This window comes from Anser anser (assembly GCF_964211835.1).
Source record: "Anser anser genome assembly, chromosome: 1".
Lineage (NCBI taxonomy): Eukaryota > Metazoa > Chordata > Aves > Anseriformes > Anatidae > Anser > Anser anser.
This window is the reverse complement of record NC_139720.1, coordinates 215505388-215574958: the sequence shown is the minus strand read 5'-3', so window position 1 is coordinate 215574958 and position 69571 is coordinate 215505388. Positions and strand designations below refer to the sequence as shown.

At 51.8% G+C, this 69571-nt stretch overlaps 4 protein-coding genes and 1 pseudogene across 8 annotated transcripts; 4 read left to right on the top strand and 1 right to left on the bottom strand.

Annotated features, from left to right (window-relative positions):
- Positions 1-20326: 20326 nt before the first annotated feature.
- On the top strand, positions 20327-25648 carry LOC310889568 (olfactory receptor 52B2-like). The gene is made up of 2 exons (XM_083817182.1): positions 20327-20494; positions 22179-25648. The coding sequence occupies exon 2, from the start codon at positions 22216-22218 to the stop codon at positions 23188-23190; it is 975 nt and encodes a 324-aa protein (XP_083673308.1). The 5' UTR covers positions 20327-20494; positions 22179-22215; the 3' UTR covers positions 23191-25648.
- A 4369-nt stretch (positions 25649-30017) lies between these two features.
- On the top strand, positions 30018-31858 carry LOC310889569 (olfactory receptor 52B2-like). The gene has a single exon (XM_083817183.1). The coding sequence runs from the start codon at positions 30761-30763 to the stop codon at positions 31715-31717; it is 957 nt and encodes a 318-aa protein (XP_083673309.1). The 5' UTR covers positions 30018-30760; the 3' UTR covers positions 31718-31858.
- A 3722-nt stretch (positions 31859-35580) lies between these two features.
- On the top strand, positions 35581-39065 carry LOC310892719 (ubiquilin-1-like). Its single transcript, XM_083820874.1, has one exon. It carries the CDS (start codon positions 36435-36437, stop codon positions 38202-38204), a length of 1770 nt encoding a protein of 589 aa, XP_083677000.1. The 5' UTR covers positions 35581-36434; the 3' UTR covers positions 38205-39065.
- Positions 39066-40146: 1081 nt separating this feature from the next.
- LOC310889534 (olfactory receptor 52B2-like) lies at positions 40147-49333 on the top strand. 4 transcript variants are annotated; one of them, XR_014576603.1, is made up of 4 exons: positions 40147-40639; positions 44593-44699; positions 45007-47474; positions 47587-49333. XR_014576603.1 is itself a non-coding variant. In XM_083817121.1 (3 exons), the coding sequence occupies exons 2-3, from the start codon at positions 44655-44657 to the stop codon at positions 45970-45972; spliced, it is 1011 nt and encodes a 336-aa protein (XP_083673247.1). In that variant the 5' UTR covers positions 40147-40639; positions 44593-44654; the 3' UTR covers positions 45973-49333. The 4 variants fall into 4 exon arrangements, 1 of the variants encoding a protein (XP_083673247.1); XR_014576604.1 differs by having other exon boundaries at positions 45007-47661; positions 47983-49333; XR_014576605.1 differs by lacking the exon at positions 40147-40639 and adding an exon at positions 42020-43801.
- Positions 49334-60522: 11189 nt separating this feature from the next.
- LOC310889625 (olfactory receptor 51Q1-like) lies at positions 60523-61624 on the bottom strand (annotated as a pseudogene). The gene has a single exon. The product of its transcript is annotated as an olfactory receptor 51Q1-like (transcript).
- Between the last annotated feature and the right edge of the window lie 7947 nt (positions 61625-69571).

The window sequence follows — 69571 nt, the reverse complement described above, 5'->3', positions numbered from 1 at the left end:
CCCCGGTGTCTGTTGCAACATCTTTCTTCAAAGAGAGCAGGTTAAATATGAATTTTGAAAAGCAGCAGCTGAAAAGGTCAGAATGATGTTATCAGTCAGTTTAAATTCATTGAGTACAGTTCCTGCTTTTTACCAAGAAAATACTGCTGGTGGAGGAACAGCGTTAATTAAAAAGCCCATGAGATGTGACGAAACCATTTTGCAGACAACACAATAAAACATTTATCAAGGTAAAAATGGCAGGAGCATAAGTGACCGAGGATAATGAATGGGTCGTCCAGCGTCGGATGAGGTTCAGTGTTGAAACGTAACGCAGCGTGTTCAGGTGAGCCTTTCCCATTCCCTCCGGTGTAAGCAGCGAGGATGTGACCGCGGGGCCGGCGCAAGCGAGGGGTGACCTGGTGAGCCCAGCGGAGTGCCACGAGGGTCTTGCCGTGTTTTGGCCTGGCCCTGGGGCCGGGAGGGCCTCTCCCATCATGGTGACACGTCCTGGGTCTTTCTTCTGGGAAAACTGGAGAAGCAGTGATGCCATCCTTTGTAAAAATGCCTGCTGGTCACTTTGGGGTTGGTGGTCAGCAAGAAGCACAAATAACCTGTCCGCCTTCCCTCTGGAGGCCCTGTCGGCCCTGGGGCTGGGACCACCCCTCGCTTATGGCTCTGCCTTGTGCCCTGCCCCGGCCGTGCTCAGGGAGGGCTTGGGGGCAGCGAGGAGCCCGTGCCCACTGCCACCCAGCCCTGCATTCACCCACCTGAGTTGGCACTTGTGTTCTCTCTGCTCTTTCTTCAGCAGCTCTTGCTGTTCAAATCTGGGTTGTTTGCCCACTGCTGAGCTGAATCACTGCCCCATGATGCGCGGAGCCCACCTGAGGCCGCCCCTGCCTCTTGTCCCCACGGGGAGTTTGTCTGGTGCCGCGCTCCCCTGTCATGCCCCAGCCCACCCCAGCCGGGCAGCTGCTGGTGCAGATTTGGTACGGAACAGATTTAACTCTTCCTCCTTAGGCTGAATACCAGTCTCTGCATATTTCGTTATTTGTTGAGGAATTTAATTAGTTAACTCAGTTTGGTCGGGTGCTCTTCTGGACATGGGGGAGTGCTATGCTGCCAGCAAGAGCTCCTTTCTCTTGCTGCACACTGCTTGGTGTTTGCATCCTTGTGGTTGTCTTTTTTTCCACCAGGCTTCCAGGATGCTCATTACACCGGTGCGTTCAGCCAGGGCCAGGCATTCCAGCGTGCGTTTCCTAGCCCCATAGCAGCGCTGTTGATGCAAGCGTGTTGCTGTTTTGGTTCTCTTCTCTGCACTTCTATCAAGTGTCGCTCTACTTCATTTTCATCCGTTCCCATCCTTCACTCGAGGACTCTCAGTTTCCACGCTCCCCGAGCCGCAGACATTTCCTCTGACAGCGCTGCTGCTCCACCACGCTCCTGAGCCATCGGGGCTCCCCTCCCGCTGCCCCCCTGCTCTGCTGCGGCTGGCCAGGGGTCTGCGAGCCCTGTGGCACGCTGCCTGCCATGGGGGGACCTGCAGCGTGGTGGGAGGGGGTGCGAGGGGGGGGCAGGTGGTGGATGGGTGCTGAGAGCACTGCGGGTCTGCGCCCTGGTGATGTCCCAGAGGGGAGAAGCACCTGGGGGGGTCTCACTGCCACTGCTGGTAGGGAGCAGGGCAGGGCAGGGCGGGAGCAGTACAGCAGCACATGAACATGCACTGTGGAAATGTAGTCCAGCCTGTGCCAGCAGGTACATTATTATTTAATACCCGATTTGCCCTCAAAATATGTGCTCATATGCCAAGATTTTCCTACTAAGATGCCTAAGACAAGACCCACAAGCACCGTGGTGCTGACGCGGGGTGGGCTCAGTGCGGCGCTCAGCACGGCTCGCGGTGGCTCGGGGCACTGGAGAGTTTCTGGGCTCGCCTCTCCCCATCCCTGCCCCTGCTGCCCAGCGGTGGCTGCAAGAGCTGGGGTCAGGTATGGGCACTGGTTGTGTTAGCAGCCACCACTCTGGTCACTGGCACGTGGAACCCTTCTCACAAGGTTGTTTACGAGCAGAGCAAGGGTGCTGTGCCTGGACAGCTGCACAGCAACTGGGCGATGCTGTTTTCATAAGGATGGGAGCAAAACAAACCATGGGTGAAGTCACTGATTTAGCTCTTACTGCAAGTCCTACAGAGAGTGAACCCCACCAGGAGTCTTGGGACTGCAACGCTCTCTGTGGCCAGCCCTGAGCTGTGCTTCTCTGCACCCAGAGAGCAGTGTGGACAGACAGACAGGCAGACAGGGCTGTCACAGAGCTGCTGCTGCTGCTGCTGCTCCTTGCAGGAGCGTCCCGGTTCAGCACCAAGGCTGAGCAACCCCGGTGCCCCGACACCGCCGCAGGCCTCTCGCTGGCTGGGACACAGCTTTCTCTGTGAATGGATTTTTAGATAATACCTTCTGGATTAATTAAAATTTGCTGGAGTAATTGGGAGATAACAACCTCAGCACTTATTGGAATACGAAGCTTAACAGCCTGATTATTGCACCGTTTAATTTCTACTGGCTATTAGAAATTTCAAGCATAACGCAAATTATGATACTTTCAACCTTGCAGAATATTGAATTGCTGAAAGACCTGGAGCCACCAAGTGTCCCCTCCACTGGGGACGGGGAGCACGAGTGCATGGGTAGCAGGGCCATGGTGGTCTCCCCTCCCCGACACTGTCCCTGTCCCCACCCCTGCCCTTCATAGGGAGCTGAAGAACCTCAGGCTGCCAGGTGAGGTGGAAGCCAAACAGGCTGGGAACCTGCAGTTTTAGAGCCCTTCAGGTCCCATCATGGGAGCTGCTAAATGTTTCCTAAGACAGGTGAAGGACAATATTCATCATTTCCTGGAACAATATCCATCACCTCCAGGGACAATGTCCATCATCTCTTGGGACAATATCCATCATCTCCTGGGACAATGTCCATCATCTCTTGGGGCCATATCCATCATTTCCTGGGGCGATATCTGTCTTCTCCTGGGACAATGTCCATCACCTCTGGGGACAATATGCATCTTCTCTTGGGGACAGCTCAAGACAGCGTAGGGTCAGGTCCTGGATGGGTTTGTCCATCAGCCTACCACACGCAGCCCATCCTGCAAACGACAGAGAGAGGCGCCCACGTGCCCCGGGGATGTGCAGGGGCAGCCCTCACGCTGCTGTGGGCTCTCTGAGCCGCTGTGCTGCAGGCGCAGCTCCTGCCCCATGAGGGTGCTGCCCGGCAGCGCCCCGCTCAGCTCTGCCACCCCGTGTGCCCATGGCAGAGGCACTGCCGCTGCCGGTGCCCCTGCACTGCCACCACCGTGCTGGAGCACAGAGACTCGATGTGGTTCTTGTGCGGGGACAACGCTCACAGAGGTTCCTGAGAACTCTTCCACTTCTCACGCTGTCACATAGTAAGACTGAACGTGGAGTTTCACGCCAAAGGTCTTTCTGACCCTGTAATCCACCAGGCATGGCCCCTGAGGAAGGATCATGAACAGGGCAAGCACGCGCAGCTTTAGAGTTTTTGGAATTAGAATAGTTGAGCTGGAAGAGACCCGCAGAGACACTTAGTCCACCTGCCTGACCACTTCAGGGCTAACCAAAAGTTAAAGCACTAATGCTGAGGGCATTGTCCAAATGCCTCTTGAGCAGTGACAGGCTTGGGACACCAACGACCTTGCTAGGAAGCCAGTTCCTGTGTCTGACTGCCCTCACAGCAGAGAAAAGTGTCCTAGCGCCCCGTCTGAGCCTCCCCTGGTGCAGCTCTGTGCTGTTCCTGTGCCCTGCCATCAGCTGCCGGGGAGCAGGAGCCAGCAGCTCCCCCTGCACTGCCCTCCCGGGAGCTCTCCCAGGCTCCTGTCAGCTCCAGGCACCTCCCGAGCCCATCGCAGCCGATACGCTCCCTGCGTGCAGGGTGCCAGAGCAGACCACGGCCCTCGCTATGTTACGGGCTCGCCATTCCCTGCAAGTTTGGTCCCTGCAGGCTTCCCGGCTGTGCCAGGGGGCCAGGAGGTGCCGCATTCCCACCGGGGCGCAGCCGCACGAGTCGCAGGGCTTTCTGCTCAGCCCCTGCATGAGGAAGATATTCTCTCCGGTATCTCATGGGGGTTCCCCTGCTGCCGCTTGCCCTGCTCCCAGCTCCCAGTTTTGGGGCTCCCAGGCAGCAGTGATGACTGCATGCCTGTCTGCCTGCGCACACCCGGTGTCCCTGCTCTGTGGGGCCGCATCCTGCTCCGGACAGGGCCCATGCCCCGGTGACCCTGCCCCATACCTGGATGGGCACATGGCAGCTCCAGCAGGGACCAGTGCCCGAGTTTGGTTTCGCACGTGAATTTGGGGCTGTTCTTCCTCACGTGCATCACGTTGTGCTTATGCAGACTGGCTTTCATCTGCAGTCGTGAAGCCTGCTGTCCTGCAGGATCCCTCTGCAGTTCCCGGGATTGTTCCTCCTCTGCACCACCCTGCGCTACTCAGACTGACTGTAAATTAGCAGATAATGAAGTAGGAAAAGAACAGTATGTGTTAAGAGGAAAAAATCAGATATCAGCAGAAAATGCAAAATGCAAAAATAAAAACAAACCCCAGAACAATAATGTGCTGTGATTAAGCTGCTTAAAGAAGTGCAAACAAATTGCAATGAAAATGCAAACAAGTGGTGCTTACAGCAAGCACCAGAAGTAATTACACCAAAAGCACCTAAAACTGGTGATGTTTTTGACTCTTAGAGCAAACCGAGACTACCGTTTGAAACAGAACACAAGTGAATATTGTGCTTGAACAAACCAGTTTAAACATGCTGAATTAACTAATGAGAAGGTTTGGCTCTTAAAATTCCTCTTTAAAGCGCTGCCCTCACAGTGTCTGTGTTCGCACTGGTGCAAAGAGCCAGCCAGGGAGGCCCAGAGGCTGCTGAGGGCTTTGGCTTTGAGGAGGATTTGCCACGGGCAGAGGCTGAGCGAGGAACCTGCAGGCACGGTCCCGGCAGCAGGCTGGGTGCTGCAGCCCCCTTAAAACATGAAATTATGGCTCTCATTTCACCAGCCCCACCACTGTGGCCTCCGCTGTGCTGGGGAGGATGCTACCGGGACTGCCAGCATGCACTCTCCAGCTCATGGAAGCGTCTCTTCACCATGCAGATGTGCCTGGAAAACTACCTCTGTCGAACCGTCATCGTGTCTCATGGTGGGGCTCACCAAATACATTCAGCTTGTAAGTAATAATTACAAAGGCATGCTTCTCCTTCCTGGCTGCTCTGCATCTGCCCAGAGTCAAGCTGGGATTTCTGTCTTGCTCAGGCAGAAACAGGGACAGATTTTTGAAAAACAAACCTCAGAAGGAAGGTCTCAGCAGCGCCCCTTGGCTCAAGGGATGCTGTGAGGGGAGCCTGCAGCCCTGTCCCGAGAGGGGCACAGAGGGAACTGGCACAGTCCTGTGGGGCCGCTGGGGGGACAGGGCTGAGGGTACCTGCACGGTGCAGGCGCTGCTCCGGGAAGCTGCTGCCCTCGGTCTGCACGCAGCAGAGAGCGGGGCTTTGTGTTCAGCACGAGTCACGTGCGTGCAGCTATACGTAACGCTTTTCACGTACGCTGTGGAAATATTTGCTGCAGTTAATTCACCACCAGCCAGGGCAGCATTTCACATATGGCTGCATACCATGAGATTTCCCCTGTGGGGCTGTCGTACTGCCACCCCCATCCACTTTCTGTGGATTCAGGTGTAGACATTTCCAGCCCCTAAGCACTGGACTGATCACAGAATATCCCGAGCTGGAAGGGACCCACCAGGGTCATGGAGTCCAGCTCCTGGAAGGCGCAGTGAAAGCAGAAAGCAAGGCTTCCTGTGCGGGGGGGCATCTCTCTGACAGATGTTAGAGCGACGAGGAGCCCTCTGCGGGAGGTTTTGGGCCTGTCCCCTGCCCTTGGCATCCCTCCTGCTGGCAAACACCTCGTCACCCACATCGTGGCCCGTTGCCCTCTCGCATGTCAGCCTGTGCTCCGGGATGATCTGGAAGATGCTGGTTTGCCTCATTTATCCAAAATGTGTGAGTGTCTCAGCTCCCACCCCTCTGCTGGGAGGGAAGGGCTTGGGTCCTTTTTGAGACACACCTGGGGGCAGACTCAAGCAGATTTTTGGTGTATTGGCAGATACAACGGGTCTACCGAGTCAGCCACCGGGCTGCGTTTGAAGAGAGCTGCTGAGGACCGAGGGCAAGGTGTTACCTTTGGGACTACGTTGGGACCACTGTGTACACCCGAGGCTTGATTCACACCAGAGCCCCATCTCCAGACTGGTCCTTGCTGGCTCCCGGTGTGCTGGGGAAGGGGAGGTGACGGAGGAGCAATCGCGTGAGCTCTGCATGCCCCGGAGGTGGCAGCGGCTGGCCACAGCAGTGGACCCTTGGTGTTGGTGCCTGAGCTGGCCAGATAAAGGCTCTGCTTTTGCAGCTCTGCTGCTTCTCCCCTTGCAGTACGCTGCCCCGGGCACCGTGCCCGGGGATGGAGGGCTTGGTCTGTGGGCACCCACTGGGGCAAGGGCTCAGCTTCAGATGGCGCCGCAGACGCATGAACCTGCACCACTGCAGCACCTGGACGCTGGCTCCATGTCATCATTTTCCCCCATTGAGTGTCATGGCTGGGAGCCTGCTGTGCATGAGACGGAGAGCTTGGGTGGGGACCTGCCTGGGCAAGAAGAACTGCTTAGTTGGGCTGAGGCAGGGAGAGGCTTAGCATGAGCCAGGAGCCAACAAGTCCACATCCCAGAAAATGCTGGTGTAGAGAGCACAGCTTAAACTGCAAGCTAAATACATGGTTGAGATTAAAAGCAGAAGGGCAAAGAAAAAGTGTTTTTATCAGCAGCCACAAGGTCTAAACACTCTGATGCCTTGCGTATTAATGTAACCATGATCATCACAAAATAAAAAATACCAGATGTCACTAGATTTGTGAGAAGTTCCCACCTCACCCAGGAGGGCTGCGCTGGCTGTTCTGTGGGACGGCTGGAGGACAGCCACAGCCTCAAGACAGGCAGCTCCTTCTGTGGTGATGAGAGCAAAGGCAAACGTCTCTTTTGCTTCCATGCACCCACAAATTCTGCCAGCTCCCACTCACAGAACATTGCCTTTCCTCCACGTGGGAAGCAGTTACTATTTCAGGATTACTATTTGTAGCTTGGAGGTTTTCTTTCTGCACTCCCCTCTGCTTCTTTGGCCAAGTGGATTTGTTTCCAGCACCTATACTGTTAATTGTCAGACCTGCATTTAATCACCCGTATCTGGAAGCACCAGAAGAGAAGAGCCCTGTGCCTCTCCTTTGCCTCTAAGCATCCTCCAGGGATGGGCATGGCACGGGCAAGGCTCTAGCCCGGAGAGCGAGCGGGGCATGCACCCAGCGTCGGGGGGGCTCCAGAACCTGACATCCTCATTGCTGAGGGATGTTTGTGCTGTTGTGCTGGAATCAGCTCGGGCAATGACAATGGAAAATGGGTTGCTAAAATTAACTGTGTGGCAGGAACATTTTTTTCCCTAACAAAGGACTCAAACCACTGTACTACCAGATAAGATGACAAAGAGCGAGAGACAGAGACAAAGCCATGAGCCACAGCCAGAGATTTCAGCTGCTGATATTATGGAGGCAAGTAAATTCCTGCTGCTTCTGAAGATGTCAGTGCCTGTGTTCTTCTACTGAACTTCAGCTCTGCTGTGGGATAGATCAGCAGTGATAATGATGCTGTTAAAAATAATGGCTTCCTAACCTGGGATACATATTTGGTCATTATTAAGTTTTTATCTTTTGGTGAGAAAATAAACCCTTAATACTAAAATGTGGAAGCTATTCATGATGGGATGCACCACAAACCAGAACAAGGATGCCTCTCCCAGACCCTTGCTTCTGCAGAGACCTGCTGTGCTGCCGTGCTGGTGTCACGCTGACTCTGCCTTCCCGTGGTGCTGGGGCCAGGGCTGTGCTGGTGGCTTTGGGGAGGGAGAATTCATGCATCAGGACCCCCAGCCTGGACCCGGCCACCCCCTTCCTCCTGCTGCTCTGCTCTGCAGGGCCCCATGTCTGCTGGAAGGTCCTGGTGCTCGCCTTGCCTCCACAGCTTCTCTGTGACTCAGGGCAAGGGGGATCCTACTGCTCCCGTGCAAAGCTCCCGGCTTGATGTAACACAAACCCTTCCACCAAGGCTATCAGGGCCCTTGCAGCACCTTTCCCCTTTGTGCCATGTCTCTGCTGGTTCCTTCCTGAGGACCTTGTGCTTGATGATTTTACTCTTGGGGATATTGTCGGCAGTGGTTTGGGTAGTGGAAGCCAGGGTTGGTGAGTAGTGCCAGATCTGCTCCTGCAGCATGCCGGGTGTCCCTGCTGCAGCTGATGCCCAGTGGCTTTGGTGCTGCCACCACTGAATGGCAAGGTCCGTGCAGGGCCCGGGACCTGCCCATCCGCCTTTGGGCTTGTGCTGCTTTGTGCTGAGCTGCTTGCAGCCCGAGATGTCCTCTGTCAGGTTTGTGCTTCAGCAAGTGGCCTGGCTGCTCGTCACCATGGCAGGCACCGTGTAGCACCTCTCCCAGCGCAGCGCTGTTTTCTAGCTGGGTCCTCCTCGGCTTCTTGTGTCTCCAACAGTGGAAATACCTTGAAGTGGAACAGAATCAGCAAGCAGATGATTTCCGATGCCCATCTTCTTGCCAGTATTTCCTACACAAACAGCCAGCTGGGCTGTGTTATCTGAGCATCATTAGTTATTGCTCAGGTCTGAGATACAATCAGGTTTGTCCCGTGTGAGGGTGATCCATTAGGAGCCTTTCTTGGTAGTGTTCAGAAATGATTCTCAGGCCATGTTTACCCTGCTTGTTCCGTGCAGCACTGGACAAACATTGGCACTGTGAACACAGCATGCTGCTTGCAGTGCTCCGGAAGGCGGTTTCAACCTCCTCTGTGCTTTTGTCCCTATCCAGTCATTGGAGGGGAAAGGAATCATCCAGGTGGCTCGGGATGTGTACCCAGTGCCCTCCAGTCTCAGTGTGACGCAAACTGTCACCGTTCACCTGGAGCTACCTGGGTTACGTGTGTCCTCATGGTGCATTACAAGTGGCCACCACCGCACCCTCGCTCTGTGCTCTGCAGGCACGGCTACGCTGCTGCAGCCCACGGTGAAACACCGGTGTGTGGGATGGCATGGGGACACAGCAACGCTGATGTGGTACCGGCGTGCCCCCAGCACGACTCTTACTGTAATACCTGATTTTCAGTGCTGTGACTTTCCTTGCGGAGAATGGGGGTGCTGGGGTCTGATGCCCAGGGCAGGCTCAAGAGCCCCATGGGATGATGTCTGTGGTAGCAGCCCTGTCCTCTACACGTCTACCTGCCGGGGACTTGGAGGCTGGACAGGAGCCCAGCAGGGCCCTGAGGTGCGGGAGGGCCTGGAGCACCTCTGCCGTGAGGAGAGGCTGCGAGAGCTGGGGCTGCTCGGCCCGGAGAGGAGGAGGCTCCGGGGGAGCTCCCCCGCGGCTGCCGGGGCCTGCGGGGAGCTGCGCAGAGGCCGGAGCCGGGCTCTCGCCGGGGGTGCCCAGGGCCAGGAGCAGAGGCCCCGGGCCCAGCCTGGAGGCCGGGAGGTGCCCTCTGGGCCCCAGGCAGCGCTGCTGTGCCGGGCGGGTGCCGGAGCCCTGGCACAGGCTGCCCGGAGAGGGGCTGGGGGCTCCTCCGCGGGGTCTCCGGCAGCCGCCGGGACGTGGGGCTGGGCGAGCGGCCCCGCGGGGCCCTGCTGGGGCAGGGGGCGAGCAGCGGCACCCAGGGGTGCCCCCAGCCTCAGCCACACTGGGAATCTGTGCTTGGCTCTCATGGTGGCCGGAAGGCTCCAAGCTGTTGGCACAGATCCGTGAGGCTGACGGGGAATGGGCAGACCTTCCACGAGATGGGAAAGGGGGAAAGAGTAGTGCCAGTCCCTCCACAAATGGGAAAAGGGGAAAAATAAGAGAGCAATCCATCTCCCTCTTAGTTCATTGAAAGTAACATAGGGGAACCTGTGACTGCCATAGTGCAATAACTGAGGAAAAAGGAGCACCCAGCTGGTCTGGATTCCTGTTGCAGTCGGTGTCAGCTTGGTTCAGAGAGACCTGTTAATGGCACCTCTCGCAGCCACAAAGCCAGAGAAGCAGGGCTAGGGCAAGCATGGCGAGGTGGCTGCAGCAAAGCTGCATGGAGCAGTGTGCCCGGGGCAGGTAGTCCCAGTCCTGGGGCACCACCTGTCCCCCCAGGCTTCTCAAGGCAGACTGCTGCCAAATCTGCAGCCAGCCTGTGGGGGCCCTGCATCAGTGGTGTGTCCATGAGCCTGAACTAATATAGATGTGCTGTGAAGGCACCAGAAGGCGCAGGGGCAGGACCATCAGCTGCACAGACATGGAGCGCTGTGGCCTCAGACGAGGACGCACCAGCAGGACACAGCGCTGTGAAAGAGGTGGACACCGTCCTTGGGCGGGTGGATGGGAGCACAGTCCCTAGGAGATGTGAGGTGATCGATGCTCCTGTCCTGTGCGGCTGCAGCATGGCTGCAGCACCAGGCAGGCGCTGCCCCAGCACAGCGGAGAGCAGTGGAAGTGGCATCAGAGCTGGAGAACATTACGGAAGGATCTGGCATTGGGAGGCTGGGGAAGGGTGGACAGGGGGCTTGCAAAGTGCCTGGGAAGAGGAAGAAGAGCTGCTCTCCTGGGGGGTGAATGGGGATGAATGTGTTCAATTCACAACACAAATCAAGAGTGAACATCAGGAACAAAAAGATAATGCAACAAAAACAAAAACAAAAAACAAAAAAAAACAAAAAAAAAACAAAACAAAAACAAAAACAAAAACAAAAGATTGTGGGGCAGTGAGATGAAACTCCCTCAAAGCAGGTTTGTGGCAGAGGAACTGATGTTCTTACACACAGAGGAAATATTGTCCCTAGCTGTGCCTGCAGGGGTGGCGCAGTGGAGGCGAGGCAGGGGCACATGGTGTGGGGCTGGTCCTGCTCTGGAGCCTGACGCTGAGTGAGGGGCTTCTGCAGGCTGGCCTCCAGCTCCGTGCTCAGCCTTGTGATTGCTAATAAACTGTGCTTCTGCAATGTGCTGAGCCTGGGGAGCTCCTGGTTCCGAGCCCCTGAGGGCACGAGCGTGGGTGTGCTCCCCCTCTGCTCTTGATAACGATCAGGAGAGGATGAGCCCCCTGGGCTTGGCAGAGGAGCGCTGCTGGTGAGTGTGAGCAGCTGAAGCTCAGCCCTGGCCATGTACAAACCCTTTCCAGGAACAGGTCCTGCATTCACTGCCTGGTGTGCCATGCTTGCAGCTTGCCCAAGAGCATCCCCATGCATCTCGGTGTTGGGAGGAAGAGCTGGAATCACCTGCTGTGAGACCCTGATGTCTCCGGGCAGGGTGATGGCCTCAGTGACGCCTCAGCCCCACAGGTCATAGAATCACAGAATGGCTCGGGTTGGAAGGGATCTTAAAGATCATCTAGTTCCAACCCCCCTGCCATGGGCGGGGACACCACCCACCAGATCAGGTTGCTCAGGGCCTCATCCAGCCCGACCTTGAACACCTCCAGGGATGGGGCATCCACAACCTCTCTGGGCAACCTGTGCCAGTGCCTCACCACCCTCTGAGTGAAGAATTTCCTCCTAACCTCTAATCTAAATCTCCCCTCTTTTAGTTTAAAACCTTTCCCCCTAGTCCTGCAATTATCACATTAAGCAAATAATTGCTTACCATCTTTTTTATAAGTCCCCTTCAAGTACTGAAAGGTTGCAATGAGGTCCCTCTGGAGCCTTCTCTTCTCCAGGCTGAAAAGCCCCAGCAACAGATGGGCAGGGGAAGCTCCTTCTACCCCTCTGCTACTGCCGGGCAGAGCTGGCCCCAGGCTGGGACTGGGGCAGGGCTGCAGCTCTGACAGCGGCAGGGCAATCCGGTGCCCTGCTGCCACTGGGGACCTCTGCAGAGCTGTCCTGCTCTGATCCCCTGCTCGGGGGCTGCTCACACAGCGTCTGCCAGTAAAACATGCAGAAGGCAAGCCTTGGTGCTGCCTGGGGACGGGGTCCAGCAGCTCAGCCTTGCCCTTGGCTCTCTGTGGCTCCTGGCTGCGTTGGGCTCTGCTGGGAGGAGGACAGAGTTATCTGCAGGCATGTGCAAGAGTGAAACTAATGACAGGAGGGGAGGAAGAGGCAGATGCAGCCATGGCCACAGCACCTATGCAGGTGAGGAACGGTGCCACTGCGTGATGCTTTGCTGGTGCTGCATGAATCAAAGCTTCATGTCATCAGCTGGCTGCTTTCGATAGTGCACGACTGTTGTTTTGTACCTTTTTAGCTCATGGTAAAGGTGGTGATAAATGTGCTGTGGCAGTTTGTGAGTGCCGAGGTCAGAACAGACTGAACTTCTGCTGGTTACAGCCCTGCCCTCCAACCCAGTGTCCACTCGCTCTCGCTGCGTGCTCTCCACCTCGTGCAGGCAAAGCTCTCATAGGGAAGATGATCCTGAAAGCAAAAATAGCATCTCTGGAGCACTGGTGCTGTTGTTTCTCTGAGTCTTTGTTCTCTTGACCTCAAGGATGTGCAGTGTTTGCTGCTGAGCTATTATGAGCTGTGACCATCATGTTCTGCCTCCCCTCGCTTACTGTGTTCTTCTTCCATGGAGAAAACACTTAAAGGTTAAATACATACTAGTGGTTGCTCAGTGAGTTTCTGTAGTTGAAAAGACAAACACAAAACAAACGCTGTGCGTTTGGGCAAGCACTGAGTGAGGATTCCAGCGTTGCTCCCCAGAACAGTAAAGCCCAGCTTTGGTGTTGGAGCAGGAGACGGGGCTCCTCCTGAGCATCTTTTCTGGTGTGAATGATTCCCCTCCCTCTAGCAAAAGCATGTAAAAGAAACATCAAAAGCACCAGCATCAACCCAGTGCGGTTCTCCTTAGCTGGGGCTGTGCCACAGCAGAGGGACCAAGTCTCATCCAGGGCAGTGTCGTGATTTCTGTGCTCATGGTGCACCATGGAGTGGGAAGGAAAGCGTCACACGCCTGCTGTCCCTGCCTTGTGAGTTGCAGGTGCTGGGAGGAAAAAAGACTGTGCAATAAATAGTAATAATTAAAAATCCTTCCAAACAATGAGCTGTGTTAGTGTAGCCGGTGAGAACCAGCTGAGCCCTGCCTGGGAAAGCGAGCAGGTGAGGCTGCCGGTCTCGGGCAGGGAGCATGGACTGTGCCGACCCTGTCAGTCCTCCTCGTCCTCCTCGCTCTCAAGCTGCCGGGCCTGCTCCTGTCCCCACAGCCCTGCTGCAGGGTGAAGCTGCAGTGAAGGTGGGGGGATGTGAAGTGGGAGCAGTAGAGTGGGGCCTCCTGGTAGGTGCTGTGCCCCCAGGCTGGCCACGGCCCTGGGCGCAGCCCGTGGGGCTGCAGAGATGCCCCGGTGCATCACAGGCAGCCCCCAGGAGAGGTCTGAACCACCTGGGGCCCAAGCCAGGTGCAGACCTTCACTGGTCAACATGCATGCCTCTGTGTGAGGTTGTGCCGTGCCATCGGGGAGCAGTATAGAGCAGCCAGGCTGGAAGCCGAAGAGCTGTGGCAGTGCTCACAGGCTGCTTCCAAAGTCTGACGAGTCAGAGCTCACTGCAACGTGTTCTGCACACCTGAGGTATCCCAGCGAGGAGTACGAGGGTCCAAGCAGGGCCTGCACCAGGATTCACAGATTCACAGATTCACAGATTTCTCTAGGTTGGAAGAGACCTCAAGATCATCGAGTCCAACCTCCGACCTAACACTAAGTACTCCACTAAACCATATCCCTAAGCTCTACATCTAAACGTCTTTTAAAGACCTCCAGGGATGGTGACTCCACCACCTCCCTGGGCAGCCCGTTCCAATGCTTAATAACCCTTTCGGTAAAGAAGTACTTCCTAACATCCAACCTAAAACTCCCCTGTCGCAACTTTAGCCCATTCCCCCTCGTCCTGTCACCAGGCACGTGGGAGAACAGACCAACCCCCACCTCGCTACAGCCTCCTTTAAGGTACCTGTAGAGAGCGATGAGGTCGCCCCTGAGCCTCCTCTTCTCCAGGCTGAACAAGCCCAGCTCCCTCAGCCGCTCCTCGTAAGACTTGTTCTCCAGACCCCTCACCAGCTTGGTCGCCCTTCTCTGGACTCGCCCGAGCACCTCCATGTCCTTCCTGTAGCGAGGGGCCCAAAACTGAACACAGTACTCAAGGTGCGGCCTCACCAGAGCCGAGTACAGGGGCACAATCACTTCCCTCGACCTGCTGGCCACACTGGTTCTGATACAGGCCAGGATGCCGTTGGCCTTCTTGGCCACCTGAGCACACTGCTGGCTCATATTCAGCCAACTATCAACCAATACTCCCAGGTCCTTCTCGGCCAGGCAGCTTTCCAACCACTCATCTCCCAGCCTGTAGCTCTGCTTGGGGTTGTTGCAGCCCAGGTGCAGGACCCGGCACTTGGCCTTGTTGAACTTCATGCAGTTGACCTCAGCCCATCGCTCCAGCCTATCCAGATCCTCCTGCAGAGCCTTCCTGCCCTCGAGCAGATCGACACACGCACTTAGCTTGGTGTCGTCTGCAAACTTACTGAGGGTGCACTGGACGCCCTCATCCAGATCATCGATAAAGATATTAAAGAGGACCGGCCCCAGTACCGAGCCCTGGGGGACTCCACTAGTGACCGGCCTCCAACCAGATTTGACTCCATTCACCACAACTCTCTGGGCCCGGCCATCCAGCCAGTTTCTAACCCAGCGAAGCGTACGCCAGTCCAAGCCCCGAGCAGCCAGTTTCTCGAGGAGAATGTTGTGGGGAACGGTGTCAAAAGCCTTACTGAGGTCAAGGTAGACCACGTCCACAGCCTTTCCCTCATCCACCAAGCGCGTCACTTGGTCATAGAAGGAGATCAGGTTCGTCAAGCAGGACCTGCCTTTCATAAACCCATGCTGACTGGGCCTGATCGCCTGCTTGCCCTGCAAGGATGTATGTGCCTTGGAAACCCATCATGTCCTGGGGGCTGGTGTCCCCATGTCATGCCAGGCTGTGGAGCCCCCTCACTCTCTCTTCTAGTCCCCCACCGCAGCACTGCATCTCGGCTGGAGCCTCCGCTGCCATGGTCCCACTGCAGCAGGGTCCGTCCCTGAGCTTGGGCCGTGGGTCTCCACGGGCTGCTGGCTCTGCGGCATTTCTTACCTCGCAGAGACCTCTAGAGTCCACTCTCCTGAGCACTCAGCGTTTCTCCAGACTGGTACGCACGGTGCCGGCTCCAGAGGCTGCAGCACTCACAGAGCAGCTCTTCTGCCCCGCTCTTGGCCAAGCCCCTTGTGGCCTAGATGCAAGGGGCCCCACAGATGTCCCTGTGCATGACCCATGCAGGGACAGCAGGGGACACGGGGCCTCCCCTGTGTGCTCACCCTCTGGGCATCATCTGTTCCAGGGCCCTGACCCTTGCCCTTTCCCCATCCTCTATCCCCACGGTGCTGGATTTTGGAGCAGGGAGCACTGTCCCCAGGAGCAGCCCCACAGGATCCCAGACTGCTTGGAGGCACCCCTGGGTGCCGCTGCTCGCCCCCTGCCCCAACAGGGCCCCGTGGAGCCGCTGGCCCAGCCCCACGTCCCGGCGGCTGCCGGAGACCCCGCGGAGGAGCCCCCAGCCCCTCTCCGGGCAGCCTGTGCCAGGGCTCCGGCACCCGCCCGGCACAGCAGCGCTGCCTGGGGCCCAGAGGGCACCTCCCAGCCTCCAGGCTGGGCCCAGGGCCACCTGTCCTGGTGCTGGGCACCCTTCCAGTGCCCACGAGGGTGTGGGATGCAGAACGGCTGGGCAGGTGGGGGCTGTTCCAGGACTCCTGGCCACTTGCTCTGCTGCAGCTGCTGGCACCGAGCGTGGGGAGGCAGTGTCTGTAGAGCAGGCTGCTGGCAAATGGACGTGTCTGGGGGCAGGAGAGGCAGAGCTCGCCTGTTTGTGGTGCAGCAGCAGCACATCCCTCCAACCGCGGCGCCCTGGTGCTCGCTCTCCACTGGGAAATGGCAGCTCAGGAAGGGCAGCTGTTGTTACTGGCTGTAGAAGAGACTGATACCCACCCTGGAGGAAACCCAACTTGTGCCATGGTTAGCTTGGCATAATGCAAATTCCTTCCTAAAATGAGGAGTGAGGGGAATCTGAGTGATGCATGTTGAAATGCACAATGCGTACGAAGAGAGACAAAAGCATTTTTTCTAATTCTGGGCATGACTCCCTTTGAAAATTTCCATAACTACTGTGTTTGTTGTGACCTCCTACTGCCCTCCAAGGAGCCCAGCGCCTCCCCTCCACCCCAAAGCCATGGGGAGGCATTACCTGGCTGGGGAGGAGAGGTGCCTGGCGGGGGGGAAAAGGGCCCTAAAGGGATGGGGTGGGTCGATGTCCATGCAGTGCACCAGAGGAGCTGCAGAGGCTCCGATGTTACCACCATCCCCACGTCTGCAGGCTGTGCAGGGTCTCAGTCTGCCCAGGCTACATCCGCAGGGAAGCAGTAAGCAGGGACATCGACTGGACCCGGGCATGGGAGGGATGAGGGGAAACCCCAGACTGGCCACATCCCAAGGAGGCAACAGCCTCAGCCTTGTCCCCAGACCGTGCACCTCACCATCTGCTTGTTGCTCCTTCCGTAAAGAGAGCATCCAGAAATCAGGGACAGTACTGACAGGGCAAGGAGTAATGGTTTTAAACTAAAAGAGGATAGATTTAGATTATACATAAGGAAGAAATTCTTTACCATGAGGGTGGTGAGGCACTGGCACAGGTTGCCCAGAGAGGCTGTGGATGCCCCATCCCTGGAGGTGTTCAAGGCCAGGTTGGACTAGGCCCTGAGCAACCTGATCTGGTGGGTGGTGTCCCTGCCCATGGCAGGGGGGCTGGAACTGGATGATCCTTGAGGTCCCTTCCAACCCGAGCCATTCTGTGATTCTATGAAAAATCCACAGCATGTTCCCAAGGCACTCGGGAGTTAGCAGGGTTTCCAGGGTTTCCTGCCCTGTGCCTGTTCCAACCCTTGAGGAGTGAGCACGGAGCTTTCTCCACAAACTTCGACAGCAACAGCCCGAAGCAGGCATGCAGCAGACCGGGTGCAGCAGGCCGGGTCCAAGCAGCCTCTCGAGGCTCCTGCTGCAACTAGGCGATGTCTCATGCACCCCCGAGCACTCCCATCACTGCCCTCTGCAGGGGCAGCCCAAAGGCCCTGTGGGGCAGGAGGGCTGTGGCTGCGTGGGCAAGCTCCATGCTTTGCTGCTGGGAGTGCTGCAGGGTGCGGGGAAGGTGTTCAGAGCACTTCGTGCTGGGTGGGGGCCAAAGTTCCTCCTGAATTAAAGGGCTGTGAACCAAGCTCTGGAACTGGAAGAGATTCCCCACAGCAGGTATGGTAGAAGCAGGGCCCGTTCCTGTTCTGTGGCTGCTCCATCAGCCAACATCCCTCAGCGCAGCACAGCGGGCACCAGCTGAGCCTGCCAGGTTTGCGTGAGGAGCTGCCTGCCTGGGACAGCTCATCAGGGGCTTTATTTCAGAGCACCACAATAGGAAATGGGCCCTGGGTACAACCAAGGCGTGCGGTGGGTTTGGAATGTGCTCCAAGGAAGCGGACGGTGGCATTTGTTTTGCACAAGTGCTCCCCGGTGGTGCACCAGCGAGGGGCCGGGGGTGGCGTTCTGCTTGGCTGTGCCTCAGCGTCCTCAGGCCCCGTGCTCCACGGCTGGCACTGCAGGGGTTGGCTGCTCGGTGCTGCAGCTGAGCTGCTGGCGATGCCGCACTTGTCACCCCTGCCCCAGCCTGGTGACAGCAGGAGGTACATAGCAGGGAAGAAGCTGTTTATCTGCAGGAATTTTTTGAAAACTGAGAGCCCAGAGCCGTGCTCATGAGCGCATTTCCTCCTGGCTGTGTGTGTCTACACCAGTGATAAGTGCACGGGAATGTGCACGAGCTGCAAATCTGCATTGCCAGTGATGCAGAGAAATATCTTCCAGTGCCCAGCAAGCACAGCCAAAAAGGTCTGGCCGCAGGTGCCGTGCCAGGATCTGCCCCATGCACCGGGTGGGACGAGCTGGGGTGCAGCACTGCATCCAGCCCCCCATGCCCGCATCATGTTCCTGCACTGCCCTGTAGGATGAGACACTGCTGCCCATCCAGAACTCTCCACCGCGATCAGAGCTCAGGTGACAACTGCTTCTGTAGCTTCGTTTTGAATCCCCCTGCTGCTGTGGCGTCTGCAATACCTGCCCAGCAAGATATTTAACAATTATATTATGAACTGGGTGAAAACAAACTTAGTTTGGTTTGTCTTAATCCTTCTACCACATTACTTCACTGAACAACATACAAAAGTTCTTTGCGTGAGTCTGCAGGTTGCCCACAGGTCTGTAAGGGAACGTTTTCAGGTGTGGCTTTGCAGCACGCCCCTGTGTCACCTCTGCCTGGTGCGATCATCCCTCCAAACTACCAGGGTCTGACACAGCACCGGGGTTCCCGGGGGGGCCTGCAGACCCTGCTGCTCATGGCAGGAGGAAGACACCAAGGGGGAAGGTGAAAGCATCCCCCAGGGCTCCCCCCTGCAGGGCTCAAAACAGCCACAGTGACCTGGGCTAGCAGGGGGACTGTGCTGCTACGGGGCTGGGCAGGTGCTGTGCTCTCTGTGTGCTGAATGCCCATTTCCACGAGCTGGGAAGTGGCGTGGCTCTTCCTCACAGGCCCTGTGCTTTCAGGCTGAACAGCTTTGCCCAGCTTTATTCTGTAGAAACCACAGGGAGAGAAATAAAAGGAAATTAGAAAACACGCACTGGTAAGATGAACCTGCCACATGGGCTTGGAAGAACTCCTGCACGTGCAGGTGCCAAGATGCAAGGCATGGTCTGATGGGAGCGTGATCAGCGTTACCAGAGCAGCCAGCGGGAACCGGCACATTGCTGGCACAAGCCCTTCCAGACACTGAGCTGTTCAGGAGCCTTGGAGCACTCCTGCAGAAACGGGGTCTCCTTGGGACGTCCTTGGTCGCCACACACTGTGGTCCGGCACAGAGCAGGGCAGCAGCTGGGACGTGGCGGGAGGTTCTCGGTGCCCCCATCCCCACACCCAGGGGCCAGCAGCAGCCGGCGGCAGCACAGCCCTGCCTGGCGGGGCCGACCCCTCCCAGCCCTGGTGGTCCTGGAAGCCCCTGCCCAAACTGGGAATTGCTGCAGTGCTCCAGGAGCAGACCCCTCTTCCTGAGCCAACTCCGGCAGCAGCTTGGGCAGGACTAAGCGAGGCATTACTGACGGCGTGCACAGCGCCTGGAGCTTTCCGGGTGTTCTCCGGGGGGACGAGGCGCGCGGCTCATGCAGCGCGGGCTGTGGCCGGGCCGGGCAGCTTGCTGGAGGCAGGAGACCTGCGCCGTGCGACCGCTGACACACTGGAGGCAGCTCCCAGCTGCCTGCCCGCCCCGGTTACCTTTTGTTCTGAGCCCGAGACACCGCAGCAGTGAAACGGAGCACGGCATCGCTGAATGATGAATGTTTCATTGCAGCCCAAGAATTCATACTCCTTGATTTCATCCAAAAAAATACAATTACTCTGAATCATTTTGCTTTGGTTCTTGGTGGAAAGAAATAATCAGTTCATAGAGTCCTATGAGTTCAGACCCATTTTTCTGCAGCATTGATGGGTCTTTGACATGTTGTTTGCAGGCAATATCTGACTTTCAAATAATCTTTTATTATTATTTTTTTTGCATCCTTTGAACAGAGCTGTTGTTCCAGTTCCTTCTTCGCAACCATCACATTCTTTAAAAATGACTTTGCAGTAATGGTGTATTATAAATTATGCAGTCCTGGTGTTTCTGGGTTTCCAGTTGGTGCCAGTTCAGTCCAGCAGTTCAACCTGGGCACAAATCTCTGCAGCCTTTGCTGTTTTGCAATGCGATCAAGCCAGCTTGGTGCTTGCGGCCACTCTCAGGCTTTTGTAGATCATTGACCAAGGGCTGGAGCCTGAGGGAGGAACCCCTCCCACAGAGGCACGGGGCATGGGAGGCAGAGCTCAGAGCCTGTTTTGGGAGGTTTCACCAGCACAACAAGACAGCGGCTGCTCCATGGGGGACACAACATGACCTGGGCACCAGCTCCCTGGCTGCAGGCACGCGGCCGGCTCTGCTGTCAGTCTGCCATGCAGCCTGTGCCCGGGCAGGGAGAGCATGGAAACACTCGCAATGCAAATGATGGAGAAGCAGGAAATGTCTTGACTCACCTCAAGAGCGTTACCTGTGGTTAATCTTTAATGCACATGCAGTTTAAATGCCCACAAGCTGCCAGGCTGATGCTCCTGCTGCAGCTCAGGATGGGGAAGGTCTCCCTGCTGCCCCGTGCCTATTGGGGCTGAGCTCCTCGCTCGTGCTGGGGCTGCTGGGGTGAACTGCTTTGTGCTAACATCGGCACCTGGGGCACCGCATTCCTGTTTGGAAAGAACCAGAGGCAGTAAATTGGCAGGTGAGAGAAATCTGTTTCCATACCACCGGAAGGGGAGGCATAAGGGCTCGCTGGACTGCTTTGACCATATGCATTCGGGCACCAGCAGGCTTTTGGTGCCCAGGAATGTTCCCAGGTTCATTTAATTTACTATTCTAGACCTAGCCTATCTTTATCTGTCTCTGTTGAGTTATTAGCGTGTTCAGTTCTGGGGCCCCCTGCACCGGAAGGACACGGATGTATTAGAACGAGTCCAGAGGAGGCCGCAAAGATGATCAAGGGGCTGGAGCACCTCTCCTACAAAGACAGGGTGAGGAAGTTGGGGTTGTTCAGCCTGGAGAAGAGAAGGCTCTGGGGAGACCTTATAACAACCTTCTAATACCTAAAAGGAGCTACCGGAAAGCTGGGGAGGGACTTCTTGTCAGGGAGCGTAGTGATACGACAAGGGGGATTAGCTTTAAATAAAACTAAAAAAGGGTAGGTTTAGATTAGATATAAGGAAGAAACTCTTTGCCATGAGAGTGGTGAGGCAGTGGCACAGGTTGCCCAGAGAAGCTGTGGAAGCCCCATCCCTGGAGGTGCTCAAGGCCAGGTTGGATGAGGCTTTGAGCAACCTGACCTAGTGGGAGGTGTCCCTGCTCATGGCAGGGGGGTTGGAATTAGATGATCTTTAAGGTCCCTTCCAACCCAAACCATTCTGTGATTCTACGTGACTTTAGTAATGGAAGAAGTATTTGGATAAATATTCATGATGTGCTGGAGGTCTCTATACTGACTGATGCTTTCATTGGACTTCTGGCTCATAGAGGACAACTTCCCTTCTTCATGGAAATGCTGAGAAACACCAACATGTCATGCACTCAGATACCCACAGTTGGAATAAAAACAAAACGAACTGCAAGTGTGTCTGAAGATGGAAGGTTTAGCTTTGGTCCAAATCAAATCAGTTTTCATAGAACCTTAATGATCATCTAGTTCCAACCTGCCTGCCATGGGCAGGGATGACACCCAATAGATGAGGTTGTCCAGTGCCTCGTCTGCTGTTTTTGGCTCTGTAATCCCCGTGGGATGAGCAGGAGGCACTCTTGTTAAAAAAACAAAGCACTTTGCATCATTTGCAAATAGACAAACATGCTTCTACGGGTGGAAATTAGGGGAGAAACAAGTCCGGCAGAAGTTCGAGGGGCATGTCATGTTGTATGTCAGTCACACCCAAGACACCTAGCCATGTTGGAGCTAGTACAGTTTTTATGCCAGTTTTAACAGTTTCTACAAGGAGTTCTCAGAAATGAACTGGTCACTGATCTGAACAGATCAAGACACTATTATTTTACAAACAAAGCTGAACATAGCCCACTGGCTGTGACTAGGCAAATAATGGTGACTTTACAAGCCTTTTTGTGATAGCGCATAAAGTAGAGATAGATAGGACCTGACCTGTTGCACGGTGCAAGAGGAGGGACAGAGATGTTTTTCTTGCAGACACAGTTCATCAGGGTTGATGGGGAATAACGAATAAATCCATCCATACAGCGAAATGCACCAAGTGAGGCCCTGGCATCATGAACGGCTCAGTTGCAATTAGGACATTGCATGCACTGGTTTTATCATGTCTGGATGTGGGCATGGGCTGGCCTGCAGCATGTTGCTGGCTTGCCAGCAACACCTGGCTTGCCAGGCATTTATCCTGTTGTCTTTCTCATAGATAGCAGAATCATACTGACAGTGGGCACAGCAGCACCATGTATGAGCTCAACGAAAGCAGCTTTGATCCCATCACCTTCGTCCTGACAGGCATCCCAGGCATGGAGGAGTCCCACATCTGGATCTCTGTCCCCTTCTGTCTGATGTACATCACTGCAGTGTTCAGTAACTCTGTCCTCCTCTTCATCATCATCACGGAGAGGAGCCTCCATGAGCCCATGTACCTATTCCTCGCGATGCTGGCTGTTTCTGACCTCATGCTTTCGACCACGACAGTGCCCAAGATGCTGGCAATCTTCTGGTTCAGTGCCAGAGAAATTTCATTTGATGCCTGCATTACTCAGATGTTCTTCACTCACTTCAGCTTCATTGTGGAGTCTTCTGTCCTGCTGGCTATGGCATTCGACCGCTATGTTGCTGTCTGCGACCCCCTGCGGTACTCAACCACGTTAACGCCCTCAGTGATTGGGAAGATAGCAGTGACTGCCGTGGTCCGGGGCTTCTGCATCATGTTCCCACCCATCTTCCTGCTGAAGCGGCTGCCCTACTGCGGGCACAACATCATGCCCCACACCTACTGCGAGCACATGGGCATCGCCCGCCTGGCCTGCGCCGACATAAGAGCCAACGTCTGGTACGGGCTGACGACGGCGCTTCTCTCCTCCGGCCTGGATGTCGTGCTCATTGCTGTCTCGTACGTGCTCATCCTCAGGGCTATCTTCCGGCTGCCATCCCCAGAGGCCCGTCTCAAAACCCTGAGCACCTGCGGCTCCCACCTCTGCGTGATCCTCATGTTCTACATGCCCGCCTTCTTCTCCTTCCTCACGCACCGCTTCGGCCACCACATCCCGGGTCACGTTCACATCCTCCTGGCCAACCTCTACGTGGTGGTCCCACCAATGCTCAACCCCATCGTGTACGGGGTGAGGACGCGGCCGATCCGGGAGCGCGTGGTCCGCCTCCTCTGCCCCGCTGGGCAGTGCCCCTGCCCCAGCAGCGGGGGCCACTGCTGAGCATGGCAGAGGGAAGGGGGATGCAGGATGGGGTCTGGACTGCAGGGCCAGGAGCTCTTCTCACCCTGGAGGAACAGACTTGCCTAAGAGGTTCTGGAGAAGCTGAGGGTGATGGGGTTTCTGGAAACACGAGCTTGGCTCATCAGCCTGTTCATTGCTGTTGGTTTCTCCTAAAGATGCTGCCCCTGAGTGCTCCATCTGGCAGAGACTGGGGCAAACAGGTCAGGTGAGGAGCATCAAGACTCGTGCTTGCTCATTTACCGTTGCCTTATTTTGTTTGCTGTCCTACAGCTTCATTTCTGTTTGCTCCTTCACTTGTTAGTGCCTAGACCATGAGCTGGTCATCAGAGCGGAGCCTGGTATGCCACCCACCACAGGATGGTCGCAGCGCTGCTTACCGTGGTGCAGATAACGATCTGCCCTCCTGTCCTCACAGGCACAGCTTGCGTTGCAGAGGGACCCCAGAACCTCCCACTGCTGAACGTGTTTACATGCTGAGAGCCCTGTGAGGTCTGGATGGGCTCTATTGCCCTGTGTTTAAAGGAAACATCCATTAAACCACAATGTCCAAAACTGAATTCAAGGCTTTAGTACGGACAGCAGAGGGACAATGGTCTCCCACACCCCACACATCCCATAGGAACATTTCTCTCTTTGCAAAAACGTTGCACTGCTGCAGTGCCCAGTGTGAGGTACAGCACACTTCGAGATCCTTTCCTGCCCGTACTGCTGTCTGATGACCCACCACGTTGTTGCTGTACGTTTGATTTATCCTTGAACACCAAAAGAGATTTGCTGAACTTCTTCTTGTTCCTCACATTGGTGTACCAGTTGTATCAATAATGCCTTGTTACCCAATGTCTACCTAAGGCTGTCAATAATACCTTGTTTTACCTGAAGCCAGTGGCAATCTGCCTCAATGAAAAGACACAGAGTGAGCACTAGGTATTGCTGGAGGAGCAGCAGGGCAGTTCTGCACACCTGTGTACAATCAGAGTGTAATTTCATTGTCAATCTGATCAGCAAGGAGAGCCCTTTTCCTTACCTCTTCCTTCCTCAGCAAAGACAGCAATGCAGGCTTTCAGGGCAAACTCATCTGCTGCCTCCCCTGCGGTGAATCTCATGCGTGGCAGAGTCAGAAGGAGAGGCTCTCATCCCGGTGCTGTGAGCACGGGCACTGCTGAAGGTCCCATGGGCAGAAGGGAGTGGAGGCAGCACGGCAGACCTCAGGGGGAAGCTTGCTGGAATTTCAGGTCTCCCACTGAAAGATCAGTGTGCTCTGCACCACTTCCAAGGCGGTCTTTTGTCGTGTTGTTATGAAGTGCTGGACCATGGTGACTCCGACAGCAGCAGCCACAGTTCAGCCAGGATGGGACTGGTCCTCTGTCATCCTCACAGCAGGGTCCTGGTGGCCGTGCTGGCTCAGCAGTTAAATGCCAAAACTGCCGTAACCCATTAGCATCGCTGGGATGAGGAGGAGGAGGGGCTGCACCAGAGCTTGGAGACCTTTCCTTCATGTTTTCCTTTGTGTTTTACTGGGTGGGAAGTTGAGATAAACACTTGGTTCTCCTTTCTGCATTGCACCTATTGTCTACTCCATGTCTCATACACATTACTCAGAGACAGGGGAGTCTGGGCACTTTTTAGTGCCGCTGTTGAGCTCAGGGGCTTCCTGAGTCTGGCCAGTGACAGCCTTCCTCAGCTGGGAAACTGCCAGTCTTTTAAATGCAGTAATTGGGTAATTCAGTAATGCCTGAAGGCTCACACTCTGCAGTCCAGTTCCCACAGCAGTGCTAGGATCTGGCATGCTCTGGCCCCGTGTCAGCTGTAGGACCTGAAGAAGTGTCTGGTGTACTCGTGTCAATGGACCAGACCATCCCATGTTTCTGCAGAACATCCTTTTATGCCTGAGCAAAAGGGCAGTGGGCACATGCCAAGCCCACAGCCTGACCGTGCTGCAAAGCCACTCCAGACCTGGGGAAGCTTCCCCAGAGGTGGCCGCATGCCTGGACGCCGGAGGCATCTCTCTTGGAGAGCTCACCTTATCTGTTTGCCCCACAAAATCTTGTGCCCCACACGAGGGGCCAGGAGCCAGTGGCTGAGGCTGGTCTGGCACGAGCCAGCACCCAGGGCTGAGAGCAGGAGCAGGGAAGCTCTGCAGGACCCAGCTGGCTCACGGCTGAAGGACGTAGGAGACGACAGGGCTGCAGCCACCCAAACCCTGCTCTGCTCTGGGCATCCCAGTAGCACAACTGCAGCTCCAAAAGAGAGGGAAAGAATCACAATTTCAGAATTTAAAACAAAAAAAAGTGCTTTACTCTTTCAGCATATTTCTTGTTTTCTTTGGGTATTCTCTGATTTCATCAAATTGCGGAACCCTGTGACAGGCACAACGGAAATGGAAGCGTTCACTAAGATCTGTTTGCTTAACAGTGATGATAACGGAGTTGGTTAAAAAGCTGTTTGTATTCCTGGGCTTTTTTAATGTCCTCAAAATATGTATGTGTCTCTCTTAGCAAAAGGAAAGAATATTTGCACAGAGCAGCCCACATGATTTCTAATAGGAGACAGAGCTGTCTCAAAGGCAATGTGTCAGGAGAGCAAGCTGGTATAGGCAGAACATGAATACATTTGGGCTGAAATGAGATGCTTTAGGGTCTTTGGGGCAGTCGCAGGTGTTACAGCAGACTGGAGGCTGTGGTGAGGTGCTGGAAAGCTCGTGACAGCAAGAGACTTATTTGCTGAATCAGGGGTTTCCTCCAGCTCTGCTTTCCTACCCAGAAACAAGAACTGGTTGACAAAGCAGCCCTCTGCTGCTGTTTTCTCCTGAAAGCTTTCTAACCAGCTCGAGTAGCAGTTATCTGCCACCCAAATTTGTCAATACTAAAAGACAATTCTGCACCATGGTATCTTGGTTACATGGTCCAACTCATGTGGTTATTTCTGCTGCCTTCTTCACTGCTTCCCTTTTCTTGCCTTCCCTCATTGAGGAACTTAAGCACACGCTAAGCACAACAAATGTACATGCTAAGCACAATAAGTGTGCATGCTCAAAGCACACCAGGCAGTGGTGCTGTGAAGGGCCCCTTTATAAATGTCCAGGAGGAGCCTCATGCCAACACCAACAGCCTGGAGTTAGGGAGGAGGTGGCACTGCCTTGGGCAGGTGCTGCACAGGTGAGACACAAAGCAATAGACTTGCTTCAAAGAGCTTCCAAACCAAGTATGAATAACAGAAAATACATAGGGATCAACAGCAGGCAACTGCTGGCCCACGTGCTGGGTCTTGGCACCCCAGTGACCAGAACATCACTGATCTCAGGACCCGCTGACACTTGGACCGCTCCAGCGCGTGGTCCTGCAGCGCTCAGGGAAACCCCTCAGGGGCAGGCATTCCTGCAGGTACCCGCATTTTCACCTGGATTTAGTAGTCAGCTAGGTAGGGATGGGCTTTGTGTATACCAGGTGAATTCATTCCTTGTACCCTTCTGCTTCTCTGGCTTTCCAGGAACAGCTTAATACAAGTGAGGACCCAGTTTGAAGCTCCCAGCCCTGGCACTGCTCTGCTCCCTGGATGGATGTGGTGGCTGGGTCAGGGAGCAGCCTGCATGGGAAAATGTCCCTGAGTCAATGAATCACCAGCTCAGCAATTAATGTCCAAAGGGCATGCATAATGGGATATTAGCCCGTTGATCAGGAAGATTTATATTACTAACATGGTTAAAATGTTAGCTTAATAACTCACAGGAACTGTGAAGCCAGAACTTCTGCACTTTGAATTTAATTTCTCTCAACAGACCTATTTTTTGTTGTTGTTGTTGTTTTGTTTTGTTTTTTAGCTCAGTTGATGTGGGCTGTTTGTAGGCATGTTGGGACTGCAGGGACCCTTTCCTGGGGAGGAGGAAGTGATTTTGGCTGAAGTTGTTTGTAGTTGTAGCATACGTAAAATGTAAATGAAATCTCAAAAAGTTTGGGACATAAGAGGAAGTCAATGGAGTCACTAGAAGAGACAGTCCCCAGTGAGTGTGTGGGCAGGCTTACCAGGCTTCCATGCTCAGGGGACTCAAGCACGGGCCCGAACTGAGACCAGGCTTCAGGTCTGTGCTGAGTCAAGCCCTAAGCATACGCTATTATTGCGAATGCTCTTCAGCTGCATTTGAGTGCTTCACGGAACGGAGGCCGAGATAAGCACGGCATTCAGCGTGAACAAAGCCTTGAGTGTTCTCTGTTTAAGTACCACATTTCCATTCCTTTTGCTGCCGTCTACAATGGTGCTTTATTAATTGTTCTTCATCTGCAGATCGCTGTGGGTAATAAATTAGGGTGGCAAAGCTTAACGGTTTTACTGCATCTCACCTCCATCATCATTATGATTAGCAAATGTTAATTAATAAAAATCCCCAGTACACTCCATAACTGGCAGGCAGTACACAGCACATCCTCGTAAGCTGTCCTGCCTTCACTGGTTTGCTCTGATGTATGGGAAGTCCCTGCTGGTCCCCAGGGGTCCCGGGCAGCGCGAGGCGGCTCTTCCTCTGACCCCAGTGCCCAGTCTGCCCAGGGTCTCTCTGCAGGTTTCTGGAGCAGAAACATCAGTCCAGTAAGTCCATTGCTCTCCTTGGAAATGAGGAAACATTGGAAATGAGGACAAAATCAGCTAAAAAAGCTTGCAGCAGCAATGTTTGCTGATCTCCACCTCTGAGCTCCCAAATTCTCCGTTGTGTGCCACAAAAAGCTGAAACAGGACCTGCTCACCTGAAGCACGTTCAGCCCAGGTGTGGCAATGACTTCCAAACTCACACGTGACGGACAGGACCTGGTTTGCCCCTGCTGGCACCTCTATGGCCACTGAGGTCTCAGCCTGACCTCGGTGCCAGGGAAGGTGATGGAACAGGTCATCTTGAGTGGAATCGCACAGCATGTGTGGGACAGCCAGGGGATCAGGCCCAGTCAGCATGGGTTCCTGCAGGGCAAGTCCTGCTCAACAAACCTCATCTCCTTCTATGACCGGGTGACCCGCCTGGTGGATGAGGGAAAGGCTGTTGATGTAGTCTACCTAGACTTCAGCAAGGCCGTTGGCACGGTCTCCCACAGTATTCTGGAGAAGCTGGCAGCCCATGGCATGGACAGGTACACTCCTTGCTGGGTTAAAAACTGGCTGGGCGGCTGGGCCCAGAGAGTAGTGGTGAACGGAGTGAAATCCAGCTGGCAACCAGTCACCGGTGGTGTTCCCCAGGGGTCGGTGTTGGGGTCCATCCTCTTTAATATCTTTATTGATGATTTGGATGAGGGAATTGAGTGCACCCTCAGTAAGTCTGCAGATGACACCGAGTTGGGGGGAAGTGTCGATCTGCCGGAGGGTAGGAAGGCCCTGCAGAAGGACCTGGACAAGTTGGGTCAATGGGCAGAGGCCAAGGGATGAGGTTCAGCATGGCTCAGTGCTGGGTCCTGCACTTTGGCCACAACAACCCCATTCAGCGCTACAGGCTTGGGGCAGAGTGGCTGGAAAGCTGTGCAGAGGAAAAGGATCTGGGGGTGTTGATTAATGCTTGCCTGAACACGAGCCAGCAGTGTGCTCAGGTGGCCAAGAAGGCCAACGGCATCATGGCTTGTGTCAGGAGTAGTGCAGCCAGCAGGAGCAGGGAGGTGCTCGTCCCCCTGGGCTCTGCTCTGGTGAGGCCGCACCTCGAGTGCCGGGTTCAGCTTTGGGCCCCTCGCTACCAGAAGGACATCGAGGCCCTGGAGCGTGTCCAGAGAAGGGCTCCGAAGGTGGGGAAGGGCCTGGGACACAAGTCCTGTGAGGAGCGGCTGAGGGACCTGGGGGGGTTTGGGCTGGAGAAGAGGAGGCTCAGGGCAGACCTTATTGCTCTCTGCAACTGCCTGAAAGGAAGGGGTGGGGAGCTGGGGGTCGGCCTCTGCTCACAGGTAACCGGTGACAGGACCAGAGGGAACGGCCTCAAGTTGTGCCAGGGGAGGTTCGGGTTGGAAATGAGGAGACATTTCTTCTCAGCAAGAGCGGTCAGGCACAGGGACGGGTTGCCCAGGGAGGTGGTGGGGTCACCGTCCCTGGGGGTGTTCAAGGAAAGGCTGGACGTGGTGCTTAGGTTTAGTGGGTGATACTGGTGGTTGGGGGACAGTTGGACCAACCATAATGATTCTATGTTTCTATGATCCTATGGCCCTGGGAAGCCTTCAGGAGCCAGGAGAAGGCAGTGATTTTGCACAAGCTGTCATATTTGGGGGGAGGGGGAGGGGGGGTGATGCTTCAGCTGATTCACCAAGGCTGCTCTGGGGACAACCCAGAGGTCTTCAGGGCTCGTGCAGTCCCCACACAATTAGCACTACCTGGGGACAACAATCTGGTGACAACCACAGTGCTCTTGGGATGGAGCTAGGAGTACAACTGTCAGTGCTGGACACAGTATAACCACTGCAGGACAGCGTGGGGTCTGACTGGTGACCACCCAATACCTGAAGAGCACTGGCTCAGAGCTACTGCAGAAGTTCACCTGTAAATTTTCCATATCTTCTAAAATAGCCGTCCCCAGTGCCAGGCGGTTCAGAAGGTATCACTCTTTGTTCATAGTGCTGGCTCAACAGCACGCTGCAAACCAACAGCAGCTCAGAGCCCTAGTTTGTGCTCTGTGGGCATAAGACAGGAGGCGGAAGCCCCTGACACACAGCTCCTTACTCCTCGGGGCACTTTAAAGTCCCTTCAGACCCTCGACACTTTGATAACAATAATGCCCTGCTGCGTGTGGCTTTTAATTGCATCTTTGTTTATCTGATGAGGATTTCTCCAGATACCTGGCTGAGCAGACACTGCGGTCTGGGGATCCTTCATGAAACAAAGCATTTGGGATGGAAAGGGCTCTCCCCTGCCTTTCATGTGCCTTGCGTGCAGAGGAGCGAGCTCATGCCATTACAGAATTACGGACAGAGCTTTCGTACGGGCAGCCAGGAAGGACAAGACTGAACCAGGCTCCTTGTGTCCTGATTTCATCGGTAGCTTCCAAGCCACTCTGACTCCCTGAAGCTGGGTGCTCTTCAAACAGGATCCCTGAGCAGGATGGACACTGCACATGCCTCATTTGTGGCAGTCATAGGAGAGTAGGGAATTCTCCTAAAAATATTTCCAACCCTGAAGATTTTTCAGTTACAACATAAACTATGATCCTATCCAAAAATGTCTCCCAGAGAGGCATCCCTGTGACTGATGACTCAGGAGCACATCTTCTGCATATTTTGCTCTAGTTCCCAGCAGCTGCAGGCAGTTGGAGGCAGAAGATTCTCCTAACTTCAAAGACTCAAAGACCAGAAATGAGGCTGCCAAGCTCCAGTGAGGGGACTTGAATAATGGAGGGAAACCCTGATGGCCCAAACTGCCCAGTATTTAGCACTTCTGGACAAAATATGGTTCATAAGGTAAGTGTCTGAACCTTGAGCAGTGATACTCACGAGCTCAGCTCCTGTTTGTATCCTGGGCACTGTTTAGCTGCTCTCAGAGCCTTTCTTCCTATAATTACACAGCAACAGCAAGCAAGAAAAAACTTGAAGCATTGCATTGAGTCATGCTGGTGACGAACCTGTCAGGGTCTCACCCTGCATTCTTCATCTTGGTGGGGATACCCGGGATGGAGAAGTCTCACACCTGGATCTCCATCCTGGTCTGCTTGATGTACACCGCTGCCCTCCTTGGGAACACTGTCCTGCTGGTCACCATCGTGAAGGAGCACAGCCTCCACCAGCCCATGTACATTTTCCTGTGCATGTTGGCAGTGTGCGACCTGCTGTTGTCCACTGCCACCGTACCCAAAACCCTCGGTGTCCTCTGGTCTCTCTCCACCCATATCTCCTTCAATGGCTGCCTGGCACAGATGTTCTCCGTCTATTTTGTTTTTGTGGCGGAGTCGGCCGTCTTGCTGGCGATGGCCTTTGATCGCTACATCGCCATCTGCGACCCGCTGCGGTACTCGGCCATCCTGACTCGCTCTGTTGTGGTGAAGGTCGGTGTGGCGGCTTTGGCCAGGAGCTTCTGCATCATGTTCCCTGCCATCTTCCTCCTCAAGCGGCTGCCCTACTGTGGGCACAGCATCATGCCGCACACTTACTGTGAGCACATCGGCGTGGCCCGCCTGGCCTGCGCCGACATCTCCATCAACATCTGGTACGGGGTGGCCGCAGGCTTCCTCTCGGCCGGCTTGGACGTGGTCTCCATCGCCGTGTCCTACACGCTGATCCTCAGGTCCCTCTGGGGGCTGCCTTCCTCACGTGCCTCCCCCAAGGCCCTGCACACCTGCGGCTCCCACCTCTGCGTCATTGCCATGTTTTACATGCCGGCCTTCTTCTCCTTCCTAGTGCACCGCTTCGGCCACCAGGTCCCTCGACATGTCCTCATCTTGCTGGCCAACCTCTACGTGGTGGTGCCGCCCATGCTCAACCCCATCGTGTATGGGGTGAGGACGCGGCCGATCCGGGAGCGCGTGGCTCACCTCCTCAGCCTGGGGGTCTCGGGCAGGGGGGCGTAGCTGTTCACTGGCACCTCCAGCAACACCTCCAGAGCTCCTCACGCTGTGTAGTATCACGGTGCACTTCGCAAGGCAGGCTCTGCCTGTCAGTATTTTCATTTACATTTTCAGCTGCATTTATCCCGTCCATGGCCTTTGGGAGCTGGGGTCAGGTCCAGGTGACTTGTGGGCAGGCAGCCCAGAGGGGCTGGTGGAGGAGCCACCAGGCCTGCAAGGCTTCCTCAGTTCATGCCAGGCTCAGAAAAACAGAAGAAAAGCAACTCCTTCTGCCATGTTCCAGTACTAAAAAGGAGAAATGGGATGATCAGAGGAATTTGACACTGCTCAGTTTGACATCAGCTCCAAATAAAGTAATGGAAAAGTGAATATGAGACTTAATCAATAAAGCGCGAAAAGGCAAGAACGCAATCAGTGGCAATCAGTACTTATTTCTGATGCTTAGTTTCCATAGAATCATGTCATTTCATTTTCCAATGACTTCCGTATTTGCGTGATAAAGTTACCCGAGGGCTGAATAACATAGTATTTTTTTTTTCCCCACAACATTCAGATAAATAAGTCATTGTAACAAACAGATAGTCAAAGAAACAAATGATATGCCTACTTATAAATAAAGAAGTTGTTAATGGAGTTTGGCTAACTGCAGAGTCTTGATGCAGTGATAGTTCCCCACTGAGAGCTTGTTTTCCATATATTTCTGGGGAGATTCAGCAGAGATTGGACACCAGGTCTGACACTACGTATGATTTTTATCAGTTGTGTAAAAACAAGTATAAAATCATTGCTAATGAGGTTTTTAGATGATGCAAAGACCAACATGGCCATACTGTTGACAAAGGACAGGCTGTTACACGGCCAAGTCAATAGAGGTGGATGCAAAGTCATGCTCAGGAGGTGCAGAGAAGGGGCTGCAGCCCCTTCCCCTCTGGGGAAACGCAGGGGGCTGAGGGAAGGAGCACTTTGGTGGGGGCTCTTTGGGTGATGCTTGGCCGACAGGCCAAGTCCCAGGGTGTTCCCACAGCCGTGCAGGGGCGCTGGTGGCGATGAAGGTCTGTGTTCCTCTCAGCCTGCTCTCACATCCTTCTGCCAGTCCCCAGCAGCACATTTCTGAAAACTGTTGGGAGGCTGGGAAGGGCCATGCGTGCGTGCTGCAGCCCCCTCCTTGGGGTGGGGAGGGAACAGGGAGGCTGGAGCTGTGGAGGCTTCCCGGAGGGACCCCGCTCCTTCCCCAGCACTGCCCAGTCCCTGTGCAACAGCTGCAGAGGGGCCCTGCGATAAAGACAGGGACAAAATGAGGGGGAGAGCACTGGGAGAAAACAGCACTTTGAGCAGCTTTGCTCAGCAACAGTAACGTCTGAGAGCTGGTTCAGTGTCCCCTTGTAAGCAGGGCATCTCACAGGGTTGTGCTGAGAAAGACGAGGTGGGGTGACCCCAGCTGAGTTAAAGGCTGTGAGAAATAAACCTTCGGCCCTAGGAACTGCTGGGTGTCACAGCCAACTCCGCTGAGCCCACTGAGCAGACCCACCCATGCCCACCTGTGCCAGCCATGGTGGGTGCTCCGTGCAGGTGAGTCTGGGGGGAGACATTTCATCCCAAAATCCACAGGAGCCAAACTGCCGTCTGACCAGCGCAGGAGAGCAGCCTCAGCAATGATCAGAGGCACAGCGCTGATGGGGTGCAGTGCAGTGCAGGGCAAGGGCTGGACCCAGAGCTCTGCTCTGGTGGCTGGGGCACTGCAGGGATGCTGTCTGCACAGCACAAGCTCAGGGAAAAAAGCACTTCTGACTAGCGACATATTTACATGAATTTCCCAAAAAATCCCCATTGCTGGGCTTGGTGAAAGACAAGCAGGTGAATTCTAGCCTGGCTCACCTGCCTGTGGCTCACACGATCCCACAGGTTGCTTCAGCCTTGAGTTGGCTGCCCAGGGAGGAGCAGGTGAAGGTGGGCTGCGCACTCAGCGAGGGGCTGGAGTGGTTCGTGGTGGGAGTGGTGCTGTGGTCCTGCCTGTTGCTCTGGGGTCACGACTTGAAAGACAGCAGAGATGTCTGGAGGGGAGGGAGGCACAACAGACATATTGTGCGAGTGCTGGAGAAAACACTTGATCTGTAATGGGAGCAAAACATTAACTCCTGAAGAGATGTAGAGGCATCTTCACTGCAGAATGGCTGTCCCAGGAGAAACCATCTGATGCTGAGCATCATTGTAATGCCCTTGAGAAGGATGAATTTGAATGAGTGGAAAATGAAGCCAGACATATTCCGATTAAAAGTAAGAGCTTTATTTTGAATAGAGAGAATAATTAACTGCTGTGAGAAGCTCCTGAGAGCAACAGTCGATTTTCCAGCAGTGACTATCCCAATCGAGATAATATGCCCATGTGGAATGGAAGTTATTTGGTACAAAGCTGGGCTCCCCTGAGCACCACCAGCCCCTGCGCCAGCAGCAGCGCCGCGGGTGCCAGCGGAGGTGCCTGCAGCAGCACCGCTCACCTGCTGGGGCCAGGCTGCTGCTCGAGCACCGTCCTGGGTGGGAGCAGAGACAGCTGTGGCAGGAGGTTCCTGGAGCATGTCCCACCGGGTCACGGCATCCCCCCATGGCTACTCATCCCCACAAGGAGGATGATCCCCTTGCTGCCGTGGGGGTCCCAGCAGGCGGCACTGTCTGCGCTCTCCACCGAGGATGCGGAGCAGCAAAAAAATCAGAGGATGACAATTTTTTTCCCAGCAAACCTGGAACTCAGAAGGGCTGGCAGCAGTCTGTAACACAAAGACCTCCCAGGCTTGGTCACAGATAAGCAAGGTCTGCAGCTCCCTGTGGTGGAAGCACCAGTCGGTTCCATGGTTCATGCTGTTTGTGGGCCCTGGGGGCACCAGAAACTCTGCACAAGCTGCAAGCAGCAATTCTGGGTCAAGAAAATCCTCCCTCCTGCCCCCCCTCCGGTATGAACAATGTCTGAGGAGGAGCAACAGCTTCTAACATGCTGTAAAACCACAGGCAGTTCCTGGGACAGCCTCCAAGACCAGCAAGCTCCAGAAATTAAATTCCAGGAAGAACCAAAGCTGCTTAGGTTAAGGGCTCTCCTCAATGGGGAGGGAAATGCAAGAGTGGCTGGGAAAGTCCATCCTTCTAAGTTTCATCCCAGATTTACTTATCTCCTGATTTATTAGCGGAGAGGCACTACACAGGCACATTATTGGCATTTAGGATAAATCTGGGATGCGGATAGGAAGGAATATCCCAGCTGTGAGTCTGCCAGGTTGCTCCAGGGGGTGCAGCATGGGTGAGCTGTGTGAGCCTTTTAACATGGAGCTGTGCTGCGTGGTGGCAAATCGGAGGATATGGGTGCCAGTGGAGTGATGGAGAGAGCAAGCTGGCGCCAGTAGGGGTGTGTGTGCCAGCACAGTTTTGTCAAACAAATAATTGCAGAGGAGCTCTGTTACTGCAAGCAAGCGTGCTGGGGCTCTGGACGTGCTCTTCACCTGGCATTTTGTCCAGAAGCAGAAACCATACCGCATCCTTCAGGGAGTTACCAGGTGACATGGTTAGTGTCCTTCAGGTGTGAAACAAGCTCTACAAATGGATGACTTATTTTTTTTTTATTTTTTTAGTTAAAAAAATACTTTGTAATTTATAAAATTGATATTAACATCAAATAACCTAAAGGCTATGAAAAAAAGACTCAACGAGTGAAGCTGTTGTTCTGATATGCACCTGGATTTTCATACTGGCTCTATGAAAGTTAGTCTCTGAAGTTTGCTGGTGAAGAAATGGAGCAGCAGCCTGGGAACAGTGAGAAGTTTTTCCAAGCACCACATAAGCGGGAAATAAAGAATGGGATGAAAGGAGAAATTTACCTCCTTTTGGCTTTGTTTTGAAACAAGCATTGGCTTTCGCAGCTGAGTGAGGTGCACTTGGTGGTGGTGGTGTTTCCCGGCTGAAGAGGGGAGGATGCCCCGGGCTCGGGCTGAGGAAGGGGGGTGTGCCCTGCTCCGACAGCTGTACTCAGAGGGGCGGCTGGCATGGAGGTGGCACTGCCAGAGTCTGTGGGGGGACAGTGCTGACCCGGGTGTGCATACACAGGGCTGGCAGCAAAGCCTCGGGGGGACACAAAGGCTGGCAGGCACCAGTGTGTTCCTGAAGCAAAGCTGGTGGGAGGGGTGCTCAGCGGTCCTGGCAGCGTCACAGCAGGGCTGGTGGGGCCAGCCTGCGCCGGGCCGGTGCACTGAAGTGGTGGAAGTGGTCCTGGAGTCCCCTCAGCCCAAATTTTCCCGTGTTGCAGTCTCCCTGTGTCCCTGAGACCCCGTTGGCTGTGCATGGCAGAGGTGAGGGTGCCCAAGCTCGTCTCCAGGGGAGGTGCCCCCACCGTGCCCTGCTGGTCACTCTGACACCAGCGTGATGTCACAACACGGGGCTGGCAGCGTGGCAGGGCTGCGTGGGCAAGGGGACGGGACGAGGAAGATGGGGGGACCCCTGGGGCGCTGAGCAAGGGGAGCAGCTGTGCAACTTCTGGCTGGTATGTGCACTCTGGGCGCACTGTGGGGAGAGGTGGTCCTTGTCCCCTTGTCACTGCTCCCTCCTGGAAGCTGTCACCATAGCAGGCACCACGACCACCCCTTGTTTCAGCTGGCAGCCATTGCCCCCCATCGCTTCCCACCTTCTGCCAGTGCCTCTGCTTTCTGACAGACTGAAGCACAGCCCTGATCTCAAAGCCACCATGTCTGAAAGCAAAGGGGATAGTCAGCCTCTTGTCACCATGGATTCCTCAGATATCATCAAAGTGACTGTAAAAACCCTCAAACAGAAGGAGCAGTTTGAGGTTGCTCAGAGCAGCACCATCCAGGAGTTTAAGGAAGACATTGCCAAGCGTTTTAAAACTCCCCCTAATCTCCTGGTGCTGATATTTGCTGGAAAAGTCCTCAAAGATCAAGATACTCTGAGCCAGTACGGAGTCCACAATGGGGCCAGCATCCACCTTGTCATCAGGTCCCAAAAGAGACCACAGGAGGGCCTGCCAGATCAAGGAGCTGCAACCACCCTGATGCAGCCTCCCAGCCGCAGTAATTCCAATTTGTTCTTCTTGGAAAGCATATCTGATCTGCAAAACCCAGGCCTGAGCCATCAGAATTTGTCTGAGCTGTTGATGTCTGGCCAGGAAATAGTGGTGCGGACCATGAAAGAACTCATGTCTAGGATCCTCAGTTCAGAGCTGGATCTGAACACCATCAACAACAACACGTTTTTGCAAGGGTTCCTCCTTGGGGTGACAGGTGTAAATATCCTAGGCCTGGACTCAACAGATGTGTCGGACTTGGTGAGTAGCATTGAAGGACAAGATGTGTTTGTGCATGGCTTGATAAGCGAGGTGGCGCAGAGTGCCTTTGTGCAGAACATCCTTGCCAACGCCAGCCTTGTCAGGGACATCATCATGTCCAACCCTCAGGTGCAGCAGCTGGCTGAGCAAAATCCCGAGATTGGTCACATTCTCACCAACCCGCACACTCTAAGGGAAATATTAGAGGCCTACAGCAGCCCTGCTGTAATGCAAGAGATGGTAAGGAACCATGATCTGGCCATGAACAACCTCGAAAGCATCCCTGGTGGGTACAGTGCTCTGGAGCAGCTCTACAGGGAAATTGAGGAGCCCATCCTGGATGCTGTGCAGGCACAGATATGCAACAACTTGTTTGCTGCACCAGACAGTAACCTGGCCCTGAATGGAGCCCAGCTACCAGCCCGGACTGAAAATCGGAGGCCGTTACCCAACCCATGGGCTCTGCAGTCCAACAGAGCCAGTGATAATGTATGTGACTGCGATGGACGATTGGCAAACAGCGGCACAGATGAGAGTCTTATTGTGCTGAGTTTGGGTCCTGCAGCAGGTGTGGTGGTCTCCAACTCAGGGGAGGCCCAGAGCATGGTCCAGCAGCTAACAGGAAACGCAGAACTCATGCAAAACCTGGAGGATGCGTTAACAAACCCCAACGGTCCAGCACAAATGCTGCTGAATAGCGATCATACATCAAGAAATGAAAACTCTCCACCTCAAGATCAAAGTGCACAGCAGCTACCACCAGAGATGGAGAATGCTGAGATTTCATCCTTGCTGAGAAACCCCAGGGCGCTGCAGGCATTGCTGCAGGTCCAGCTGGGATTACAGATCCTCACCACAGAGGCACCAGATTTCATGCTGAGTTTGGGGGACTCGCACGTGGAGCTGGATCTGGAAAGCATGGACGACTCGACACAAAGCAATGAGTCTGAGGATGATGTAAGTTTGGTGTCAGAACAGGGTGAAGAAGAAGACCAGACAGAGATGGACGAGCAAGAACCACAGATCAGATATGAGAGACAAATGCAGCAGCTCCATGCCATGGGCTTCCAGGACCAACGTGCAAACTTGCAGGCTCTGATGGATGCAGAAGGTGAGATCAATGCAGCAGCTGAGATACTGGCAAAAGCACCGTCATCAAACAAGATACCGTAACAGGTTCATTCAAATGATGAACCTTGTTTGTTGATGATTGCGTTTCAGTCTCGTCGTACACTAAAGGTAGCAAGGTGCATACTAAGAAGTTGTGTGCTGTAGCATTCTTCAATCTATGAGAATTAATTCCCTCTTAGCTGCAAGGACATCTTGCATTCAGAAATGAGGTGTTCTGTGCTGTGAAACAGTGAAGGCCCTACCTGAATGCGGTGCTACCCATTTACAGATATGATAAGATAGATACAGAGTCCAGATGTGTATGCAGGTGAAAAACATGCCAGCAAAAGACATAAGGGAGGTAAAATGGTAAAATATACATTTTTTACAGGTTAGGAACCGAGCTCTGGAGATCATAGTATGGTAGAATCATTCAGGTTGGAAAAGACCTCTAAAACCATCAAGTCCAACCGTTAACCTAGCACTGCCAGGTCAACCACTAAACCATGTCCCTAAGCACCACATCTACATGTCTTTTGAAGACCTCCAGGGATGGTGACTCAAACACTTCCCTGGGAAGCCTCTTCCACAACCCGTTCAGTGAATAAATTTTTCTTAATATCCAGCCTAAAGGTCCCCTGGTGCAATTTGAGGCCATTTCCTCTTATCCTATTGCTTGCTGCTTGGGAGAAGAGACCGATCCCCACCCCACTACAACCTCCTTTGAGGTAGTTGTAGAGAGTGATAAGGTCTCCCCTGAGTCTTCTTTTCTCTAGATTAAATAACCCTACTTCCCTCAGCCATTCCTCGTAAGACTTGTTCTCTAGACCTTTCACCAGCTTTGTTGCACTAATGCTGAAGACCAGATGATAAATGAGCATGGCTCCCATATGGACTCCAAAATAAATGGTGGCACTTTGACAGCTGTTTGTTTGTTTGTTTGTTTGTTTTTTTGTAAAGGCCCTAAAGGAGAGAGGCAGGGAGTATCTGAGCCACCCAGCCTCATCCCTGCCACTGCAGGCATCAGCTTTTCCTCTGCTGAGCAAACTGTTTTGAAAGTCAATTTGTCATTTCTGCCACTGCTTCTCCTCTGGGAGTGAAGTCCAAGGGTTATGGTGAGGATTATGGCAACTATCCATGATGGTTATAACCTAGCTTTTCATCCTGAATATGTTCACAGCTGGTTTCTACCCACCTATCGTTGCACAGTTTTTAGTTTCATGCACTAGGTAAGAGTTTCTCTGATTAGCAAATCCCAAACCCTTTGTGCTTTCCCCAATGTCACCCACAGCACCAGGGATTAAGATATCTTCTGCAAACCATTCCTTGGGATCAGGGCGGTCTCTTTGTAAGTCTTGTCCCTTTTGCTTTGCTGTGTGTGAGCCTGAGGCAGTGCACAGGGTGGTGCCATATGCAGCCATAATGCCTTTTAAAGCCTTGTCTTTGTAACACAAAACATGAAAACTGATTGGGAGCTTTAGGGGTTTGAGGTTTGATGCTGCAGACTTGCCTATAATGACTCAAAACTGTGGTGTTAGGGAGATGGAGCAGCTGGGGCTGTGCTTGTCTGGAGCTTCATCCCTTCTCCCAGGCCTGCCCTGGGTGAGCAGGGTCAGGATCAGCCCAGACCCTGCCCTCCAGCCCCTCTGCCAAGTTCTGCTCCAGTCCCATCCCTTCCCTCCCCTCCTGCTCCTGCCCTTCCCTTCTCTGCCCTTGCATCCAAGCAATGAGTCTCCTTCCTCCGGCTCCAGGTTTCCCACTCATTTCTTTTGCAAATGTTTCTCTCCCAGCATCCTTCCTTTACAAAATGTCCCATGAGAGGTTTTCTACCCATTTCTTTTTCCTCCTCCTCCCCCTCTATGGCTCTGCAGCCAGTAACAAATTTAGACTTTGCGTTTAAATAACTAGCAAGCAGTTTAAATAACTACTTGCTATTTTGCATCTTGTTCATTCTTTCTCCTCTCTTCACCTTTCTGGGGGTGGTTGGAGGATTGGTCTGGGGAGATGGGCTGGGTGCTTGATGGACTGTGGCTGGAAAATGTCCTCCCTGTAGCAGACCCCATGCTGATGGTGCCTATGCCAGCAGGTGTGCCTCGTCTGACCTGACATGATAAAGCCAACCCCCTGCAGCAGCAGCTGCCTCTGGTGGACTTCAACTCATCCCTCCCTCAGGAAGCCAGTCTCAGCTTCAGCCATAGGGACGTGATTGATGCCAGGGGCTGGTAGTGCTGGTTGCCACTGGCTTTTTGGGGTCCCCATGCAGCAGCTGTGGCCTGAGGCATGCTGCTTGCATGAGGTCAAGAATCTGCAAATTTCCTTGGTGGTGAACATTGCCACTGCTGCTTTGGGACCATGCTGCTGTGAAACGTCTCTGCTTTGGGCCATGCGCATGGAGTCAGATGGAACATCTGCTGCTAAGGTCTCCTGAAGCTGAACACATGCACAGAGCTTGTGCGGCCTGTCCTGGGCTGTTCATCCATGGCTGACAATGGAGTGAGGTAGGTGCAGGTGGTGAAATATAAATGTAAATGTAAAAATTTGATGTGAATTGTGCATCCAGCCTCCTCCTGCAGCCTGTAGAGTTGTTGGCACAGCTCAGTGTTCAACTGGAGGAGCCCAACACCACCTGAGAGGCCCTTGGGCATCTGAGACATCCACATGGGGCTGGAAGATGTGACATGGGACTTACAAGACACCTGTGTCCCTCTAGATGAGTGGCTGGAGATGAGGCAGGACAGAATAGAGCATCTCGGAAGGTGCATTAAAAATGGTGAACACTTACACACAAAAGGCTGTTGGAAAAAAGTATTCCATTAAAATGCTCATGTTTCAAATTCAAGCATTTTTAGTGTTTCAGTTACAATAAAGTGCTAAATTAATTTACAATTTTAAACACATTTTTGCTTTGTTTTCTTATAATTATTTTGGTAAACCTGGGAGGAACTCATGGCACATGAAATTTAACCAAATACAGATTTTTTTTTTTTTCCCTCAACAAAAATGTCCCCCTGGCTTTGCTCAGCTTCTGAATGGGATGTTTGGTGTGAGCTGGGAGTTGCTGGAGCAGTGTGATCCCTTGTAGTCTGTGTAGCAGGGAGCATAGGAACCATCTGTGCTTGCAGGACAGCAAGGACTCCACCATTGCTTCCACATCCCCTCTCCTTGTTCTCAGAGGCAGCCAGGCTGACAAAAATCAGCTGTCTGCCTTGTTAGCAAGCCCATCCTCATCCCGAGAGCTGGGCTTCTTTAAAGGTGCCCGGGCACCAGAAGGCACAGGTGGTAGGGTTTGTGACACGAGGTGGCACCAGCACTGAAGGGGCTCCCGCAGCCCACTCCCAGGTCTGCCCCTGTCCGCCCCGTGCAGTGACCGTGCTCTGGTCCCCAGCCGGGATGCCGGCCCCTCTGGAGCCCTCGGGGTGCAGCAGTCCCAGTGCCTGCGTCCTGAACAAGCCAGAGCGCTGAGGCACTTGTGTCTGGGGGGCTATGCACCTCGAATGCTGCACTCCACCGTTGCTCCCGTGGAATTATTTTTTTTTTATGATCAAAGTCTTCCTCCAGGTGTGGGTGTGCTGCTGAGTCCGTGACATTCACAGCTGCCCCTGCTTGTAGGCTACTTTGTACTGAAATGATTCAGCCTGCAAGAAACAGTTCCTACAGACTAATGTACTACTCATCCTGTGTGTGGAGTTCCTGAGGGGCTGCAGAGGGTCTCCACTGACCAGGGAGGTGGGGCAGAGTCCGGTCACTCGTGCGAGCAAGGTTCCCAAGCTCGTCCTCCCACATCCCCCATCCCGTCCAGGAGTGCAGCCTATGGCTGTCTGTCATTGCTTTATGGAACTTCTCCAAATTCCTTTATTGCAGTCATCACTGAGGGCATTATGTATCATGCCCAATAATCTATTCAAAAAGCAGGCTGTTATTTATAAATACGTGTTAAACTATTTGCAAAAGTAACTGCACCGAGTTTCTATGTCTGGCTGCTTGGCACTTTGGATAAGCCACAGCACCCTTAGAACCCATCGTGCCTGCTTTTCCAAAGACTGTGGCTTGCTGCTGCCTGCAGTGACATTGTGACAGTCCAGCCAGGGCCCTGGGGACAGGCTGTGCAAATGGCACAGGTATAATTGTGCAGGTGCTGGTCTGGGCGCTGGGGACCTGCCTGCACTGAGCGACGTGCTTGTAACGTGTGTGATGTATGAGGGGCCTGGGGCAAGATCCCCGTGCCGCTGGTGGCTGCAGGGCGCTTTTGGCGTGACGCAGTGGGTGCAGTGCCTCCACCCGGGCCCCGTGCAGCCGGTAAAAGGGCTCCACGCTGCAGCCCGGCCTGGCTGCTGCCACGGACCCGCGCTGCTGCGGGGTCAAGGATCTGGTGAGCTGCTCGCGCTGCATGCTTGGGGCCAGGGGGATCGCTAGGACAGAGGGGCCACATCCCCAGTTCGCAATAACCTGGTGAAGCACCTTCCCTCACTGGCCAGCCAGATCGGCTGCTCTTAAGCTGAGATAACACGGTTTTGGGAGCGAGGCTGAGGTGGCGGGGCAGGAGCGAGCCCCATGCAGGGCGATGTCCGTGGGGCACTGCAGTGTGCACCGACATGGGACAGCTGCAGCACTGAGCATCTCCCTGCCGCGGGAGAGCTGTGGATGTGCTCAGGCCAAGAGGGAAAACACTTGTGTTATTTTCATTCTCTCATCTGGAGACAGTAAGTCACTAGCAGGCTGTTTTCCCCTGCCCTGTTCTGTGTCCCCGGCTCCCTTCCAAAGGCTGGAGCATTGTGAAGGCTGCCCCTGGGGCGGGGGCTCCATCCACTCCCCCTCTGCAGCTCTGTGAAGCTGCTGCTGTGGTGTAACCGGGCAGGCAGCACACCTTGTAGCTGTCTGCTCTCCCCTGCAGTGGGTGGCGGAGAGACTCAAAAAAAAAAAAAAAAAAAAAAAGGTAGAAGTGTGCAATCACTGAGCACCTGCCAACTGGTGCCCAGCTGAACCCCGAGCAGTGGCTGCCCCCCACCTCAGCCAGCCCCCCAGTTTTATATTTCCGTGTGATGCCACATGGCATGGGATATCCCTTGGGCCAGTTGGGGTCGGCTTTCCTAGTTCTGTCCTCTCCCAGCTCCTTGTGCACCCCCAGGCCCCTCACTGGCACGGCAGTGTGAGAAGCACAGAAGTCCTTGGCTCTGCATAAGCACTGCTCAGCAACAACTGAAACATTGGTGTGTTATCAGCACTGTTCTCATCCTAAATCCAAAACACAGTACAAAGAGTTACTCTGAAGAAAATTAACTCTATCCCAGCTGAAACCAGGACAGCTGTGTCCTCAATCAGAGCCCTTGCTTCTGCCACAATGACAAGAGATCAGACCTCTTTGTAATCCTCAGGCAGCTCTGTGGGAATGTCAGTATTTCAAGCTATTGCATTTAGTTAAGTTAAGATAAAAAGATTTTAGGAATAAAAGGTTCCAAGGAATTGCTTGGAGGTAGTTGTAGAAGATACGTCCTTTGTGCTGTACTTGTGTTAGTGCAGCTTGACAGTGGTGACTAAGCTAGGAAGGGTCTGCTGCTGAGAGGTCCCTCTGGCACAGAGCTTCTGGCTGCGCTGTGATCCCAACCTGCAGGTGCAACGGGCCCTTGTTTATCTGCAGTTCAACATCTGGAGTTTGGCAAGAGGTGACTAGCTTTTAGTATAACAGCACAGAGTATATATACTATTAGCATTAGTAGTGTTTTCCATCTGTTAACACGCCGCATCTATTTTTATTTCATGCAATATTTATAATGAATTGCTTTAATTCATTTACAGCATTAGATAGTTTTTTATCTTCACTATTTTTTAAAGACTGTCCACTGTTATGTTGTTTCTATGGAGCAGGTTCCTTGGACACGAAACTGTATGCCTCTGAGCATAAGCTGGGAACCAACTCCATCTTTAAAAATGCAATTGCTTTCTCATACATGGAGTCAATATTTCGGTATGCAGTAACCTCACAGGGGTATGGTTTTAAGTACTTGCAACACTTGTTCATCTCAGTTGCACTACGGGTAATTCCCATTTTGAGTCTTGGTATTTAAGAGCTGACTGACTATTGCACAAGCTGCTGAAAAAGAGAGGCATCCCACTCTAACTTGTGCGAGTCTGGGGGTGACCCAGCCTCCTTCAGACCCTCTGCAGGGCAGCGGTGCAGCCCTGTCCTTGGCTGCTGGGGGAACTCCAGCTCAGGGTCTTCCCCTTACCCAAGAGGCTTTCCAAGCGCCTGGTTGGATTTTATTTCCACCCGACTTGCACTGACAGTGAGGTGCAGAGTGAGCCAAACCAGAAACTTTTCAGTCCTAAAGCCAAAAGGAAAGGGAGACAGAAGTCTGGAGATGAGGATGGGCAGCCAACTTCAATCCTAGAGCTAATTTTGTCCTAAACTCATGTGAGTCCACGTACCTGAAACTCCCAATTATCCCTTTTGCAGGTCCTGATGCCCAAGAATATCTCGTGCACCGCTGCAAGCACTTGACCTTCCTCTTGTGTTGCATGACTTACTCTCTCTACTCCAGACTGATAGTCCATCGGTTTAAGGTATTTGTGCAGTATGGGTTGATTCTGTCTCCATTCAGCCTGGTCTACTTGGAAGAAAAATACACTTATACCATCTTAAAATCAAGTGAAGAGAAAATCTGGACACTGTCACATACACATAGTAGGAGTACATGAGTATAAGTACCTGCTGCAATACGTTGCAGACCACAGGTCTTCATAATTGGGGTGGATACCTGCCACTGTGGCTGTTAGCTGATCAGCAGAGGTGATACTGGCATTTGATAGTGGTGGAAGAGCTTGAGCATGTGAAATAACATTCTGCAGTGCTTTCTGTCTTTGCTTTCAGGTGCAGCTTATGCCACCATTCAACCTTAGCAGCTCGACTCCAGCAACTTTCATCTTGGCTGGCATCCCGGGCATGGAGAAGTCACACATCTGGATCTCGATCCCCTTCTGCTTTATGTATCTGGCTGCCCTGCTGGGAAATGGTGCCCTGCTGTTCGTTGTGAGGACAGAACGAAGCCTCCACCAGCCCATGTACCTCTTCTTGTCCATGCTGGCTGTCACTGACCTGATGCTGTCAACCACGACTGTGCCCAAGATGCTGGCTCTGTTCTGGTTCAGTGCAGGGGAGATCTCCTTCGGCGCCTGCCTGACCCAGATGTTCTTCCTGCACTTCAGTTTCTCGGCAGAGTCTGTGATCCTGCTGGCCATGGCCTTTGACCGGTTTGTGGCCATCTGCTACCCCCTGCGCTACGCAGCTGTGCTGACACAGTCAGCTGTTGTCAAAACAGGGCTGGTGGCTTTGCTGAGTTTTTGCATCATTTTCCCGTGTGTATTCCTGCTGAAGCGCCTGCCCTTCTGCGGGCACAATGTCATCCCGCACACCTACTGCGAGCACATGGGCATTGCCCGGCTGGCCTGCGCGGACATCTCCGTCAATATTCTGTATGGCCTCGCAGTGCCTTTCGCAGCAGTAGTGCTAGATGTTGTGCTCATTGCTGTCTCCTATGTCTTAATTCTTCAGGCATTATTCAGACTGCCTTCCAGGACTGCCCGCCACAAGGCTTTCAATACCTGTGTGTCTCATGTTTGTGTTATATTTCTTTTCTATATTCCTGCTTTTTTCACTATTTTAACGCACCGCTTTGGTCAGGAAATTCCGCACCATGTCCACATTCTGCTGGCCAACCTGTACGTGCTCTTCCCCCCCCTGCTGAACCCCATCGTGTATGGGGTGCGGATGCAACAGATAAAAGAGAATTTCATGAAAGTGTTTCTCTGCCCCTCAGTTCGTTTTCTGCAAGAATAAGAACGAGATGTCACTATGAGAAAGTAATGAATACCTCAGCGGGACTTGAAGCCCACCCAAATCCTCCCTCTTGCCAACCATAAATGTGGAACACAATGCATCCCCCGCAACACTTTCCCCAACAGTTTATAGAAAATGTAAGAAAAAAGATAAAAGACAGGCTCTCTAACTGGCTGCAGAGAGAGAAGGAACAAAGAAGGGAGAACCCACCCCAGCAATGTCACTTGTGGGGAATCCTCAACAAGCTGGAGGCAGGCAGCTTTCACTGTAGTGTGATGGTGAGATCCTTATCTCAGCTGCCTGCTCTGGAGTCAAGGGACAAGGTGTGTAATAAACTTGTTCTAATCACAACTGGCTAATGGAGTTCATTACAGGAATTGCTTCGTTATTAAAATTCACAGAAACAAAAAAGTCTCCCAAAGGGAAAACACTGAAATAAATGCAAGTACTGCAGGTTAGCATGGAGCTGCATTTGCAGCCCAGAGAGCCAACCGTATCCTGGCCATATCAAAAGAAGCGTGGCAGCAGAGTGAGGGAGGTGATTCTCCCCCTCTGCTCCACTCTTGTGAGACCCCACCTGCACTACTGCGTTCAGCTCTGGGGCTCCCAGCACAAGAAAACATGGACGTGTTAGAGCAAGTTCAGAGGAGGGCCACAAAGATGATCAAGGTGCTGGAGCACCTTTCCTACAAAGACAGGGTGAGGGGGTTGGGGTTGTTCAGCCTGGAGAAGGGACGGCTCCAGGGAGACCTTACAGTGGCCTTCCAATACCTAAAGGGGGCTGCAGGAAAGCTGGGGAGGGACTCTTTGTCAGTGAGTGTGGTCTTTTCCAACCTTTATGATTCTATGTGCTGATTGAAAGTGGTGAGCAGTAGTATCCAAGCTGCATTAGGGAGGGTACAGGAGGAGTGCTGGTTCTGGAGAGAGACAATGCTGAACTACATCTCCCCAGAGCTGAACCGAAGCCCCCATTAGCTGCTTGGCAGGTATCAGACCTTGTCCCAGCTTCAGAGTTGTTGCAGATGGTCTAGACAGAGTGTCTGCAAATACAAACACCAGCTTCAGCCTGAGTATTTACTAGGTTTGTAGATCACACATTGAGCGTTTTCCTCCTTTGCTCTTGCAAATGCCTTCTTTTATGATCAGTTTCTGCTAATATTGGTTTCTTATTAATAAAGGCATGACATTTATTGCTTTTATGTAATATGCTTTCTCTTTTATATGAGAATATTTTTTTTTTTTTGCCAGCACCTGTGGTGCATAAGCTATTGTTTTCAATTACAGCAATACAAGGACAGCTGTGGACAATTCAGTTTGGCTTCACCCTTATGGTACCTGCTAGAACTTACTCCTGTCAGTTCCCTCAGTTTGACCCGTGTCATGCCCATCCTTTCTCAGTCATACTATCACACTATCAGCCAGCTCTTTCCCATTGCTAGGGTTTGTTTTGCTGTACTTGGAGAAAGCATTGACACCTCCTGCCTGAACCACTACTTCATGAGGTGCATCTCTCTCCTGTAACAGAATGCAGCAGTCTCTTCTCTGATGTCTCAACAAAATTGTACGACTTTTTCCTGCTGGTTTTTTTTTGTTTTGTTTTTTTGTTTTTTCCAGGACTGCCACTAACCAACAATCATACTCTTCTGCCAAGGAAGTCAATGTCATACATGGAAATGAAGATGTGGACAGGTGACAGGGATGATGGCCACAAGGACTACATACATTTTGTCAGATGCATCATAGCATGAGTCCCAGCAGTGTGGTGTGTCCAGATCAAGCTGTTTGTAGAGCTCTTAGTAAATCTGCTTAGCCCTAGCACTGTAGGCAGTGGGGTTTGACACTGCATGGCCATTCGGGTAGGTGTTGGCCATGAGGGTGAGCCTGAGGAGAATCACAGAATGATATCCACCAGATCCATGTAGCACAGACAAAATAATAACCAGGATGAGTTGTGAAAAGCCATAATATAGTCTGTTTTCTTGTGCTTGTTTGCTACTTGTCTCCTTACAGCTTGAACTCCAGTTAGCATGTGCACAGCACTTACCACTTCAGGGATCTGGTCTTGGTTGAGATCAGGAAAACCAGCGACAGAGGATCCAACCCCTCTGCTCTGCTCCGCACTGGGGAGGCTCCCGAGGCCAGAGAGGCCTGGAGCTGGTGGCGAGAGCCCAGCGCAGGGCCCCGAGGTGCGGGAGGGCCTGGAGCACCTCTGCCGTGAGGAGAGGCTGCGAGAGCTGGGGCTGCTCGGCCCGGAGAGGAGGAGGCTCCGGGGGAGCTCCCCCGCGGCTGCCGGGGCCTGCGGGGAGCTGCGCAGAGGCCGGAGCCGGGCTCTCGCCGGGGGTGCCCAGGGCCAGGAGCAGAGGCCCCGGGCCCAGCCTGGAGGCCGGGAGGTGCCCTCTGGGCCCCAGGCAGCGCTGCTGTGCCGGGCGGGTGCCGGAGCCCTGGCACAGGCTGCCCGGAGAGGGGCTGGGGGCTCCTCCGCGGGGTCTCCGGCAGCCGCCGGGACGTGGGGCTGGGCGAGCGGCTCTGCGGGGCCCTGTTGGGGCAGGGGGCGAGCAGCGGCACCCAGGGGTGCCCCCAGCCTCAGCCACGCTGTGATCCTGCGATGTACTTGCCTCTGACACCCACAGAATGCATCAGCCAAGTGGGATTCAAAGGCCACATACAAAACACAAGAAACACAGCTGATACAGATTGACTTAGGTCCTCAAAAGAAGCCTTTAAAGTGCACCTGTTCTGTTGCCTGCTTCACTACACAGAAATGCTTGCTTGTTTTTTTTCTTTTTTCTTTTCTTTTCTTTTTTTTTTTTTTTAATAAAAATCTGAAAGCTTTTACAGCACCAGGAAAAGTCAATGTAAACAAGCCCTTGAGAAATCATCTAAGTCCAGCAGCTGCTGTGCCTTAAGCCTGATATAATGAACTGCCCCCAAACTTTTGTTTTAGCACTTGATACCTCTCGTTCTGATTCATGCAGATACTGACATTCTTTGTTGTACTGTGTATCCTAGATTTCAACAAATAATTAAAAAAAACAAAAACCTGTCTCAGTTTCAAATCTGATCAAGTCTCACTTGGCTCCTTCCAGACCTGCCGTGTGAATGATCCAGCGCAGGCACAGAAGCTGCCAGGGAAAGGGGAACTGGTGCTACAGCACTCAGCAAACTACATTTTTACAGCGTTGTCACCGTTTCCCTCATAAAACAGAGATGATGCCTTTCTTTTTGCCAGAAATTAGTGATTCTATATAGTGTTGACGTAAGAAAACTAATCTAAGTTTGGCTTTGGTTTCCAGTGTTTAATTTGCATTAGGTCAAACCACTAATTTGGGCACTGAAAATTCTGCATGTCTCTCATCTTTATGCAAAGCACAAAAATCTCCTTGCATGAGTCAAGTCTGGGCTGATATTTCTCAGTAGGTTTATTTTAGGAATGTGCATGGTGCCCTGAACATGGCTTCTGCAGAAATGATAAAGGAGTGATTTTGCTGGACAGCTGCAGAAGTGAATAAACAGCACCTTGCTGATCAATAAAACCCTTTAAATTCGGGTGGTAGACCTGCGGCACTGGCACAGCAGCGGCACTGGCCAAGCAACCTCTGCAGAAAGGTTCAGGAGAAATCGTCCCCTGCAATTTCAGCACGAGCAAAAGGACATGCATGGCCTGGCAGGATCCCACCAGTGGGACCCCACTGAGCCCATGTCACCAGGGACTTTGCATTGCTTCAGCAAAACAATGCAAACCCACTTCCATCAATACTGTTCTAGCAGTTTGAATTAATAGAGGTCAAAACTCAGGTGAAATCAAGCGCTGGGCCTTAATTTGCAATTCTGTCAACACCTCCAGAAATGCCAGTGAGTTGCACGGGTGAGCAATCTTGCCTGCTCAGACACCTGCTAAATTGGAACAGGTCCTGAGCCAGCACTAACATACGTTAAGCCTTATTTCTCCTCAGTTTGTAATCACTTTCTATAGTAGTTACCAAACTGTAGACGTGTTTCAATTTACATTTGTCACACTGTGTCCAGACATAGCCAGATCTGAATCTGCCTGCCTGGGCTGTGGGAACTGCAGAGGCTCAGCTGGCAGTGCCTGCCTCTGGTCTAGCTCATCGTCCAGGGCAGACATGGGGCAGGCAATGTCAGCACAAGGCCGCTCTGAAAATGATGCTGCAAATGGAAGTGCTTATAAGGTGAAGAGTATGATTTTGTTTTGTTATCTCCGTTAGAGTTGAAAGACTCAGGCTACACCGGTCCCAAAGGTGCATTGCCAGAGGTGGCGAGCAGCTCAGGTGCAGTGCTGTCAGTGTCACAGTTCCACCAGACCCTCCTACTGCACTGAGAAGCCAGTGCATCTCTTCTCTGGGCACAGCCTGGGAGGGACCACAACACACCGCAGCCTGCTCCCATTGCGTCCTCCTTGTCCACCCCAGGTCACCACAAGACTTACCATGGACATTTGGTCTAGGAGGGAGAGAACAGTGACCTTGCACACACGTCACCTGCACTCTGCAGATAGAAATGGACCTGCCACTGTGGGATGAACTGAAACTTTTATGAGGAAAAGCTGAGAGCCACAGGAAGAAGACAGAAAGCCAAGGGGTCAGCCCAGGGGTGCTGTCCAAAGGCAGCGGACACGCCTGCGTGTGGCACTTGTGCCACGCCTTGGGGTACACATTGCACCAGGCAGCGCTTGTGGATGAACCTTGGGCAAGTCTTTCCCTGGACAACTGCCCCCTTGTAGGTTCTCTTGCAGAAATCAGCCTTAGTCGTCATTGTGCCAGCTGGGAATCCCTCTTGGCTGATGGTGATGGGACTGGGGATAACCAGACCTAAACCACAAAGATTCAAGTGTTTGCATCAAAGGGATACACAGGGTGGTGTAAGCCAGCAGGCAGTGCATGCTGACAGCTGAGGAAGGAGATGGGAGCATTGGAAACACTGAAGACTGCAGTAGTGCCAGTACTCCCAGGAGGGGAGGGAGCAGAGTGCTTCACTGTGCACAACGTCCTAACTGCATTAGGTGGCCAGATCCAGGTCTCCAGTCAGCCACTGGGCCTTGGATCACAAGGAAGCACAAAGCCTCTGGGTGGAGAGGGGAGGACTGGAGTCTCTGGTGTGGGGAACATGGGTAGAGAGGCTCACTGAAATCAGAAAGTGAGAAAAGCTCACAGGAACCAGGTGGAGACTGTGTGGGTCTGCAAACCACTTCTGATGACTCCAGAGCACCCAGAAGAGAGCATCTTTCACCACTGATCAGATGTCTGGGTCTAGCTCCTGGGGGTCACAGCCCCTACAGAGGGGCTGCAGCTGATTGAGGCTGGTCAGGGACAAGTCCAGATGTTGTTTTGCGATATTATCCTGATGAATTTCCATTCTTTTATTGGTGTAAATGATGGGGTTTAGCAACAGAGGGTCAAAAAGGTCAGCATACAAGGTAACATGAATGGAGGGAGCAAGGGCAAACACAAGATACAAGGGCTCAGGACCCTGTGGTGCCATGCAAGAGGCTGCAAGGCTTAAACTGAAATGGCTAAAAAAAAAAAAAAAAGGCTTGCTTGCAAGAGACATACTGACAGGTCTGGAGAGGGAAGTCCCTTTGGTCCATGTGCACAAACCTACCTGTAGATGGGAGATGTTGCCTGGTACGTGAATGAATTAACCTATTGCAAATTAAGCTTTCCTGATTTTAGGGGGAATGAATGCACAATATAATTTCTATCAGCAATCTTAGCTTGCCTCAAAAACACTTGGCTTGCCATGGGTGGAAATGTCTGCTTTTCAATGAGTTGTCTGCTGCTTTGTATGCAAGTAAGAGAGTAATTTGATTCATGTGTATGCTTCTGGGTCCACTTCTTTACCTCTCTGTTCACAATCTCAGCTGCACAATATCAAATATAACCTTGAGGCTGTCCAGTTTACCATGTGCTAAAGGACACTGAAAAGGTCAGACTGTCTCCTGATGTGCCATATGGAATAGGAATTCCATGCATGCAGTTGATTGGAAAAAATATTGCAGTTTTCAGAACCCGATGCCAGGTATAGGGCCATTTAGTCCTTAGGTTACCCAGCTCTTGACTCAAAGACCGTTGGAGAAATTAATTGCAAGCAAGACCGTCATATATTGTTTAATTACTAAGAGCTGGCAGGGAAAGTGTAATGGACCTTGCTGTCTGCATTTGGCTGCAGTTGGTCAGTGGCACCCGTCACTGTACAACTTGGAAGCTCATTATTTAAATGCGGGCGAAGCATGGTGTAGCAGCAGTGGGGAGGCACAGTGCCCCCCTGGGATCGCTCCTGAATGTCAGTGCAGCGGTCTGTGTACATTTGGTACAGGCATCACAGCGAATGCGAACAGTGATAGGACTAGAGAGAATGGCCTCAAGTTGTGCCAGGGTTTAGGCTGGAAATTAGGAGACACTTCTTCTCAGAAAGAGCAGTCAGGCATTGGGACGGGTTGCCCAGGGAGGTGGTGGAGTCACCGTCCCTGGGGGTTTTCAAGGAAAGGTTGGACGTGGTGCTTGGGGACATGGTTTAGTGGGTGACATTGGTGGTAGGGGGGTGGTTGGACCAGATTATCCTGGAGGTCTTTTCCAACCTTAATGATTCTATGTTTCTATGATCTACCACGGAAAGCTGATTGCCAGTGCATTGAACCAACTGAAGAGCAAGGTTCAGCAGCTCATACACCAGGGAGATGACATTTTGTTAGTGCACGTGCAAGCCAACTGGCTTGGCACTGCAGGTAGGTGGTCCAGGCTGAGCAGCCTTCCTTGGTACCTGGCTCCTGCAGCACTTCGTTGCACAAGAGGGCTGATTTAGGCCATTGCTATCAAGCTGTTAGACTCTATCTCTAGCAGACAGAAGCAGACTTAATGAAGAAGTAAAAAAAAAAATTGTTTATTTATAAAAACCGTTCATGAGTTGCAACAGCTACCTCTGGTCCTGTGCTTTTGGAGGAGCCAGCCACCTGCAGCGTGCAGGCTGGCTCAGCAGCATCAACATTTGACTTTCTTCTCACAGTGGTATCCTGCAGATTTTGAATATTTCCTCACATACATAAAAGGATGTTTTTCTTTCTCTGGACTGCTGTTGGACCACAGACTTTGCTTATCTTTCTATGCACCACGGTTAATTAATATAGGCTGATGCCAGGGTGTAAGTGACTCTGAGGTGTGCAGGGACCGTTTCCCTGCTGTTCAGGAAGGCGGGACATTGTGCATGCCAAATGCAAAAGCAAGAACCACCTTGCTCAGCATGAAGCCTGGATGAGAGGCCAAAGGTCACGGTCGTAAGCCCCAAACCATTCACAAAAGATGCTTATATAGAGCGTGTTTGTGTGCTCTGTGCCGCAGTTCACCTCTTTGCAATCTCTACTGAGTGATCAAGGAAAGAAGGCTGAAATCACCTGCCTTTGTAGGAGATGAAGTTCTTTTGTCTACATTATGTATGATGCTGCAGTTTCTTATCATTGCAAGTGAAATCAAATATTTTGGGTTACTTTAAACTCTGTTTCCAGGCTGCTTGTTTTCAGAAGAAATCCAAAAAAGTATTGGTTCAAAATGTTGTAATTTATATTTTGACAAGTGATTAAATTCTGAACTGTGAAATGAAAAGCCATTTTTTTCTTCAGATCTACTACCTAACAGGCAACATAACAATACTTTTAACTTTTTCTTTTTCTTTTCTCTTTTTAAACACATTTTATTTCCACTGTGTAAACGTAAGACATAAAAGTTGGCATCACAGAATCATGCGAGCCAACATCTTGGGCAACAAAATGAGAAATTCATTCCACTGAGCAGGAGAAAATGGTGTGTAACGGATATCAATTTCATGGGTAGTACACCACTCTGAATTTTTAAGTGCAGCCTCTCAGGTAATGTAATAAAAATAAATAAACAAATAGGTTTTGCCTCCAAACATCATACAGGAAATATTGTTTAATAATGTACTAACATTCATCTTCTCTTGCCATATTCTCATTGTGTTTACATTGATTTGATGTACAAGGCAGCTGTAGTATTTCACATCTGCCAGAATTCAAGAGTATAAAGTAGTGGTAAAATGCACATTAAAACCAAATGATCCCTGCAATATAGAAAGAAATATGGATAATGCTATTGTCTAATGGCTGAGTCTAAAGACCAAGAGATATTTGCAGGCCGGTCAGACACTGGGGTTTACTGGAAGCCCACTTAGAGACCCGATGCCAAACCACAGAGCAGTGAGGCCCCCTGTGTGCCCCGGGGTGGGCTGACTTCAGCTGAAGCTGACTTCTCGGGACCCAAACTGAAGGTGCTGAGCCCCGTAGGCAGTGTGGAGAGTGAGACGCCAAGGCTGTTGAGGGACAACATGCAAAAGAAGGAGCACAGAGGTTGATGGAGATGTTTGTCTTTTATGACGCAGAAAGGTGCAGTTCTCAGCAGTGGAACTGGAAACGGTGGAGAGGGGGCAGCAGAGGAGGCGACACCAGAGGTGGACAGCCTCCACGCTGTCACTGGTAAGGAAACACAGCAGTCATTAACTCTTGGAGTCAGCGTGTGCTCTAGTTTTACACGAAATGAAGGAAAATGCCTGTGCTCTCAGAAGCGTGGGCTGAGAGCCTGGCTCCCCAGGAATGCAGTGGCAGCAGTCTTCTGCACCTGTGGGAGGTTCAGCCACGCATACCTTGGGGATGGGGCATGCCCCAGGTTTCAGCAGGAATGGTGAGGAAATCGCATGTGTGCGCGTGATGTGAACACCGCCAAGCTGTCTGGGACACGCTCCTCACTGCTCTGATACCCCACTGAGCTCACTCAGCTCCGTCAGCAACTGCAGCATCAGCCCCATCTCCCCAGGCAGAGCACCTGCACCCTCCAAATGACCAAGCAGGACCAGAGTCGCTGCCTATTCCCCAGTTAGGACACGAGCCTGTGACTCACCCAGCTTCCTACTGATCCTACCCAACAGGACCCCGGCCCCCTGCTCCCACCCCCTGTGCACCCACGCCCCTGCCCTTCTGCAGAGCCTGGCCTGGCTCCTGCCTGGCACCCTGCGGTCTGCGGAGCCGTGGTGCTGCCTGAGCAGCTCCTTTCTCTCAGGACAGCAGGGACATTAACCTTCCCTGCTCCCAGGCACGCTACTACAGCCTGGGAAGGGCCCACTTACTATCATTGCTCATCATCCTCTGGTCCAGCAGTCATTCAGCCTGAAAGAAAAATGCAGGAACTGTCTTGTACGTTCCTCATCCTGATAGAGTCCGGTGGCCTTGAAAAGAGCCCAGCAGCATAGCTGTTGTGAGCAGGGAGGGGGAAAGATGGTGGAGTGTGACCTTACTTGTAATGGCTTGGGCGAGAAAGTCTCATACTGGGCAGTCTGTGCCCCATCTACACATCAGTCTGTTTTCTCTGCCTAGGGGGATTACAGAGGCCAGCTGGCTCTTCCAGGCTGCATTACATTTCCCCAGGCCAGTTCACCTGGCAGACACTAAGGACCTGAGAAGGGGGGAGGAGAGGTAGATTCAAACAAACCCTCCCCAAGGAATGATGGCAAGGCATCCCCTTCAGTTTGGTGTGGGAAAAAGTATTCCTAATGAAAGTTAAGCCCTTTTTTTTTTTTTTTTAAATGTCCTGATTATAAGCTTTAGAAACAAAGCAAAACCATCTCACAGCTGGAGTGCTCCTAACTCCCGTTGAAAGCTGGAATTAAAAGTGCCAGAAAATTAAGCTCCCTGTCTCAAGAGTGGTTTGACTGTTACAGTCAACATGCAAGAGAGGAATCCTGGCCCTCAGATGCCTGTTATGTGTTCATATCACATCCTTGCAACAACACCCTGGGTGCTGGAGTTGAATGAGGGCTCCAGGAGAGCTCAAGTTTCCGCGTGTAAAACCCACGCTCTGACTCTGGTCCCAGGGCACATCTTAACCTTTCAGCATCCTTGTACCATAGGCTTACCCTACAGATATTGCAGTGACTGGAGGATGTAAACAACTTTGTCTCCATGTAGCCTTCACGTCTCACTGGCAATGCAGGAATAAAGCATAGGCACCAAAGCCGGCTGTGCCCGCACAGCTCTCCATGCTGGGTTGTGTACAGGAGTAGCGCTGGTACAGGTTGGGCGGCACCCTGACGTTGCAGGGGAATGCAGCGCTCCTGGGAACGAGCCCGCACACCATCTCCCTGCAGAAAGAAGGACACAGACCACTTCCAAGGAGTTGTCTTCTCCAGGCTACAAGACCAGGCTCCTGGTTTCAGCGACAAGGATGAGGGATAGTCCCAGTGCAGAGCAGCTTCTGCCCTGGGTAGGCAAAGAAATGAGACCTGCGGTTTGTCACCCTCCTGGGCTCAGGGAAGCCTATAGCCTTACCTCCTGGTCCTAACGGGGACACCTGCACAGTGGGATGTGATTCTGCTCCGCAAGATGGCAGAAATCCCACCAGTGCTACTTTAATGAGAATGAAATGGCAAGCTGCTGACTCATCGCTTATATTAAATATTTTAAAACAGTTGACTGTGTGAGCTAATCCTGCTATATTACGTGTGGGAAAACTGGAGGTATGTGAGCATACAGCAGTTATGCATTTGAACTTACCAGCCCCTGCATCAGGCAAAGAACAGAAAGTACAGAGTTCATCTCCTGAAGCCCTAGAGTTTGTTATTATTGCTGGGTTTTAATGTTCTCTGTGGTCAGATAATGGCCTAAATGTTCAAAAGTGACTAGAAATGTTTGATGTCCCATTGCCTCAGTACTCAGTGTGAGAATTCTTGATATGTGCTGGTTTTCAAAAAAAAGCACTGAGGTGTGTCTTCAGCATTGGATCAAAGAGGAACGCTTCGGTCTGAGTACCATAACATTAATTCACCCTAAATCACCAGTAACGCCTGCACTTTTAATTTATAGTTCATCTGTTCATGAACCCAGGTATGTATAAAAGAAGGCACTATCCAAATTCACTGCTGTGAATTCACTGCACGCTGCTCCACCCTGAGACATGCCACATGGCAGGCTGGGAGGTGTTGATGCTGAGGGCTGTCATGACAAGCAGCACCTGGATAAGCTGCTCTGTGGAAACAAAACACAGACACAGGTTAACCTGCCATTTGAAAAGGGGGAAAATGGGTGAAATCCTGGGAAACATATTTAGATGGAATTGATCCATCTCCAGCCTCTTCTTCAGGCTGTGAGCTCAGGTCTCTGGGTTTGTTTCCAAAGGAGATCCCCAGCAAAAGGATGGGTATGGTGAGTGTAGATCACAAGCCTTTATATACACTGCTGTTTTTTTTTTTTCTTTTTTTTTTTTTTCTGGAGGTTTGAGCTATCACCTTCAGATCAACAATGCCTTAGTATAACTGAGAAAGCTTAAATCATGACCATGCAAGAGGACTGCAGCTTTGCTTGTAAAAGGGAAGGAGACAGATGTCTTTTATTAATTTCAACACCAGCTTCGCTGAAACGGATGCAAGAACTAGAGAAAGGCTTGAAATATTCTTTGAGAGGTTTCCCCTTTGAGGATGAAGCTTAACAATTAGCAGGGCTGTGGCTTTCACATTTTAGGCAGAGATTTTCAGGGGTATTTAATGGACTTTAGCAGCCAAGCCTTTCAATCTGCTGGATGGTAGGCAATAGGACTCATTTAACCTCCCCTGTCCAGGTGCAAGTAAGAGAGCAAATACACGTTGGAATAGTGCCTGTTGCATTCCTCTTAGGCAACATAAAGATAGCAATAAATAAAAGTCCTATGCTAATGAATCATTTCTTCCAGAGTTAAGATTTGCTCACTTCTGATTCTGTATCAAGTGTGAGTCATCATGACTAAGGCATATATGCTTGTCTGTGTGCCTGAAATAACGCTCCTTAGAGAGGAGCTGCTGGAGTCACAGCCTGTTTCAGCACCTCCCCGCCCTGGGGCACTCTGAGCCTTGCAGGATTTGATATTGCTGCAGTTCAGAGTTCATTACCTGGACATATGAAGTGCAGAAAGAGACGTGAGCTGGGCAGATGGGCTGTCTGATGTGCTTAGGCACTCACCAACCTCTGGTGGGGGCGTTCATTAGCCACTGAATCAGGTCTGAGCTCTTACCACTTTGCAGGGTTGATCACTGTCAAAACAGTGAGAAAGCTCACCCGGAAATGCTCAGCTACATTCCATGAGGTTACAGAATCACAGAATGGTTGAGGTTCAACAAAAAATGCAAATTCTTGCACCTGGGACAGAACAGCTCTTACATCAGTACTGTCTGGGACTGAATGGCTGGAGAGCAATTTTTCAGAAAGGGTCTGGTGGGACGTGAGCCCTCAGTGTGCCCTTGCAGCAATGAAGATCAACTGCATATTGGGCAGCATTCCTAAGAGTGCAACCACCAGGTCGAGAGAAAAGATTTTTCCCTTTAATCAGCAAATGGGTGACTGCACCTGGAGCACTTTGGCCAGTTATGGATCCTTCCATAAAAGCAACAGTAACATTGCTGAAATGGAGCAAATCCAGGTGAGACTACTAAGATGGTCGGGTGGCTGGAGCTCATGACACAAAGAAAGGCTGAAGCAACTGGGTTTGTGTAGCCTGGAGAAGAGAAGGCAAAAGAGGTTTCTAATTAAGTCTTCTAATACTTGGAAGAGATTACAGAAAAAATGGAGTCAGATTCATCAGAGATGAAAACACAAGAAGCTGTGGACAAAAGTTGAAATAGGGGAAAATTCACTTGGACAATAAAGGAAAAATTCTTCCTCATGGAGGGCAGGACATAAGTCATTGGAAATTTTAAAAACTCCATGGGACAAGGGCCTGAGAATCCTGATCTAAGCAGACATTAAGATTTTGAGCCACTTAACTGGAGTGTATAAATTTGTTTGCACAGGCACATTTAACATATTGGGGAAGAAGAAATAAAGGAAAACAGTTCTCAACAAAATGTGTATGGAGTCAACCCCTCATTCAGAACCTCACAAATATGACCCATCATACTGCCACAGACCTGCAGGGAATCTGTCTGCTTCAGGGACCCATGGCACCACCATCCCAATTCCCACATGTACTAACGAGTAGGCACAGCTTTCCAAAAGAAGCTCTTTATTACGTTACAAGTGTAAGGTAGGGCTGCTGCATACTTTGAGTATAGGATGCTGGATATACTCAGTGCTTGTTCATCAGATTGGAAGCATGTTTACTCTTAAGGATATTATAGGTTTAAATCATAAAATTTTGTTTTCCATTTTAACTTTTTATTCTGAACAATCAAGATCAATAACTGCTTCAATACAACACTTCTCATGTATCCGCCACCGCTGATGAGTTCTCAGAGGCTCTTAATCTCTCAAATGACTTATTTCCTTGCATAAAGTAACCAAAGGTATTAGATATGCTATTAAAATAATTTATAACACCATGGGCCTTACAAATTTTACTAGATAGGACACTCTTTGCAGAACCGGCTACTCAAAGTCCACTGCACAATATTCCTTCCTGCTGAAGCGCATATGAAACACATGGAGACAGGAAAGGGAGGGTGGGGAGAGTGAGTGCACATCTGCATGGCTTTGTAACAGTCATCACAGCTTCGTGATTTAAGAGTATTTGTGGTGTACCATTAAAGCAAGCCATTTAGCAGCCACTCTGTTAGGAAGTGTTGGGTAGATGCTGACGGGGTGGTACCGGGCTGCCCTGAGCCATTCACCAGGCTTTTCTCCATTAGCTGGGGAAAGCTGCCTGTCTCCCCAAGGCTGCCTGAGCACAGGAACAGCTTTGATTCTTGTGGAATGTTTTTTGGTTTTTGGTTCTTCTCCAGATACAGGGATCAAGTGCAGGGTTGTCCAGTGGTTACCATGGACAGCCCCAAAGACATCACTTGCATGTGTTTTTCTCTCTTTTAGTATTTTTGACCCTCCTTTTCATGACCTTTGACTCTATCTTTCTCCACTCCAGTCTTCTCTCAGATAACCTGTCTCTAATTACTTTTTTCTCTATTGGCTTCAGTTCTGCTACATCGCTACCCAAATTTGATATTTCTGATAACATTATGTAAGTCATCCTGACCTTATATGGTATTACTGATGCGGTTACCTAGGAGCTGCTTGGCAGGTAAGACTATACTCCCCAAGGTAGACTTGAGCATCCATGAAAGAAGAGTGGGCAAATATTCATCCAAGGCTGTTGCTGTCACCTACATTTAGGTAGGGTACAGAAGCATTTAAGACTTGTGCTTTGCTTGGTTCCCAAAGGCTCCATAAATGGTACATAGGTTTAATCAGATGTTGAATTATTTCCTAGACTGGGGTTTAATTCTTGATTACAATACTCATTGGAAACACTTGAGTAAGTTATGTTACCACCTCAGTGGCCAAGAGAAAAAAAATCTTTCATATTTATGTATTTCTAGAACATGAGCTTCTTCAGTGTGCAGTGGAAATACAACACACCATGGAGTAGAGAGAATTATATGATAAATCACAGAATAAAAGATCATGGACTATGTTTTAAAGTTACATAGCTGATGAATTCAATACGATTATTAATTGTTTCTGTCTTCACCTGGAAGTATACTGTCAATTGGTAAAAATGGACTATACAGCATAATTACTTCATCCCACTAGTTTATGGGGAGCAGTTAGTGAAGGCAATTTATGTGCTGTGATAGAGAAGCTCTTTCTTGACATGAAGACCTTGATGAACCCCCTGTGTATCTATTTAGTTTTTATGCTGTAGATGACGGGGATTAGTGAAGGGGGGACCAGAAGGTAGATATCGGCCAGGAGGACATGAACAAGAGGAGAAGCGTGTTTGCCAAAACGGTGAACCATGGGGATGTACAGGATCAGAACAGCCAGGATATGGGACAATCAGTTGTTCAAAGCCTTGAGATGATCCCTCTGGGATGCGATGCTCAAAATTGTCTTACAAATCATAATATATGATGAAACAATAAGCAATGGATCTAGTACAATTTTGAGGATTACCTCGGCTAACCTATACATGCGATTGAATGTGATGTCTGCACACACCAACCTGATCAGGTCCTGATGCAGACAGTAGGCGTGGGAGCGCACATGGGACTGGCAGAAGAACAACCTTCTCAACAAGAAGATTGATGACAGCACTCCTAACAGACATCTGCAGAGGGCAGCCAGCCCAATCCTGCCGATCCTGGCAATGGTGAGGATTGAGGAGTATCTCAATGGGTAGCAGATGCCCACACAGTGATCAAAGGCTATGGCCAGGGGCACTGAGGACTCTAAGAATGAGAAGGAATGAATGAAGTAACCCTGAACAAAGCAGGAGTCCAAAGTGGTTTTCCTGTAGTTGACACAGAAAATACTTGTGACAGCTGGCATTGTAGACAGAGACAAACCCAAATCAGAGATGACCAGCATGGCCAGGAAACAGTACATGGGCTTGTGGAGGCTCGGATCAATCATGATGACAGAGGATTGTGCAGTTCCCCACAGAGGGTGCAATGTAAAGGCAAGTGAAGAGGATGGAGAACCAGACATGAGCAGCCTCCAGAAGTGGGATGTCTGTCAGGATAAATGCAGAACGGCAGGTGTTGGAGCTGTTGAATGACCACATGATGGATCTGGAGGCATCTGCATTGAAATAAGAAACCCTCAAAAGATATGGGTATCATAGAACGATAGAATGGTTTGGTTTGGAAGGGACCTTAAAGACCATCTAATTCCAGCCTCCCCACCACCTACCACTAGACCACCTGGCTCAGGGTGTACTGCCCACTGACCAGAAAACACACATACATGTAGTTATACATGCAAATGATGTAATTTCATAAATTACCCAGGTTCATAGCAGTGGTTAATAAATGTACTGCTGATTATTTTTCCCTTTTCTTTTATGGCTATGGAATAAAATATCAATAAAAGAGAGATAAATTTACACCAAAGCATCAAGCAATTTGGAAATTTATCACCCATCTCAATATGTTAGAAGTTCCCAACATTATTTTTATTTTTTACTTTTTATTTTTTTAACTATGGCTGATTTAAAGTCATAAATATTGAATAAATCACACCTGTCCGTCCAACAGTGAGCTAGACTTTCCTACCTGCTGTAATTCAGATTTTGTCTTGGGAGGTGAATTACAGTACCCAGGATATTTGATTTTTTTTTTTTCCCCACTGGAAATATGACTAGTTATCCAACAAAACTTGTAATTGTTCATCTAATAAATAAGGAATGAATAATGACTTGAGAAAATTTAAAATACAAATTCAATACAAATTTTACCTGAGGTATCAGCCCAGAAAAGGAGCTTTCAAAGAAAGCGATGAGCAGGAATAAATCTTATGCCAGTGCAGAGTACCCCAGATTATGAACATGGGAATAGCCTGGACAGGGCAGCTGGTGCTTGTGTGCAAGACAGGGAACCAGAGGTGCAATGTTTGCTGCTGAATGTCTTCTGAACAGAAACCCTTGAGTCCCTGCGTAAAAAGTCGCTATTGCAAATGAGAGATCTTTCTAGGGACTTTGAGGCCCTGAAACTTGAGGAATAGCACTGACACAGAACAAACCTTGCACAGCTACATAGAAAAAAAGAAAAAAAGAGAGAGTGTTTTTTCTTATTCTCTGTTGAAACAAATCTTTCACTGAAGGAATTATTTAGTTTAGAATGCGTGATGGGTAAAAGAAAAGCTGAATTAACCTAAAAATTGTCCATCAGTCTGTGCGTGGTTGACAGAGATGACTCTTCAATATAACCCACAAGCACAACATGACCTGGTAACTGGAAACTGAAGTTACACGGAAATTGGACTGAAATGAGATAATGCTAGTTAGCAAAATCTGAAAATAAAAAGGGACACTGATGAATCCTTCATCTTTTGGAATTGTAAAGCTAGGAACAGAAATTCTTCTGAGATGCATGCTTAGTCTGAAGCCCACATGATGGGCTTGATGAGTAAATTTGATATGAAATTCTTCTGTGAGGTGATGCAGTATGACAGAGTAAAACACCACAGTGAACCTTTCTGATCTAACATTTTCTAACTCTTCTGTAACTACGGGAAAAAGCCCACCTGAATTAACATATTAATTAGAACAAAGAGAAGAGATTAAACACTATTTCCTTACTTTACCCTTGAGTACCATGCAGCTACACCTCTAAGCATCACAGCCAGGCTCTGTAAGTGCCATTTGAGCAGATGTGAAACCTCATGGCAATGTTCCTGCCCTTCATATTTCAGAAACTCACACAGGTCTGCTGCCGAGGCTCAGTTTTGACAGCAGCGAGGAAGCCCAAGCCATGCTCAGCCTACAAAGAGCTGCTTATGAGGTCTCTGAACTGCCCCCAGGGACCTCAAATGAAAGTACTCGGGGTAACAGACAGAAACAACAGGGAATCAGAGCCAAACCTGCCTTCAGTTCCGGCTGAATCAAATTCAGCCTGGCAGCAATGTCCACAAGGATTAGGGATCAAGTGCCCCCTGTGCAAGGAGCTATGCAGACTCTCGTCAGAAACCTCCTTCTCTGGGTTGTTTTCTTGCAACCCAAGGCAGTGTTGGGTGCAAATAAGCCCCCGAGCCCTGGCTTCGCCTGTGCATGGATGAAAAGATTGCTGCTGTCTGCTGGTTGATGCCAAGTAGCAGGTCCAGGGCCTGCTACAACCATTGTGCAATCTGGGGTGGGCAGAGCCAGGACCAGTCCCACCGGCTCCTGGATTTCCATGGCATTAAAGCTCATTCATGTGCTGTGGCCAGCTGAGACTGGTGTTTATCTGCTCCAGTCACCTGCAAGCCAGCTGTGCACCAGCTGCAAGAGCGGTACTGGTGCACACAAATGCTTTATGTGTCTCCTCCTTGCTTCTGTGTGTTCTGGGGCTCCACAGTCCCCAGTGCCTTGCTCACATTTTCCTTCTGCTGCATCAAGGCTTCCTTGCTGAAGCTCTGTTTTTGGGAATGTATTTTCCTATAATAACTCTGAAGTCCAAAATGGGGTAACCCTTCCTCAGAAGGGATCTGCATGGTGTGCTGCGGGCTGACCAGAGGTGCACTTGATGCTGCTCTGCTCAGGATTCCCAGCACCTAAAGGGATGTGAGATCATCTATAAGGTCATCTCCTTACTGTGATGGCTCTGATAAATAGAATTCTAAATGACACTTCACAGGGTCTGAGCACCGTTCTCACTGGGGCCACCACAGAACAGCACCTCCCTGTGAGCTGGGAGGATGTAGCGGCCGGGAGCCTGCTTCGCCCACCCCAGGCCACCCACCTTTCAAGCTCCATGGATCCCCTTAGCCCGGTGTCCTGTCTCCTTGTCAAATGCTTGGTGGTCCTCCATGGGGCTGGACCCCCTGTAAGCTTTTGCTGTCCCTGGCTGGGGTGGGAGGCCAGTTGGCTGCAGAACAGGGAGGTGAACGAGCCCTGGAGGAGCTCAGGGCTCCTTTGGGGAGCTCGGTGGTGCAGCTAGTGCTGTGACCTGGGCAGTGTTCGGGGCAGGACCACATGGCAAGCACGGGGTGGGGAGGGGGTGTGTGTGTGTGGGGAGCATTGCTCTGCGAACCTCCATTGATCTGAAGCTTTGGCACATCCTGAACTGAGAGCAGTATTTTGTGCTGAGTATCCCTTAATGGATTTTTTTTTCTTTTTTTATGTGGCTTTGTCTTATTGCTTGGTTGAGCCCCTGCAGAGTTTTGGAGTTTGCAGTTCACTCTGACAAAATGTTCCAAAGCTTAATCCTGTTGAGTGAAAAACACCTCCTGTAATTGGTTTTAAATTTGCCACCTGCTATTTTATTTAATGCTTCTTAGTTCTTGTATTGAAATAGACAGCAAACAGTTAGACCCGAGTGTCCTCTTCAAGACACTCCTGATCCTACAGAGCCCTTCCCCAAGCCTCCAGTCACCTCCCTTCCAGACTGGAGAGCCCTCTCTTGCACCATTCTTCCTTGCATGGTTATTTTTACCTTGACGTTGGTTTATTTATTCATTGTTTATTTATTTTGATTATTTTAACCTTGCCTTTGTTTATTTTTGTTGGCTCTTTCCAAAGTCTCTCTAGTGCCCGTAAGAATATGTCGAAGGTGACAGAATCTGCAGCTGAAGGCTGTCAGATCAAGACCTTTTCAGCTCAGAGGGAATAGTAAGTAACAGGGAAAGGAGAAAACAAAAACCAAAACAAAAACACAGACAGAAACAAACCTGACAGGTAATGGGGACAAGCAAAGGCAAACTTCAGTTGCTAACTGATGGGCATTAAAAACTCCAAGCACAACTTTGGAGAGGGTAAGACTGACCTTTGTAGCTAGTAAGAGGAAGGAAGTGGTGGTCATAAAGATTTGGGACATCTGGGGGTCCTATGGGACAATGCAAAACAGTCCGAGGGGGAGTGGCAAGGGTGGACAAAGGGGAGGGTGGAAAGTGAGGAGAAGGGACACAGAAGGAGCTGACGGCAGCCACACACCGGCTGCGCACCAGGGCTGATGGCGGCATCCAGGCCAGAGTGCTGGCAGCAGCCCCACAGCAGCAGCCGGGGCGTGAGCTCAGGGCTGAAGGCTGTGCCACGGCATGCAATGGGAGCTGAGGGTCACAGTGAGAGAGCCGCCACCTCAGTGCTTTCTGTCCCAGCACCATTGTGTATGTCGTCCCCACCATGTGTGTGGCACGGCGCTTACCAGCCTGCTCACGTGCCTCTTGCCACGTTGTGCATGCAGCTTCCACCTACACTGACAGCCACAATTTCTGGGATGAAAACCAGTCAGATATGGGAGAATTTTCCAAGAAGACTTAATATATTATTCCTGAAATATTTCCTTGAGTGTTTCCTTCACTGCTCAAAGCCAGCTGCATGATCTCTGCCCTCGTGCAGAGCTCTTTCAGTATTGTACTTCAGCGAACTCTGGCTTACAGTGATACAGGGAAACAGGCAGAAACAACATTTTGTGTATGCTAGAATCCTTTCTAGATTGATCATTCACTCATATGCTCTCTGACAGCTAACATGGCCTGTATTGAACCCAGCAGCTTGTTTTTCTACAAAGCATCTTCCAAAAAGTCATTCAGTCAAATTCTATGCAACTGAAAAGCTGGAGAACGCAGCATGTTCCTCATGCTTCCACTAGCTTCTACCAGTGGTTACCCATCACTGCTGCTTTCTGGCCTCTGCCCTGGAATCTGCCACTGTGCTGGAGGCAGGCAAGAAGCAAATACACCTGGAGAAATCCCTGCCGGTAGGGCTGGCCTTGGGCTCAGCAGCGTAGGTGGTGAGCTGCCGTCTTGATCTCAACAGCATGGGTATAAATACAAAACAAAATTAAGGGGCTGCTGCAGTTCCAGAGTAGCATGATGTGAGCGAGCGGTGTGTTTGGGTTAAGCCTGTCTTTGTGATGACCTGCATGAAGAAAACAACTTGCCTGTTGTGCAGAGAATGAGGGAACTTTATGACTGAGACTAGATGAAAAAAAAACAATATTTCTTTTCCCCTGAGCCCTCTCATCCTTGCTTCACATCGTTCTGCCTGAAAGCAACTTCTACACAGACACCCCCGACTCGGGAAGCACCAGACAGCTCAGGCACCATGGCATGCCCAGCCCTGACACAGCACCACTCACAGGCGCCAGCTGCCCACGTGCTCCTAGCATCTCAGGAGGCACTCTCTGCCTCCAGTGAGCCGTGTGCCATCACAAAGTGCCAAATGCCAGCTGTAAGGTTGTTCAGCTGTGCCTTCACTGCAGCTACAGCTACAGACCCTCCATGCAGCACACGTGTCCTGCACTGCCTGTCCTGCGTGCATGCTGGCGTGGCACCTGTGGCAGTGCACAGAGCTCGTATCTGCTCGCACGGTGCCCTGCAGCGGCTGCATGCACCTTCCCTGCGCTTCCCTAGGCTGCCTCGGGGATTGGGCTGGCAGAAGGGACTGCGGACTGGCTGGCTCTGAAGGTGCTGAGCCTCCGTGGTGCCTGTCACTGGGAGTAAGATTGACCAGAGTGTGCAGAACCACAGCGTGCAAAACCACAGTGTGGCTGAGGTTGGGGGCACCCCTGGGTGCCGCTGCTCGCCCCCTGCCCCAGCAGGGCCCCGCGGAGCCGCTCGCCCAGCCCCACGTCCCGGCGGCTGCCGGAGACCCCGCGGAGGAGCCCCCAGCCCCTCTCCGGGCAGCCTGTGCCAGGGCTCCGGCACCCGCCCGGCACAGCAGCGCTGCCTGGGGCCAAGAGGGCACCTCCCGGCCTCCAGGCTGGGCCCGGGGCCTCTGCTCCTGGCCCTGGGCACCCCCGGCGAGAGCCCGGCTCCGGCCTCTGCGCAGCTCCCCGCAGGCCCCGGCAGCCGCGGGGGAGCTCCCCCGGAGCCTCCTCCTCTCCGGGCCGAGCAGCCCCAGCTCTCGCAGCCTCTCCTCACGGCAGAGGTGCTCCAGGCCCTCCCGCACCTCGGGGCCCTGCGCTGGGCTCTCGCCACCAGCTCCAGGCCTCTCTGGCCCCGGGAGCACCCCAGGGGCGGCCTCCCCAGCGCAGAGCAGAGCAGAAGGATCACATCCTTTGACCTGCTGTTGACATACTTTGCCTAATGCAGCCAAGAATACTGTTGGCCTTCTTAGCAGCACATCACTGGCTCATGTTCAAAATAATGAAAGCAATCATGCAGGAAGCACACAGGGATGGGCTGCTCACCGTCTCTCCTCATACAAAAATCATCCTCGCTTCCAGTGGTCTCCAATGGGCCTAGATTGGGGATGTTCCTCACTGCGGGTCAGTTACCCTGGCTATGGCAACATGGCTTAGTGGGGGCAGACAATCCTGACTTCATGAGGTTGTTCTCCTCCTATCTCTGATCAATTATTTACTTTCACACAGACACAGACCATAACAACTGAAAGCTGCACCCGGTCAGAGCAGAGTGGACAGCAGGTGACACTTGAAACACCTTGGCCAACTGTGGGTATATTTTTCCTGTGATTTGACACTAGTTCTGGCTTCCTTTTGATCGTGTGCATCCCCATTTTGGTCAAAATCACCCATTTTTCCACTAGCTCTCCAAAGCAACAACGGATTCATGTGCTCTTGTCCATTAGGGATCACTGGCTGCAAGAATGCCCCTTCACCCTGGAAGCTGACCCACAGGACAGCACTAGTGTTGGTGGAGATCATTGAATCATAGAATGTCCCAAGTTGGAAGGGACCCACAAGGATCATCGAGTCCAACTCCTGGCACCACACAGGTTTACCCAAAAATTCAGACCGTATGACTAATAGCACAGTCCAAATGCATTTTAAAATCCGACAGGCTTGGTGCCATGACTGCATCCCTGGGGAGCCTGTTCCAGTGTGTGACAACCCTGTTGGCCTTCTTAGCAGCAAGGGCACATCACTGGCTCACGTTCAACTTGGTGTCCACTAAGACCCCAGGTCCTTTTCTGCAGAGCTGCTTCCCAGCTGAGAGACTGGCAAGAAACCCAGGTGTGGTGCCTAGGAGTACCTGGTGCCTGTGCTGAATCTGGTGGGGATCCAGTGGAGACCCACAGAGGTGGTGGTGCCCAGGTAGTAGATCAGCCTCTGGACACCAAGGGTCTCAGGTGAGCCGAGGTGATTTTCAGGCTGCACAAACAATCTAGTCTGGATCTGCATGGGCATGAACATGCAGACCCCGGTGACAGACCCATCTTCAAGCTGACGGAGCAGAGGTAGACGGGGTGGCTTTGAGAATGGGATGCCAGTGGCCAGGATGGGGTCTCTGCTGGGCACCCCACTGAACATCTGAAGCACGTCCAGCAGGTGCAGCACCGGGTCATGTCCTTGTGGCAGCCATCTTGCAGCAGAGATGGTGTGATTCAGGATGCGGGTGTATTGGTGTAGATCTGCTCTTTTTTACATAGCCATCATATTTAGGAACTTTTTCAAATTAAACTATTTTCTTCTGACTAAGCAGGAAGGATATTAACATCTTATATGGATTCTTTTGAATAAATGATATCTCTCTATTAAATACACAGCATCATGCACATTACTTTTCTGGCATGGGGCCTAGCTGCCTCCTTTCATAGTTATGGGGGAGAAATAGGCATCACCAAGGTGTTTTTTCTTGTCCCATCTTAAGATACATAGCATCGACCTGGTAAGCTCCTGACAGTTCCTGACTCTCCACTGGATAAGGAAGTTAACTATATGCAGCTAGATGGCCATCTTTTAGAAGCTTGACGTATTTGGCCCTGAACAAGTGAGTTTTTCCCAAAATCTTGTTTTCTGTTGTTATTTCTAGTATAATTTGTTGCTAGGAAAATGAGAGTACAGCCACTGCCAGCCTGTGGTGCAGAAGCCTCGCAAGCTGGCTGTTTCATCCCAAGTACAGTTCATAGATGGTGGTGGATCTATCTACCACGGCCGTATTTGTTCCTGTTTTCAGCTGTTTTTTCAAACTGGGGAGTTTTAGGGCCTGCTGAAGGTGCATTCAGCTGCCACTGGGTAAGTCAGTCCCCAAGGTAAGCCAGGGGAAGAGCCACTCTAGAAATCAAAGCTGAGCACAGCTGGGTTGGACTCTCAGCATCCCAGGACAAGGGAAACTTCCAGGGAAATACGAGATGGCACATGGTACAAGAGAAAAAAAGTCTCAAAAACAGAGCATATTTGCATTGTTCCCAGGTTTATCTTTCTAACCACATTCCCATTCTGAAAACTGAGACCTTCGCTTTCG

What these genes read in the sequence shown, in the direction of transcription:
- LOC310892719 (XM_083820874.1), top strand. Translation starts at nt 36,435, where the DNA reads ATGTCTGAAAGCAAAGGGGATAGTCAGCCTCTTGTCACCATGGATTCC.
- LOC310889569 (XM_083817183.1), top strand. Translation starts at nt 30,761, where the DNA reads ATGCTGGTGACGAACCTGTCAGGGTCTCACCCTGCATTCTTCATCTTG.
- LOC310889568 (XM_083817182.1), top strand. Translation starts at nt 22,216, where the DNA reads ATGTATGAGCTCAACGAAAGCAGCTTTGATCCCATCACCTTCGTCCTG.
- LOC310889534 (XM_083817121.1), top strand. Translation starts at nt 44,655, where the DNA reads ATGACTTACTCTCTCTACTCCAGACTGATAGTCCATCGGTTTAAG. An exon ending in TGATAGTCCATCGGTTTAAG is followed by an intron (nt 44,700 to 45,006) that starts GTATTTGTGCAG and finishes CTTTGCTTTCAG; the next exon opens with GTGCAGCTTATGCCACCATT.